At 44.0% G+C, this 72,089-nt stretch overlaps 1 protein-coding gene across 3 annotated transcripts; it reads left to right on the top strand.

Moving 5' to 3' along the window:
* Positions 1-32,374: 32,374 nt before the first annotated feature.
* Positions 32,375-64,972, top strand: LOC144763976 (uncharacterized). 3 transcript variants are annotated; one of them, XM_078650074.1, is made up of 3 exons: positions 36,804-36,933; positions 50,308-50,396; positions 60,938-64,972. In XM_078650074.1, the coding sequence occupies exon 3, from the start codon at positions 60,997-60,999 to the stop codon at positions 62,440-62,442; it is 1,446 nt and encodes a 481-aa protein (XP_078506200.1). In that variant the 5' UTR covers positions 36,804-36,933; positions 50,308-50,396; positions 60,938-60,996; the 3' UTR covers positions 62,443-64,972. The 3 variants fall into 3 exon arrangements, with proteins under 3 accessions (XP_078506199.1, XP_078506200.1, XP_078506201.1); XM_078650073.1 differs by lacking the exons at positions 36,804-36,933; positions 50,308-50,396 and adding an exon at positions 32,375-32,431; XM_078650075.1 differs by lacking the exon at positions 50,308-50,396.
* The last annotated feature ends 7,117 nt before the right edge of the window (positions 64,973-72,089 follow it).

Raw genomic sequence — 72,089 nt, 5'->3', positions numbered from 1 at the left:
ATATTAGTGATTTTTATTCTAGGTTTGAAAAATGTTTCAGTATCAACAGTGGTCTCAAGACAAGTAGTGAGTCATATCCCCACCTTTTTGTTACTAAATTAGTCGAGAATTCAAGCCCACAAATTAAAAACCGAGTTCTGAAAGTCGAAAGCACCTGGCAAGCAAATACTCCGTCCCAGATGCTCCAGATGCTCCAGTACCACCAGAATAGAATCAGGGAAGAGCAAGAACACGAAAGAAAACGTATGAAAGACACGAAAATGAAAGTGCTAGTCGCACAATCCGTTCCTCAAGACAGTCAGAAGAGGGGTCCGAATCAAGCCAGTCATCCTGCAGCTCCCGTTAAAGGGAACTGCAATTATTGTAAACAGCCAGGTCATTTTATAAATGAGTGTGCAGTTCTGAAACACAACATAGCTACTGGTAAGACTAAAGAAAGACCACGTCCGCCTAGACAAGAGCAAGTTTCACAGACTCCTCAGCCACAGAATGCACCACAGACAGTTACAGCACCGCAGCCTATCGCTGCAACACAGCACGTTACATCGCAGATGTACCAGTATGCACAGTCTGAGTATCCAGAGTACCAGCCATATTCATGAAACAGCCTAGAGAGGGAGGTAGGCTTGCCTCTCATCGAGATACCTGTAGATCAAGAAGGTCCCTATGTTCACAGTCAAGTATTAGGGAAAGACAGAAAGTTTTTGATTGATACAGGGGCAAGTAGGACCACAATTAGTCACGCCGAAGTTCCAGGGGCTCCGCTCTCAGGCTCAAGAAATGTTTCCCTTGGATTTTCAGGAAAGCCTATCGTAAATGAGATTTCAAAGCCAGTTACTCTAGAAGTAGGTCCATTGTCCCGCACTACTGACCTGTTACTTACTAAGTCATGTCCAGAAAATCTATTAGGCATTAAAACACTGAAAGAATTAGGTGCAGTTATATGTTGTTCCCCGGAGGGAATACGTCTGTTCCTACGTGACTTTAAGGGTCACTATGTATTACGAGATTTTGATCCCAGATTGTCTAAAGTTCCGCAGCATCTATGGGCGCAAGGTCCAACTGATGTAGGTTACATGCAAATCACACCCTATCGTGTGACTCTCAAACCAGGTGTAGTGTTACCACGAATCAGGCAGTATAGATTGCCACCCGAGGCTGTAGCAGCCTTATCCAAAATTATTGACGAGCTCATCGCTCAAGGAGTAGTTGTAGAAACTGACTCCAATGTATGTAACTCTCCGATCATTCCGGTCATGAAACGTACTGATCCAAATGCACCTCCAGTATATCGATTAGTGATTGATTTACGAGAACTTAACAAATGTATTATTCCGCAGTACCCAGTTGTCCCAGACATCTCTTCCCTATTGACAGCCATTGATTCCGAAGCCACGTTCTTCACTGTAATAGACCTCAAGAACGCATTTTTTAGTGTTCCTATTCATCCAGACAGCCAGTTTCTTTTCGGATTCTGTTTAAATGGAAGGAGCTATATGTTTACACGCGCTCCTCAAGGTTTCACAGAAAGTCCTAGTATCTACAGTCAAGCACTCAAGAGACAACTAGATAATATTCACATGCCAACTGACACTGCCCTGCTCCAGTATGTCGATGATCTGCTGATCACAGCCCGTTCTGAACGTGACTGCGAGCGAGCGTCACTCACGGTTTTGTATTTCCTAGCCGAGATGGGGCACAAGGTGTCCCCTTCGAAGCTTCAATTCTGTGTCCAGCAAGTGGTATACTTAGGACACTTACTGTCCAAGAGGGGTAGGCAGTTGACACCAGACCGTATCCAGTTGATAGCGAGTCTTCCCCAGCCCAGAACCCAGAAGGAGGTACGTGCCTTTATCGGCCTTACTTCTTATTGTAGACAATGGATTCCCCAGTATGCATTTCTAGCCAAGCCACTGATACAGTTAACGACACAGGAGGCAGCCGTATCGACTGTTCTCCCTTGGACATCTGAACATACACTTAGTTTCAACGAGTTAAAGAAAGCTTTATGCCAAGCTCCAGTTCTAGCTACACCGAACTATAGTAAGCCTTTTACACTTTTCGTTACTGAACGTGAAGGTACAGCATTATCTGTTCTCACACAAGATCAAGCAGGACAATACAAGCCCTGTGCTTATTTTTCGAGCACATTAGATCCAGTCGCCCAGGCGTTGCCTGCGTGCCTCAAGTCAGTCGCAGCCACAGCACTAGCTATCAGACAAAGTGATTCCATAGTTTTAGGACATACCTTGACAGTACAAGTCCCACATTCAGTAGAAGTTCTTTTAAACCGAACACAAACTCAGCACTTGACAATTGCACGTTTAACCGGTTATGAATTGACACTGTTTCAGCCACACATAGATATTAGACGCTGCAACATCCTGAATCCTGCTACACTGTTACCATCAGTTAGTTCAAATCCTGACCCACATGACTGTGTGGAAGTAGTCAACATTACGACAAAGCCAAGACAAGACCTGACAGACATTCCGTTACCAGACCCTGACCTGACACTTTATGTGGATGGTTCATGTATGAGAACTAGTACAGGAGAACTAGTCGCCGCGTATGCAGTGACTACTGACACCGAAGTTATTGAAACACACCGTATTGACACTCTGTCCGCTCAAGCAGCAGAGCTAGTTGCTCTGACACAAGCCTGTATACACGCCAAGAACCTGAAAGTTAATGTTTACACAGATTCACGTTACGCATTTGGAGTTGTACACGACTTCGGAGTGCTCTGGCAGGAGAGAGGTTTCATGACTTCTCATGGAACCAAGATTCAGCATGGTCTCCTTATTCAAGCTCTGTTAGATGCCATACATTTACCGACATCCATTGCTATCATGAAATGCAAAGCACATACGAAAGTCACTGACATTATTTCCCAGGGTAATGATCTAGCAGATCGCACAGCCAAGCTTACAGCACAGACTCCAGACATTCAAGTTAACCTGACACATACTCCAGATCTGACTACATGTATGACAGTTAAGGACCCTACTCAAGATGTCATAGATATCCAGTTACATGCTACTCCCGATGAAATCAAGAAATGGTCCGAACAAGGAGGGGTCCAGACAGATCAAGGATGGTTAACGAAGGGTAGAGCCACATGGTTTCTCCCCGACTCTATGGTTCAAGTCATCATTAATACCGCACATAGTCCAGCACATTTAGGAGAAAAAGCTATGTTAGACAGTATCCAGAACATTTGGTTCAACAAGCATTTACGAGCTGCAGCCAAGCAAAAAGTCCGTACCTGTATGATATGTTGTCAGTTTAATCCAGGTAAAAGTGTCCCGGTGGAACAAGGTGGTTTCCAGCCTCCTGACCACCCTTTTGAAGTCCTCCAGATGGATTATATTCAGATGGAGCGATGTCGAGGTTTCAAGTATGTCCTTGTAGTTGTATGCGCTTTGTCCAGATGGACAGAAGCATATCCAGTCCCAGATTATACAGCCGCGACCACTGCCAAGCAGTTGGTTCGTGAATTCTTCCCTCGATATGGACTCCCTAGAGTCGTATATTCTGATAACGGTCAGCCATTCTCATCTGAACTCATGAAGCACGTTTCCCTGTTGTTAGGGTACCAGTGGAAGTTTCATTGTGTACGCCATCCTGAAGCAGCCGGTCTAGTCGAGAGACATAATCAGACTCTGAAAATTCGAATTGCAAAAATATGTAAAGATAAGGGTGTGGACTGGCTAGTAGCTCTGCCAGTTGCTTTGTTTTACATGCGCATGGTCGCACATTCCAGATCAGGTCTGTCCCCGTATGAGGTCGTTTTCGGCCGCCCCCCTAACATGTGGGGTACTCCTAGACCCCGAAGTATTACTGATGTTTCATGTAATATGCTGACAGATTACCTAGCTTCCTTGATGTCTGCCCTCAACTCATGTCGTTCACAGGTTGCTGCCGCATTTCCAGACAATACCGAGGTGGCACCGCATGAAATCGTTCCAGGTTCCATGGTGATGGTCCGTAACTTTGACAGATCAAGTCCGCTGGAGCCTCGATGGAAAGAGCCCCGTCAGGTCCTCCTCACCACCCGTACAGCCGTGAAGTTGGAAGGCCGAAAAGGATGGATACACCTTTCTCACGTTAAACTTTTTAAAGGACTGAAACCCGTCTTTAAGAACATTTCCCCGGATTTTAAGGACTGCCAAAATATTGCTCTTAAGGACTGTCCCGCAAATGACATTGATACAACCCCTTCCTTGGTAGAGAAAACTCCGCAGCAGGAGTATAAGCAAAAACTCCGGTCTAGTAAAATAAGTCAGTCAGTTTGATTGTATAAGTCCTCCCCTAGGTGAAACGGTTAGACTGTTTCTGACATGTATAAAATAGACCCCCATAGTGAGAGAGTTAGTAAAAACTCAAACCGATGTATCGTTTTTCTAAGTTTCATATTATTCATCAGCATTATGATTTCCTGCACCAGTTATGCCTTTTTCCTGTGTTTTCCAGTTCTTCATGTAAATAAGCCTGCTAATGCTACAGCAGAGCACACGTTTAGTGATCTGCCTCCTCACGAATATTCATATCGCCTCGCTATGCGTAATAACTCATTTATCCGCATGTTACATTACTCACACCAGACCAGCAATGCCACTAATTGTTGGGTGTGTGGTCGACTCCCCCCTTTCCAGACACCGAAGGGAGTTCTGCCACTTTTTCCTTATCCTTTTTCACATAATGGTTCGTGTGGAGCATGGTCCACGTTAACGTCATCCTCAACAGATATGTCTTTTCTTAACAGTACATGTTTCCCAGACAAGCAAGGTTTCCCCCACCGAACAGGTTTAGATCTAGAAAATGAAGTATATAATTTAGGTAACTATTCGTCGAATTTTATGGTCCTGAATGTTCAGTCTGATACTACTCCAGACTCACCTGCTATTTCAGTATTACCAGTCAAAGGCGAATTATGTGTCCGAAATAATGGCTCTGTACACGTAGGACATAGTGATTGTACTACTATTGTCAAGTATAGTGACAGTGGGAAATCTATTTTCAAAGCTTCACGTCATTCTTATTTTGTTTGTGGTCAAACTGCATATGTTCGTCTGCCCCTCGATTGGGAGGGAACCTGTTACATTGCCTTCCTACTGCCACCTGTTTTCCTAGCCCCACCTGACTACCATAGGAATTCCTTCCTAGTACATACTAGACACAAGAGAAATCTCCCGATTGTCGATTATACTGAAACTGCTGCAGAACAATTCATTGATATTGATAAAGGTGTGTTCCCTTATTTAGGTACAGTTGTAAATAGTAAGCTAATTCGTAGATTAACAAGAACCCTTGAAGCAGTAGTAGATGAGACTGCCTCCGCTCTAGGTAACTTAACCGAAGAGCAATCCTTTATGAGAATTGTTGTGCTCCAGAATCGTCTCGTCCTTGACGTCATACTGGCCGATAGGGGCGGGGCCTGTAGAGTCATCGGATCTAGTTGCTGCATTTTCATTCCAAATAACGCGCCGTCTGTTTATTCAGCTATAACCAGACTCCATAAAATTGCCCATCTGTTACACCAAGATCCAGGCACCTGGACATGGTCCGGTTGGTTCTGGAATATAATTTCCGCCTGGGGATGGAAAGTCCTGTCCTTTCTAGGTATCGCAGTAGCGATCATATTCAGCTGCTGCCTCTGTATACAATGTGGCCCTGCGATTTGCGGCATGTGTGCTACCTCTTGTATTCCTAGTCCCAAGCCCCGTTCTAAATCCCGTTCCAAGACAATTCGAGACGAGCAAATGATACTATATGAAATGATAGATGGTATCATGAATATTGATGTTTCCTGATGGAAAACGTAGTGACAAGGAGGGAATGTGGAAAAGTAAATTTTGTCATGTTCTGTGTCCCTACGTGTCATCCATCATATGTTATGTGTGCATGACCAATATGCATATGTTATTCCCCATGTCTGATTAATGACGCAATTACAGTTGTGTCCACCTCTAGTATGCCAGTTTCCAGTTCTCGTGAATACTACGAATATCAGGCCTATGTAAAGTAATGTTGCCACGTTTCTCAGTGTGCACGTTATTCCATTATAAAGTCCCCGTTTCCAGGCCTCAACAGGGCCTGGACATCAGATTCAGCTCCTGTCTCCTGAAGCCTCGCTGAGGAGCGATACAGCCCCCACCTGTATCCTCGACCTTTCACTTACTTCCTGCCTCGCAGTGCCCGGTGCAGCTTGGCTCTGCCTCTGAGTCTGCCAAAAGTATGTTATAGTTCCAGTTATCAGTTCAGTCCTCCTTCTCTGCATTCCTAAGCTACTGAACTGCATCAATAGTTTCCGTCATTGTCTAGCCTTCTCGTCTCCACTTTAGAGAAATACTGCATTTAATGGTCATTTAATATTTTTCATCACGCACTACATGTAGAATAATGCATGCTCCAGTCTTAGAATCAAGTTAGCCTTTCCCCTCTTGACTTCTAGTTTATATCAACATGTTCCCTAAACATCAGATACTAGATAGGGTTTAGGTACATGTCGCTCCGACCCTCCAGACTTTAGTCTCTGCTCCTAGCACAGAGTTCATAGCCCCCAGCTTCTCCTAGTAACACGTCATTGCCAGTTTGCGCGCACCACCAGGTTAGAGGTCCCGGCTCCTTAGGTAGCCCCCTCCAATGTTTCCGCCCCATTCATGACATATTCTGTTACGTTTACACCACATGTCTATGTATACACCCAGTTACACCTACTTTTACTCTTATCTTTCGCGACTGCTACGCGTCACGCCTTCTGCTCCACCCACTGCTACGCCTACTGCAATGTAATGCTATGTGTTTTCGTTTTGTATATATGCTCGTGTATTGTTATTAAAAGTTAGCGCGCTCATCCCAGACCCAGCCCCAGCAGCTGCTGGGCCCCTGTCACCCTGCTGGGCCCCTGTTCCTATGCAGGTTGTCCTGTTCCTGTCCTTATGCTGTATTAAACCTGCAAAACTCCTACTACCTCGAATCTTGACTCTTATTTATTGAGCTATCTGTTATGATATATGTCTAGTCAAAAATAGGGTATTATTTATTTATTTACCACAGTGGTCAGGCCGCGACAGCGTCAGCAGGGCCTCGGAGGTGGTTCAGCTTGGTCAGGCCGCGACAGCGTCAGCAGGGCCTCGAAGGTGGTTCAGCTTGGTCGGGCCGCAACAGCGTCAGCAGGGCCTCGAAGGTGGTTCAGCGTGGTCAGGCCACGACAGCGTCAGCAGGGCCTCGAAGGTGGTTCAGCTTGGTCAGGCCGCGACAGCGTCAGCAGGGCCTCAAAGGTGGTTCAGCGTGGTCAGGCCGCGACAGCGTCAGCAGGGCCTCGAAGATGGTTCAGGTGCAAGAGTTCGGATCAGGATCAGCCGCGACAAGGTCAGCAGGGCTTCGACTCCCAGATACAACTGGAGTCCTAATCCAGGGCTGGCCCAGATATAGGACTGGAGTCCTTTGATGTCCGGACCCTCGCGCCTGGGGGTCCGAGGGGCCGGGATGAAGGTGTCCAGACACCCAGCAGGGGGGTGGAGCCAGGGCCCAAGGAGGCTGGAGGGCGATCGACACCAGGCGTCCGGGGATGGCTGGAGGCCCATCGAAACTCCCTTCCTCCGGGATCCGCCAAGTGGCCACTCTACCACCTGGGAGGATCTTGGTGCCTCGATGTCGGGGCTTCGCTGGGGCCGGGGTCAGGGATGGCTGCAGCCACGTGCTCGGGACGTGATGGGCCCAAGATGGAGTCGGGCCGGAAAGGATGGCCTGGCATGGTCGCCAGACCATCAGTGTGGGCGAGCAGGGTCCGCTGGGGTCCCAGGGGGGGAGAGCCGTGGGTTTGCCAGGGGGGCTGCTCTCGTCGATGGTTCGTGTCCAGGGGGGTCGACGGCGGGTCGACGGAGGCCGATGTCGTCCTGGGCCCGCCATGCGGGAGGGGTAGGACCACGCCACGAGGCCGGGTCCAACAATTCTCAACTGGTTACCCACATCAATCGTAACAACCTACTTCACCCTTCGCAATCAGGTTTTCGAGCCACCCACTCCACGGAGTCAGCGTTGCTTTTCGCAACTGAGACCTTGCGTAAGTACACGAATGATGATCAGGCTGCAGCTCTGGTCCAAAATGCAGCTGCACGTCTGGTTCTCAATTTGCCCAGAAGAGCCTCTTCTGTTAGAGCTCTCGAGACTCTCCACTGGTTGTCAATAGAAAAGAGAATACTCTTTGTAGCCATGTGCTATTGTCATCGCAGTTTGTAGGGGAAAGGTCCCAGCTATCTTCAACACATACTAACTCCTTATCACTCTGCCCGTAATTTGAGATCGACTGGAACTCATTTGGTTAAGATCCCTAAAGTTCAAAGAGCCAGAATGGGTGCGCACTCTTTTGGCTACCTGGCAGCCAGAAATTGGAACTCCTTACCTTTCTCCCTACAGCCCGAGTCCTCAGAAAATACCTTCTGTAAAAAACAAAAAACCTGGCTCTTCCATCTTGAGTCTTCCTCTCTGTACTCTGCCCTGTTTAGTATCTAGGCTTCCCTTCAGGAGAATGGTTTCCCGCGCGGGGACACACCGTTGGGTGTAACCAGGCACTCCAAAAGTGGAATTATTATTATTTTTATTATAGTAAAAATAGTGTAGTCTGAATTGACGTTCTCTTATGTCAGAAATTCCAATATCTGATAAGATGTAGGTACATATTTGCAAGGAGCTAGCGCCGCTGCAGCATCATTTTGTTTGACGCAGTGGCGGCCCAATCAGTGCTCCACACTGCTCCATATTTAGAAACTGATACATTGGGCCCAATGCGTCAATTTGTAGAGTTCTACGTCACATTATACCTGCGCCAGATATAATGTATGCAGGGTGGGCGTTCCCATGTTAAAAGCCACGTAAAACTGCCGCAGTGAAATGTATAACTTTTCATTATGTCACTCTATGACTTAACTGCGTAAAAATCCCAATGCCTTCTCAAACCAGGCATGAGGATTGACGCAGGGCTTTTAACATGGGTCTCGCCTTTGTGTTCTGACTCCAGCAATGCGTCACGTTAATGCCAAAAGATATGTCAGAATCTATCACGCACCTGTGAATCCTTTAGCCTTGAGCACTGTATTGTAAATACAGCACATCCATGGCATTATTAGGGCATTTGTGGCAGGTGCAAGAAATCTGATGCATCAATGCTGGCGCATCATTTCTTGTAAATATGCCCATTGTATATAAGAACTGCCATTTTACCACCATTTAATAGAGAGGTCCTTCATCCAGATTATCATCCAAGATTCTGCCAGAAAGTAGTCTGACCTACTGCAGGCATACTTCTAAGATGCTACATCTCATTCAGTGCTGATAAAGCCAAGTACGGGAGGAAGGCTGTTACCGCACCAGAGCATGTGTGCCCTTGGCAAGGAACACTGCCTGCACACCTCCACTGATAACAACAGCGTTTGCTGTCAACAAGGTATGCTGTGCATCGCTTTTCCCTAAAATACTCTAGACTGCAAGGTGCTTTGCTTTCTCTGCTCTCTCAGTGTAGCACATAGAAGTAGGTTTTAGGGTGTTAGGTTTTAGATTACATTTTAATTATGTGAGAAATTTTCATTTTATTCTTTTTGCTCGCAAGGTGCCTTCATTCTGATTTAATGATATCTTATGTAGTTGTTAAGATGTAGGAGAGACAGGTTATTCCTCTCATAATAGAGACTTTTTATTTAAACTTTTAATTCTTCTTAGTGAAGTGTACGTGTGTGTGTGTGACACTGTGAATAATGAAATAGATTTGTTTCTGTTACCATGGTGCCCCTTATCCCTTTATAGGTATTGTTAGTAACCCAAAAGCAATAACTGTAGTTCAACAATGTATTTGATAGGGTTCTGCGGGAATACAATAACATGTCTATCACATATAGCGCTTGTGTATTGAACCAGCCGTGGCTCGTGTAGGTAAAAGCGATGGGGCGGTGAGGCCAGGTTGGGGGGCGATTCGACAGACGAACTCGATGGAAAGTAATAAATGATTAATTTTCCCTTGCCGTCTGTCGAAACACCCCTGACCCAGCCTCACCACCCTACCGCTCTTACCTGCACAGGTCGCGGCTGCATTGAACTGAGTTCATTTGTGTGAGCCGTGGGTGGGAAAGCAAACCTTTTTTGAACTATGTCAAAGTTGTAGTTTATGCAACAGTTGGCCCCCAACGCGGTGCTTGTATCTTATGGTTATGTCTTGAAATGTTTTTCACTGTTCACACACCTGTGAACCATTATTACACCATTACGGAGCTGTCCATAGTAATCATGGTTACTCAACATTTCAAAGCTTAAGGGGCCCTGATGGGGGGAGTTATATTTGTAATAGCTGCACACGCAGTGTATGCGTTTGAAACATTTTACTCATGGATGGAGTTTGAGCCTATCGATGCTGCCACAGGACACTTTCTTATCTACATACAGGTAGACCCACCGGCAAATTATAGTGCTTACCACAATTCGGAAAACCCTCTGGCCTACCAGGATCATCAGAACTTGTATGCTGGTAAATTGCCACACATGCACATAAATGTCTGCTCCTGACCTCTGAGCAATAAAGGGCCTACATGGCAAGTTTTAGATTTCTCTCTTATTGGACCCGATATTTGTACTGTCGGATCTTACGAGCAAAATTGTATATTTTGATACTTAATGAGTGCTGTGATATCTCTTTTGTATGCATTGTAGGTGCAGCGGCCCATGATCCGATGCATGTTTGACACCTTCGGTTGTAGGGATATCTTGATATAGCATCATTGCTGTCCACTACTACCGTTTTTTAATTTATCGAATACCAACTATGTGTCTCCCTCTTGGGATGGTGCCAACCGCAGAGGAATGTAATAAATAGGAAAGCATTTTTGCAAGCATTTACACTAGCATGCATGGCTCGTCTTTATTGGCAGCTCTCCGTGATGTACTTAGACAGGTACAAATTGAGCACGGTGTGGCACCAGCTCTGAATTTAAGAATTAAGTTATTGGGGAACTTTTGCATGGTTTCCTCTATCATCCTAAGCAATATTAAGGGAGACGTTTTGTTTCTGGCCAACCAGAGACTAGAAACAGTTTCAATTCGATTTAGTGAATAGGAAGTACCAAAAATAATCACTGAAGTTTATACCTCTTTGGGGAGAGATACCTTAGGTACTTGACCCGTTAAACCACATTTAAAACCTAATGTGAATACCGGGAGTTCCATTATGGAGAAATCTCCAACGGAAGGGAAGAAGAAACAGAGGGACAGAGAAAGAAGAGGGAATGGATCGCCCACTTCTTGTATGGGTGGTTACAATTTAAGAGATTGCGAAGAAAAAAATACTGAATTTGTCAGTATTCTGATAGCTGCTCTTCACGTTCTTTTCAGGACATTGACGGTAAAAGAACAGAGAGTGGAAGTCAATCGGAGTACCGAAGAAAGGAGGATTACAGTAGAAAAAGTGAAGCAGTACGCAAGACTTGCGTCAGTGTAAATAGGAGAAAGAACTCAACTCTAAAACTCCAGTAAAGAAAAAGAAAGTAGCAGGACTTTCTAAGAAACATGCTGATACAGCTACAAGTCCTCCTGCAAATCAGGACTTGGGCAAAAGTGCTTCAAGACAGCGCAACAGAAGTCACAACAGTGCATCAGACGCTTCAGAGGTTTCTAGATGCAAATCCAACTGATGGATATATGCAAATCGAGATATACATTTAAATCCTCCTGATAGGATTCAAAATGTAAACAAATTGAAGGGGATATACCATGTACCATTAAAGCAGTCGTCTGGTCACAATTGACAGATGAATATGATATCATCCTATTGGAAGAAGATTGCCCTCTAGTCTTTCTTAGGGAAGTGCCCCAGGGGGGGAAGTCATAAGAGTAGGTTTTTCTCCCATAGTACTTGAAGATATCAGGGAAATTTACACCAGTGAATGGGCTGCAAGATGGACTCCAGCCTTACACAGAAATCAAGCAGGGGGGATAAACACTCAAATCCACATGTCATTTCCTTATGCAGTCAACCTCAACCACAGGCACAATACCCTTTAAAGCTCAAAGCAAAACATAGTATAAAAGCGGTTAGATCAATTGCAATAACAGGGCACAATACTAGCTTGTCTTTCACAAATGAACACTGCTCTTTTACCCATCTTTGAACATGACAGTTGCTATAGAATAGTTTTACCTAGAGGAATCTTTTTCGAACCTATGCGGTACAAAACGCGCATGGTAGGGGTTTAATGACCAACCTGGTGCATAAATAATACAAAATAACACTGGATATTTCCAATGGGTTTTTTAGTCATAATTTAGCTCCTAAAAGTGAGTATGTAACTGCCTTAAGTTTCAATGGGGTGCAATTCTCATTTTGAGGTGCTATGGGCTATAAGAACAGTCCTCGCTTACTTTCTGCATGCATTATGGAACTCTTACAACCAGATTCAGCAGTATTGTCATACATTGAAGATATCTATCTTACTGGTGATGATTTAGATCTACCCCTAAATAGGATGTACAAAGTGGTGGCCATATTAATATCACATGGCTATAAAATCATTTTTAAGAAATCAAAAATTGACAACCTGATGGTAACTTTACTAGGATACTGGTTAGCCAGTGAGGGTAAGGGTTTAGCTCTGGACTTCCTTCAGAAGGGTGCTACCTTGCACCTCCTGAAACACTGTAAAAGTTGCCATCTCTGCTTGGATTTCTCAACTTTGGACATACTTACTTTCCTCACTGCTGAGCGAGTTAAGCCCTCAAATGACCTGATTTTCTTCCCCATTTTTCTCTAAACAGTGTCAGCATGCACACCGATATCTTGCGTGCTCTACAATCAGACATGCTCGAGACCAAATATTTACAGACTTGGGATAATAAAACAAACATAGTTATCAGAGTAATACCCAGCCACTATTGTTATACCTATGTGACCTACAAGAAGGACAGTCCGTTCCAATTACTTGCAAGTCCCACTTGTATTCTTTAGCTGAAGCACGCTTTGCCTCCATTGAAAAAATACTTCCATCTGTACATACAGCTATTTTCAAGGAGCACCCTCTGGAGTATGGAAACATTTTATTGTGGTTTCTCCTGTACCAGCACTAGAAATTGCATCCAATTCAAGTTTATTGTATGATTACTTAAAACCATCACAAATTACGTAAAACAGATAATATAAAATGGAACAAGTGTGCAATATTAGGGGAAGAAAAAGCCTTAAAGGGACTTTTCCTCTCCAGGCGCTTATGTAACAGTGTATAAAATATTGTGCATGAATAAAACGGAGTATCTTACTGTAAAAGACACGTCTGTTTTTTCTTTTTTTTAACCCTAAAAACATCAAAGTACATATCAGTGTGTAAAAATATCTTGGCCATACAGTGCAAAGTAGTTTCTAAAGTGCGACTAATTCATGCCATTGTAGACAGGCATCCCAAACATGTACAATTTATGCCATAGAATGATTTATTGGAGGATAAACACAACCAGTGCCAGGGCAGGACAGGATCAGGTTAGGCATGGTTGTTAACTCTCAAGCAAATTATAGATTTTAGAGTGCAATTTAAAGACTGTAGTTTTGAAAAGCATAAAGAGATCACAGGCTATATGTACAATTTACAGTGCATTGGTTTGATCCCAAAGTTTGAGTGCACTGTTTAGTCCCGCTCGGTATATGGCTTTTAGAGTGCAAGTAAGTTTGTGAACGGGACCTCTAACTCCGGGCCTCACAGCTCTGGAGGCTGCTCAGTTTTGCTGCGGATAACAGCACTATCTGCACCAACTTTGGTGAAAGACTACAGCAACTTTGAAAGTAAGCGTACTGCATTTACCAGGATGCAATGGGGTGAACTGTGCTGGGCTGAGAGGCAGTGTGCTCCTTCCACCCCTAGTTTTGCTGCTGAGTCTGTTGGGAATTCACATTATTTATCGAATTAGGGACCAGCATGATATATTTCCCAAATGTTGCCATTTGAGTCACTGTTTCCAACAGTATTGAATGGTGACGGCCTCCCTGGATTAGCGGGTTCCATGCCGTAAGAAGATGGGCCTCAGTAGTATTCGACGGGAAAATAAACAGCTTGGGGGAAAAAAAGCCTTCTTTCAAGATAAGCCTCCATTGGTCCATGTGAGGAACACTTTGGGCCATCGGCATGAAAGAATTCACGCCAAAGGGAACTGTGCAGCTGACCTAGTGGCAAAGTCTGCAATTCAGGCTGTTAGAATAACAGTTCTTACCAGATCTCAAATGAGCTAACTTAACAGTCATAAATGTATCGAGTACGGTGGGAAACATCCTGCAGGCCTTCTTCCTAGATACTCTTACGCCCTTAATTCAGACAAGACTCCTGTAGCCACACTACCAGGAGTGGGAGACAAAATAAAACCTAATAATCTGTCCAGAGGGATTAGCATCTGCACATCGAAGGGTCAACACAACAGCGACAATGCTACAGCAACACTTCTGGTGGACTAGTTCATTAAAAAAGACTAGGGACTATGTTAGGCAGTGTGACATTTGTCAAAAGATTGAGCCCTCCACTGTCAAAGACCCTTACCAACTCCTCTCACAATCTCCAATATCCCCTTTTGGGTGATTAATTTGGATAACATCAGTCCTCTTCACTCAATCAACCAATTTAAATACATATTGGTGGCAATCGATTCAAGTTCATGATTCCTATGAGTGTGGCCAAAGAGAAATGCAAGCGCTTCAGCAGTAGTAAAGTATTTGCAGTGATGGTAGCGCTTGGGGCAGGTCATTCATTTCATTCAGATAACGGTCCTGCATTTGCCTCCAAGGGTTACAGGGATTCAGGGTCTGCTCTGGAAGTTTGTCTGCTATTCAGCAAGCTGTTCAAAGCTGAATTGAACTGGATTATCTGACGTGCTAACAGCATGATTAAACAAGCCTTAACTGCTCAGGTCCTAGGCTCATGTCTTACTTGGTACCATAATCTGTATGGAGTTCAGACAGCATTTAATAACTTGCCCAGACGAGTATTGGGAGAATACAGTCATATGATGTTCTCTTGGGAGTTCCTATGTATGTGCCTGGCTTAGATAATCCTGGGAACTTGGCAGATGAAGACACATTTGACTTGGAGAAACGTTTAAATATTTGGAAGAGAATCCAAGAAGTCAGAGACATGCTGGCAAACTTGAATCACTCTGACGCTGCTACCTGTAAAGAGAAGGTTATCACTGCTGCTGATGAGTGGGTTCCCAGAGTTAGGGACCTGGTTTGTGAAAAAACCCATGACAAACAAGCTTTTGAACCATCCTACAAACCACCTGTAACTGTTTTTGGGGTATAAGGTAATAGAACTGTTATTCTGCCTCCTGTGCATGGTTCAAGCAAAAACAGGCAGTCCATTGATCACACAAAGAAGCACTATGTGGCAAGTCCACTACAGCAGGCCCTCACAGACACCAAGAAGGTTTTTTAGAGTAGTGTCTCTCAATCTCTGCCTAATCTGAATATCATATCCCATGAACAAAGTATTACTTGCTCATGTTACCAACTGAGGATATTTGAGTGCATAAATTCTATGCAGAACACTGAGTTTGACAAATACAGTGTATACACCTGATGCTGCCGGTCCAACAGTGGCTACAGTCCAATGCCATTTTACGGTGAACTATGAAATTTCACCTGTTGCTGCATCATTTGTACTGGTGCCCTTTCGAGCACCTCAAGAGACCAACGATATTGAGAATGACTCTGGATATTTAACAGAGGACATTTCAACCTCTTCGACAGTAACTCACCGCCAGAGACTGCTTCATGCTTATCAATGGTTTTGTGGCAGGTTCCTAATTACTTTGTGGTCTTATGCCTCTGTTGCTTTGAGATCGTTTCTTTACATTATGTTGCTGGTAACAATACTCATCATTCTACTGCTACTGCTTGATTTCATCCTTGCAAGAACAATTTATCACCTTTGGTTCTTGAACTACAGCCACATTCATCATCCCACAGGGTCTGAAAAAATCTCTCTGCTACCAAAGTTACACCTTATCCTATGTCTGAGGGTACAACATTGAAAAAAAGTTCCATATCAGACTATTTAATTGCGGGTTTATATAGCGCTAGGAATCGACTCCCGGAGGAGTATCTCCACGCTTCGACCGCTGGGGAACCCGTCCTGGCTCACCCTGAGAGATGGTCCCTGATGGGTATCTCTAAGGTGCGACCAAGCATCCCCGGCAGTCTGGGGGGGCCGTTGTGAAGATGAGGCAAGCTGATGCCCAGAGTTGCCGAGTGTGGTTTCTGACTAGAGTAGGCACCGAGGCGAGAATTATCAAGTCCGCTGACCCTGGTCCACGACCCTGCCGCGTCGGGAATCGAACCCTGGTCCCGGGCCGTTCTCTGCTTACGGGTCTGCCGCCTCTAACCAGTGAGCCACACTATGGGACCTACTGAGACATTGCAATTGCCATATGTGGTAAACGTTTCAATGAATGATGCTGTACTAACCAGTTCTATTTCAGATGGTTGTTACATTGAGACTGTTAAAGGAATGATGTCTGTAATACTGGCATATACTACTTTGAATAATGAAGATCCTTGTTTGAATTCAGCTAATAATAAAGAAATGTATTGTTATCATCACTATGCACATTATTATACATAGGGCGAATATGACACTTTACAACGCACATGTTACAAAGCGTGTGATTACAAATATTTTTTCACAGCGTAAAATCCATTACAACGCATGTCGTTACAACGCATAATCCATTACAACGCAATTACTATTCTAACTCCGCCGGGGAGTTACTTTGGGGAATGCGTTGAAATGGATTATGCGATGTAATGACATAAGTTGTAATGGATTTCGCATTGTAAAACATTTGTTGTAATGACACACGTTGTAACGCGTGCGTTGTAAGCGACGTTTCCCACACAGGGTTAGATATCCTAGAGAAAGCCACACAGTGGGAACACTGCGAGGCGTGTCCTGATAGTCAACCTTATTTCTTAAAGAAATTCCCTTTTTTCAGAGTACTGACAGATCCGATCCTTCCGCTTTCTATTTTATACCGAAGCTGCAACAGCTTCTGAACAATCCAATCACTGCTAACAAGCTGATCTACTCTACTGAGCTTAGTCAAAATTTGGCTATTCAAGGGTATGCGCACAGTAAAGCAAATGTTCATGAGTAAAGCATTTGGGGAATCAATTTGTAGCAGATCCATATAATTCTGACACCTATATGCATCATTTTCTTTTCACCAGTCTTGGACCCAAAGCTAATCACCCGACTCAAGTCCTAACACACAAATACCAGTAATAGTTACCACATACAGTGTAGTAAGCTATGGCAATGGTAATTGGAGAATTCCAGTCTGCCATTTACAGTTAGTGACACTCCACCTATTGCCTGGTTAATACATGGTATAATTTCTTTACCCATTACTATGTTCCATTTTCACGAATGCCAAAAATACAAATTTATTTGGGGTTATGAGACTATGCACAATTCACAATTGTTCCTTTCATGGATGTTCCTTTTTTCCTACATCTGTTTGGATGAACATGGAAAATGACCCTGTGTACACTAGCACAGCAAATTGCAGAAATCTTCTTGGATACTCCCTTCTGTATGATACTATATCATTACATGGATTGTGCAGCACTTTGATGTCAGTGTCAAGTTGTGTTCTATCCGTTTTCCTACAACATCCATTCCCACACATTCTGAGCTTCTGGACAACGTTTCTCATTTATTTCTCACAAATGTTACTTGCCGTGGGTTGGAACCCAGCCAAACATACTTGATAGAAGTTTCTGAAACAATGCAGTGTTCTGGAAGGACCTTGTATCTAACACCTTGAAACATAATCAGGAACATCCCTTGGCCTAGTATAGATATGAAATCCATGTATGTTGATGAGCTAGACAAGCTATTGTCTGTTTGATTAAAAAAAGTTGGCTCTCTGACTTCAGTGATTGAGACCTATAACTTGCAGACAGCCAGAACTGCTTTAGTAATTCAGTGGCCATTACGTAGGCAGTACCTGAAGCGTTTCACTGATATTGTACAAACAACTCTAATTTCTGTTTGATGACTGCTTCTGTACATCTTTTTAAGAACATTGGGTCTGGTCTGGTAACTGGATTTCAAGTAATATTTGGAGTAATTCCATAATTTTTTTCATTCTTTATCCTCCAGCCTTTTTGAAGGATTCTCCACCATCATATTGCTAATCGGCTGTGTATCATCATCTTTTTCCTGTTCCAACAAGGAAGTCAACAACATGGAGTACATGTATCCAGCTGAACAAAGGTGCTGAGAGACTCTAGCAAGTTATATATGATACGTTTGGCTATCTGAACTCAGCGATGCTCACCTTTAACTGTCTGACTGAAATCATCCTGGACTTACAGCTGGAACTACCACCGGTAGCTTATCTCGCTATGGAAGCAATAATCCAACCTCTACATGAGCACCAAAGACAATGCCCAGCAATGCATCGATCCCTTCTACAGAATGCTACCTATAATGGATCAATGTCACCAGTGTCCCTTTTCGACACACCTCTTGATGAGTGGCTTGATTCACTGTTATCTTTTGAGCCTCTTGGAGGCTGAGTGCTTCTGACGTGCAACCAATTGCTAAACCAGTGTGGATTAATGAAAAGGATTTTTTTGTAGATTTCCCTTAAAATCATCCATATGCCATGTGGGCTCCCAATGATGTTGACCGTTTCTTCAATGAGAACTAAACTCACCACATATGTCACACAGCCGTCATGGAATATGGACTAAATGAAAGTTTTTTTTTTTTAAATCAAACTCTTTTTTACTTTTCAACATATTTTTATAGTGAGTATTTTAATCTGGCCTATTCGTATTATCACTGTTATGTTGGACCTAGACATAATTTAGACCGACTGTACTTTTATGAATTTGGTGAAATAAAGCAAGGCTTAAAAGTATTTGTGTTTTGCTTTGCTCACTGCATATGTTTATGATATATTAATAGCCTATGTTTCATGTTCTAAGCGTGTTTTTATATATATATTATTTTTTATTTTATATATATATATATATATGCCCGTCGCCATTGTAGATCATGAAGGTCACCATTTTGGTTCATGGAGGCCGCCATTTTAAATCATGGATGTTTGCATCTTTTTAAATGTATGCAGAAACATTTTCAAGTCTGCCATTTAATGCAGATGACGCCTGACTTTATATCTTTCTAAGACCTGTGAGAGTGTCAAGTCGTTTGACTGATGATATACACACCTGATGCAATATCAGTCTGGATCAGGTGTCTACTTATCACCATGTATAGGTAAAATGAGAACAAGGAGAGACATATAGTCAAAACAATGTAGTGTGAATTGACTTTCGCTTAGGTCAGAAATCCCTATTAGCCCTGCCATTTGACCACTTAATAGAGAGCGATACAGAAAAGGGGGTGGTGATGAACAGAGTGTCTGAATTAAGCAGACCACTCTTACCCAGTCCAAAGATCAGGGCTTGATCCATCACCGTTATTTATCTCACTGCCCCATCCCAGCTCAGAACCTGGCTATATGCAAATTAGTCTGTCCCTGGCCCAGTGCATCATGGGAACAGAGCAGACCAAACTACCAAGCCAATTCTTCACCAGAAAGGAGACAAGCTACCGGGGACCGGTTTCTGGCATTTCAGCCTCTTCGGCCCGGCTTGCTTGAATCCTGATGGAGCAGTGAGAAAGGGACTCATGTCTGAGTATACCCTGCCACACCTATAGTGGCCAAAAACGATACAGAAAAGGGGGTGGTGATGAACAGAGTGTCTGAATTAAGCAGACCACTCTTACCCAGTCCAAAGATCAGGGCTTGATCCATCACCGTTATTTATCTCACTGCCCCATCCCAGCTCAGAACCTGGCTATATGCAAATTAGTCTGTCCCTGGCCCAGTGCATCATGGGAACAGGGCAGACCAAACTACCAAGCCAATTCTTCACCAGAAAGGAGACAAGCTACCGGGGACCGGTTTCTGGCATTTCAGCCTCTTCGGCCCGGCTTGCTTGAATCCTGATGGAGCAGTGAGAAAGGGACTCATGTCTGAGTATACCCTGCCACACCTATAGTGGCCAAAAACGATACAGAAAAGGGGGTGGTGATGAAGGGTATACTCAGATGTGAGTCCCTTGCTCATTGCACCATCAGGATTCAAGCAAGCCGGGCCGACGAAGGCTGAAATGCCAGAAACCGGTCCCCGGAAGCTTGTTTCCTTCCCAGTATAAGAATTGGCTTGGTAGTTTGGTTTGCCCTGTTCCCATCATGCACTGGGACAGGAACAGACTAATTTGCATGTAGCCAGGTTCTCAGCTGGGATGGTGCAGTGAGCTAAAAAACGATGATGGATCAAGCCCTGATCTTTGGACTGGGTAAGAGTGGTCTGCTTAATTCAGACACTCTGTTCATCACCACCCCCTTTTCTGAATCATTTTGTCCACCATAAGCGTGGAAGGGTATACTCAGATGTGAGTCCCTTGCTCATTGCACCATCAGGATTCAAGCAAGCCGGGCCGACGAAGGCTGAAATGCCAGAAACCGGTCCCCGGAAGCTTGTTTCCTTCCCAGTATAAGAATTGGCTTGGTAGTTTGGTTTGCCCTGTTCCCATCATGCACTGGGACAGGAACAGACTAATTTGCATGTAGCCAGGTTCTCAGCTGGGATGGTGCAGTGAGCTAAAAAACGATGATGGATCAAGCCCTGATCTTTGGACTGGGTAAGAGTGGTCTGCTTAATTCAGACACTCTGTTCATCACCACCCCCTTTTCTGAATCATTTTGTCCACCATAAGCGTGGAAGGGTATACTCAGATGTGAGTCCCTTGCTCATTGCACCATCAGGATTCAAGCAAGCCGGGCCGACGAAGGCTGAAATGCCAGAAACCGGTCCCCGGAAGCTTGTTTCCTTCCCAGTATAAGAATTGGCTTGGTAGTTTGGTTTGCCCTGTTCCCATCATGCACTGGGACAGGAACAGACTAATGTGCATGTAGCCAGGTTCTCAGCTGGGATGGTGCAGTGAGCTAAAAAACGATGATGGATCAAGCCCTGATCTTTGGACTGGGTAAGAGTGGTCTGCTTAATTCAGACACTCTGTTCATCACCACCCCCTTTTCTGAATCATTTTGTCCACCATAAGCGTGGAAGGGTATACTCAGATGTGAGTCCCTTGCTCATTGCACCATCAGGATTCAAGCAAGCCGGGCCGACGAAGGCTGAAATGCCAGAAACCGGTCCCCGGAAGCTTGTTTCCTTCCCAGTATAAGAATTGGCTTGGTAGTTTCGTTTGCCCTGTTCCCATCATGCACTGGGACAGGAACAGACTAATGTGCATGTAGCCAGGTTCTCAGCTGGGATGGTGCAGTGAGCTAAAAAACGATGATGGATCAAGCCCTGATCTTTGGACTGGGTAAGAGTGGTCTGCTTAATTCAGACACTCTGTTCATCACCACCCCCTTTTCTGAATCATTTTGTCCACCATAAGCGTGGAAGGGTATACTCAGATGTGAGTCCCTTGCTCATTGCACCATCAGGATTCAAGCAAGCCGGGCCGACGAAGGCTGAAATGCCAGAAACCGGTCCCCGGAAGCTTGTTTCCTTCCCAGTATAAGAATTGGCTTGGTAGTTTGGTTTGCCCTGTTCCCATCATGCACTGGGACAGGAACAGACTAATTTGCATGTAGCCAGGTTCTCAGCTGGGATGGTGCAGTGAGCTAAAAAAACGATGATGGATCAAGCCCTGATCTTTGGACTGGGTAAGAGTGGTCTGCTTAATTCAGACACTCTGTTCATCACCACCCTCTTTTCTGAATCACTTAATAGAGAGATCATTCGCCCAGATTATCGCCCATGTCTCACCTACTGTATCTACACTTCAAAGATGCTACTCCTTGCACCAGATGAAAGGCTGTTATCGCAGTGTGTGTGTGCCCTTCACACATGACACTACCTTCAACCCTCAACTTATAATGACAGTGTTGCTGTGTCAGTGCATCGCTTCTTCCTAAGAAACTCTAGATTGTAAGCTACTCTGCTTTCCATGCTCTCTTGGTGTAGCGATTAATAAGTAGATTTTAGGGTTTTAGGTTTTAGAAGACTTTATAGCCATGCTAAAAATGGTAATTTTGTTCTTGCTGCTCACAATGTGCCTTCTTGCTATTTTTATGATATCCTTTGTAGTTGTTTTAGATGTATTAAGAAACAGGTTGTTCCTGTCATATAAATGCTTTTTATTTAAAGTGTCTATTCGTCTTAGTGCAGTGTGTATGTATGACACTGTGAATAATCAAATAGGTTTGTTTCTGTTACCATTGTGCCCATGACCCCGTTAAAGGGATTGTTAGTAAACCAAAAACAATAACTTTATTTCAACAATATATTGGACAGGCTTCAGCGGAGCTACAAAAACCTGTCTTTCACATTCAGCGCTGGTGCATTAACCAAGTTCACTTGTGTCACCTGTGGGTGGGAATGCAAACCTGGTACAACTACGCAAAAATCGTAGTTTACGCAATATGGTGGAGAGATAGCCTCAAAACCCAATTTAAAGACGGAGAATGGGAAGAAATACTAGAAACATATACCAAGTGACTTAGGGCATCTCACTTGAGCTATAGCTTTTTCAATGTTTTACATCGTTGTCATTGTCACTGGCAAAGTTATTCAATTCAAAACTCGTCGCTGACTTGGTACATCTTTTATGGGAATACCCCTCACTGACTACGTACATAGAACAAAACCTTCTGAAACAGACACCTCTGACAGCTAAAATGTCAGAGGTGTCTAAAATGGTATTTTTACATGGTACCTTATCTTTACTGGGTTTATCACAGTCTGAACGCTGATGGTTCTCAACGGCCGTGAGAGTAAAGACAATATCTATACTGTGTCTGGGGAGAATGAATAAAGAACCACTATACAAACTTGGGTAGAAGAAAAGTATGATGTGGTCACCTTTGAAAAAGTGGTCTATAAACTTAGTGAAAAACTATTACAACTTGATAAGGTATAGGGTTGCTTGTTTCACAAAACAGACCATAGTATGGAACCTCCCTCTGCAGTGGACCACAAAAATAGCAATATACATCTGATAATAACTTTATTCATGTGTATTGTACACATGCCCTCCCTTCCTCCTGTCAATCTAGCCCTACTGATGGGATACAAAACAAGTTAAAACTAATACCTGTAGTAATGAATAAACAAAGAGAGTTCTTTCATGGTTTATTGGGATTGAGAATGATGTGTGATAAATGATAATTACCTAGATTGTTAGAGAGAGGGAGAGATGCTAGCTGACTTAGTGTTTGAGTTAAGACAAAAGCATAAAAGTGTGATAAAGAATTTTATTAGTCCATAGCAGAGGACATCTACTTCTTTATTGTTCATGTTTAAACAAATAATATCACTGAATACTGATGTCCTCTGTTTTGTGATACCATGTAAAATAAATAAGCAAATGTGATAAAAAATAAAAACAACTATGTGTTTTTGATTTAAAATCACAGACATTGCCTCTAGCACTAAAGGGAACTACTTTGCATGTGGATGTACTTCTTGTAAAAGAGAAGAATGCAGTTACTCTCAGTGAAGTTAGCCAATGACTGATGCATATGTGCCAATACTATAGAACAAGAAAGTTGGAGATTTTGAAAAACAATAAAAGGAATTTATTTCCCCATTGGCTTCTACTGAAGCAGAGGCAATTTCGGGTGAGAGACAACTGAAATAAAGACATTTGTGGCTTAAAAAAAACGCAAATCTCCCCCCTGAATCGAGTCTGTTGGCTCAGAAGCTGATGTGGGCTAACATTTTGGTCCATGCTGTAGTGGGTGGAAGCAAAATGTGATTGACGCATGCACAAGAAATAACCTAATTCTCCTAGTTTGTTAGTTGTTAATTTTTATAATGCTCCCTCCACGACAGGAATACCCAGTCATGTTGTGTCTCTCACGGGTTTCATCGACTCACTGCACAAATCCTACTTGAAGAATAGTTTCATCATTTTAGCTGGGGATTTTGACTTACATCCCTGCACAAATCAGTGTTTTAATCTACTGGGTGAGGCACACCCCAGCAGAGACCACTTAAATTCCTTCTTGGCAGAGTACAATCTCTTATAGCCATTTTTCGTGTTACCTGAAGCTTTCCATAGATGTCTGTTTAGGTCTTTTTCCACTGTGATCAATGTATGCCTTACAATACTTCTGTTGCTACCACTTTTGTAAATTATTTTAACTTTCTGAGCCGTAGCTTACAGACTATGTTAATGGGTAAGAAGAATATCCACAATCCCAAACCTTATAAATGGTTTGATAAGGACTGCTCTAGGGCTCACCGAGTTCTTCTGCAGGCACTTAAGTCAGTCCCTAGAGATGGTAAATGAGTTTCTACAAGTCATGTCACATATATAGAGGGCCGATAGTGTTAATTGAGAGCGGAAGCTTGGGAAGAGCTGTTAGCTGCTAGACACCGGAGAGACATTGCTAAGTGTCGAGAAATTGTAAATCACCTAATTTTAAGGTCAGTTGTTGAACCTGCCCTACAGTCCACCATTCCGTCTAGGGCTTGGGTCGAACACTGAAATAATTTATGATGCTCCCAACTTCTTTACCCTTGCCGGCTCAAATGAACACACACATGCACCTCTTACCTTTGCATTAGAAGAGGTTAGTATGTCATTCAAGTGATACTATCTAATATGGCCCTTGGTCTAAATGGCATTGAGCTTGACCGTTTTGAGTTTTATATAGACTTTTGGGTACCTCTTCTAACTCTATCTAAAAACTGTTGTGAAATTGTCCGTTCTGGATGTTTGGTCCTCCTCTGTAATTGTCCCTATTTTAAAAAAAGGAAATCATACAGATCCTAAGTGCTCCCAACCTTTTTTGCTGATTAGTTCCACCATCAAGATTGTCGGTGGTATTTTATTGAACAGATCAGTGGACTGGGTCTCGAATCAGAATGTCTTATCTGACACTCAGTGCGGCTTCCTTCAGGGCTTGGTAACTGTTGATCAAGCACTTAATTTGAATTTGATCATAGGTAAATATACATTGGCTAAAAAAGGGTCACTACATCCTGCATTTTTGGACCTAATAGTGAGAAACGTTGGCCCATCATGTTGGAGCTGAAGGCAGATCCTCATTTGTTTTTTTCCTGTATGATCTTCATTTTAATCTGATGACCTCAGTTAGATTTGGTGACGGAAGTGAATGCACCGAGCAGTTTAAACTCAATCGGCGGGTCCACCAAGGATGTATTATGGCTCTGTTTTTGTGTTCTTTGTATATCAATAGCTTAGAGAAGGCGCTAATTGGTTTAGGCAGCAACACGCTCAAAACTGGTTCTTGCCTGATTCCAGCAGTACTTTATGCTGACCATGCCATCCTTATTTCACGAATCGCTACGGGTTTAGATCCCCTTTTACATCTACTTATGGAATTTATGGATAATCTTGATCTTAGTACCAATTTTACAAAGTTCCATGTTTTGGTGATTGAACCTCGGTCTACTAAGACCAGACCTTATTGTATTAAAGATAATCTCCCTGGGTGTGTCACTGTTTTTCCTTGCCTGGGAGTCTAGATCAACTCCTCCTTATCCTGATCTCCCCTGATAGCGGCTAGAGGTCATATGTTTTCAAGGAGCACTGCTTCCGTGTTTGAATTTGCATCTAGACTGGGGCATAAGTTAATTAAGGCCATGTTAGAGGTTTGCAGTGCAAAATGTGTTTCCATTGCAGCATACTGTAGTGATATCTTGGGGTTTGTAAATGCGTAATCGCTTCAAGTTTTACAGAATATGTTTCTGAGAAGACTCTACTCAGCCCCAAAGTACACCCTCTATTGCCATTCATGAGGAACTAGGCATAGGTTACTTAGAGGACATTTTGCTGTTACGACCCCTTCTCATTTGGATCTCGGTGTGGACAAGTCCTTCCAAGCATTTTAATCGCTTACAGCCAGAATCATCAATGTCAAATTCTGCGATTTCTAAATTGCGAGAAATAGCGAATCGCAATTTAGAAATCGCAGAATGGCATTCATGATAATTAGCGAGAGAAAAAAGAGATTCGCAATCGGCCGCAATCGCCGATTGCGAGTTCCCAAAAATCGGTAAAAATTTGCAGAATCGGCCGATACCCGTGTTGAAATTGCGATCTCGCAATTATCGAAATCGCAAATTGCGATCTTGCTAATTGCGAGATCGCAAAAACGGGAAGTCGCATTCTGAGCACAGTGATGACATCACAACCAGGAAGTAGGCAGGTTCCACCCTCATTCAGCAGTGAGATCCTGAAGTGGAATCAGCATTGCCAGAGCTCCCCTCCAGAGTGCCTACAGGTGAAAACCAGGAGACACCCAAGTGCCCAGCATGTCACAGGAAGCTGCAGGAGAAACTTCCACTGGAAGAAAACGGAAAATGAAATTTTCCGAGCAAGAGCTCGATTATTTGATCGAGGGAGTCTGCAAGGACCAAAATCGGCTCTTTGGTAAAGACTCCCGAAGGGTGCCTGAAGCCGATAAAAGTCGGATATGGGTGCGCATCCGCGCAAAAGTGAACTCTGTGGGGGTGACCCAGCGCACTGTTGATGAGATCAAGAAACGTTGGTACGACCTCAGAGGGCGGGCAAAGGAGAAGATTGCAGAGAGGCTGGGGGAGAGTGCTGCGACAGGTGGAGGGGATCCCACTGTCCCACCAAACACACCACTCGAGGACCGAGTCGAGGACACCATTAATCCGCAGGCATGCGTGGGGGTGATCCAGCTGGACTCCTCCCGACCTACCCAAGATACACAAGGTAAGTGCCATGCGACTGCGGCCCACTGTCCCCTAACAATGTCCATGACTCCAGATCATCCAATTTCAAACCCCAGTCATGCAGCCAAAGCACACCACAAAAGCGCTATTGCATTGTGGGAGATGTAGTCTGACCACAATTACCATCTAGCCCCATTAAGCCAGACCTGTTTAGTGAGAGTCTATCCAACAGTGAGTCAGGGAATGGTAGCCTGCATGCATGTAGGAAGATCAAATGTGGAAGAAACATGTCACTAATCAACGTCCACTTTACATCACAGGTGGCGCAGAAGTCCCCAGTTCAGACATCGATGCCCTGCAAATTGAGGATATCCCAGAGGACACTGAGGGAGACTTAAATCTATCACCACAGCCAGGACCATCAGGGTAAGCTGCCGCACCAGCGGTCATTCCACCACCTGCCCCTGTGGACAGTGCCACCTCTGCGCCAACAGGCGCAGCAGTACCCCAGCGCTTCACTCAACCACCAGTGGTGCTGACAACACCAGCAGCAGCACGCCGACAAACCCGCCGCCCTGCGGCTGTGAGGAGCCAGTCAAGCGGACTGGTGAGGAAGCAGCGCAATAACACATCCCGCGCTGGCAGGGGAGCAAACGTGCGACCAGGTGGGCTCTCTATTGAGCGCCGTATGCTCTATGTCCATCAAACACAAGCCCGTCATCTTGCGGCTATACACCTCCAATTAAACAAGACCGCCAGGAATGTTGGTCACATGTCTGACCGCATGGAGAGGATGACAGTTGCTATGGAGGCCAACACCCAGGCCATGTACAGCCAGCGGAACCTCTACCGGCGCAGACACCGGCAGCTGCTGACCCGCCTGTCAGCATACACGCGGTCCAATTACGTTAGTGGCAACGTGACCTCCCAGCTCTCGCGATGCTCCTTGGCCATGCAGGTCCAAATGGTCCAGTGCTGTCAGGACGTTGCGAGAGCTCTGGAGCAGGTGACAACAGCAGTACAGGCCATGCAGGCAACTGGCCATGGCCAGGCAGGGGGGGTGACGACACCAGTGAGGTTACTTCCAGCCATAGTAGCCAGTCCGTGCCACCGGTGGTAGCACCCCGCCGCAGCAGCAGGCCCTCTGCTGCCTCACAGCCAAATCAGGAGGAGGATGTTGAAAGGAGGTTGGGAGCATCTGCCCGGAGGCGGCATTGAACAATTGAACATTACCATGAGGGGCCATGCTGCTGCTACAAGCATGCCCTCCTCAAGAACATGGGACATATGACGAAATATGTCAATCATGTCACAGTTTGGGAAATCCCCACTTTATTGTGCTGTAACAATAACAAACATTCTGTCTAACTTAATCTGACTCATGTCATTATTACTATTGTCATGCATGAGTGAAGTAATGGGTATGGGGAGTGGGTGCACTAGAAATAGTTCATGCAGATTTGGTTACGGCGCCTGTGTCCTTCTGCAGGATTCTCCCCGCGTGCGTGACGCACATGTGCAGGTGGTCGGTTGTCCCCTTCCGACTCACTGCCAGAGATGTCTACAGGTATCCTGCGCTTGGTAGCAATGTTGTGGAGGATTGCACACACGGCCACGATGCGGCAGCAGACCTCTGGCTCGTATTTGATGGCCCCACCAGTCTTGTGCAGTATGCGGAATCTGCTCTTCAAAAGGCCAAATGTCCTCTCAATGCAATTTCTTGTGCGTATGTGTGCAGCATTGTAACGCCGTTGCTGTGGTGTTGCAGGGTTGAGGTATGGGGTGAGGAGGTACTCACGGAGAGCGTAGCCGCTGTCACCTGTATGATAGGAGCAGAGGGTGAGTGCCTGTTCTGCGCAGCTACATTATCACAGTGTACTATTGTGGGTCATGTGTACTTACCTAGTAGGTGTCCTTCACCAAAGTCTCCCCTGGCTAGTCGTGTATGAATGCCGCTGTGCCGGAATATGAAGGAGTCATGTGTGCTCCCCGGGTACTGTGCCACTATGTCCGTGATGATTGTCTTGGCATTGCACACTATCTGGATATTGAGAGAGTGGTAGCACTTGCGGTTGCGATACATGTATTCCGTTTGTGCTGGTGGGCAGATGTGGATGTGGGTACAGTCAATGCATCCTATGATATGTGGAAATTGTGCTACGTTGTAAAATTGTAGCTTGGTGTTATTCAAGTCCTGTTGGCTGGTGGGGAATGAGATGTAGTGGTGTAGCCGGGTCAGCATTGCATCCAGGAAACTCCTTAGGTAGCGGGATATGGTGGGCTGGGATATCCCCCCTGCAACAGCGACTATCCCCTGGAAGCTTCCGGAGGCCAGAAGGTGCAGGCTGCACAATACCTGGACATGTGTGGGCACGGCGTTGGTCCTCCTTGTTGGGTGCTGCATCAGGGGGTCTAGGTCCCGGATCAGCTTGATGATCATTGCCCCATTCAGGCGGTACTTAGCGTAAATTTGCTCCCTGGTTTGGCCCAGAAGGGTGACCCGCTGGCGGAATACCCGCTCCTGGATCCTACGTCTGTTCCGTGCTGCTCGCTGTAGCCTTCGCCGCCTGACCACCATGTAGAGTCCTGGCATTGTGAGAGTCCTCATGCTCCAGCTGCATGTCCTTAAGTGTGTTTGGTCAGGCCTGCACCTGTTGGTAGTTTGTTAACGTTTTTTTGAATAATTTTTTTTTCCTTACTGGTTACCACCTGGTTTGGGTTCTCCTTAAATTGCGCGTCGCAAATAGCGATTTTCAGGTTTTTCGCATTTAGCGAATTTCCGTGAATAACGATTGCGATTATTTTGCGAGTTCGCAAATGAATTCGCAGAATCCATGGTTTCTCGCAATTTCTGAATCGCAAATGGCCTTCTTCAAGGAATCTGCTAATTTATTTGCGAATGCGCAATTTTTCTTTAGCGAATTCGCTTTTTTGGTATTTTCACTATCATGAATTCCTTTTACTCAAATTGCGATCGCAATTGCTAAATCGCAGCTATTGCGATCGCAATTTGGCTTCATGAATCTAGCTGTTAGTCTTAGAAGATTGTTTGGCCCTTGATCATGTGTTTAGCACTCCGTGGCTTAGCTAATCTAAGGACAGTTTTACTAAATTGGGTCGACCAGATTTCTTTAATCACCCTGAGTTATTAGCTATAGACGACCGCTCTGGGCCCAAGAGAGCTCTAATGAATTGGTCAGGGATAAATCATGTTAGATCTTATGTACCATTACAAACAACTTTTTTAATTGAACCGTACCTTACTTACAACATGCCTGATCATCATCGGTTCCTGGTAATATATTCCTCATTGAATTTATCCCACCATTTCTTACCAGTCCCCCGTGGCAGCTCTTTTGGCGGTTCAATTTCCATCTCGTGTAGATGTGATAGTCATTCAACCCAGGACACATTGCACTTTATTATGTTCTGCATTTACTATAAAAGTCTGTCTAGGTCTTTTATTGCATCTTTGTTTGCTGATAAGTATTTTACACAACTTTGTCCCGGTTTGTTTTATTTAATGTTATTACCTGCTGTATTTACTTGTATTCATTTGGCCCTCTTTTTATCAGGCATTGACCGTATACGAAAGATTGTATTTGATATATGATGTGGTTTTCTTGATAAGTCGCTGTTACTGTTTTAATGACGTTTTATCTCATGATGTTTTAGCTGTAATATTTTGTGCTCTTTTATGGTTTTCTTGTTAAAACTGAATAAATATATTTGATGATGGTGAATGACACAGTAACAGACCAATGAATGGATGGAGAGGGCTAGTCGAAAGCCCGAAAGCATAATCTATATAAATAATAATGTAAATGTTTGTTTGTTCAAAATCGTAAATCTCCGAAACTTCTTCACCGATTGCTTCGAAATTTTGACACAACGTTGGATTCGATTAAGCGTGTGTTTATATATACACCACGTTGGATTTGGATACGCACGTGTCGGATATGCTCGTGTTTTTAATCGAAAGGGCGAACAGACCCTACCGATTTGGTTGCTGCGCAACAACTACAAGGGACGCGTAGAGAGAATAGTCTACATATATTAGGATGGACAGTTGGTGTCAGGATGGTGGACCGGGAAGTAGGTGGAGGGAGGAGGGAGGAGTTGGTTCACTTTGCAACATTAGCGCGTGTTTATATATACACAACGTTGGATTCCAATACGCGCATGTCCAATACGCGCATGTTTTTAATCAAAAGCCGAACAGACCCTATAGATTTGGTTGCTGCGCAACAACTACAAGTGAGGCATGGAGACAATAGTCTACATATATTAGGATGGACAGTTGGTGTCAGGATGGAAAACCGGGAAGTGGGTGTAGGAGTTGGTTCACTTTGCAACATTAAGAAGGGACGCATAGAGACAATAGTCTACATATATTAGGATGGACAGTTGGTGTCAGGATAGCAGACCGGGTAGTGGGTGGAGGGAGGGGGAGGAGCTGGTTCACTTTGCAACATTAGCGTGTGTTTAAATTTACACAAAGTTGGATTCGAATACACGCGTGTTTTTAAGCGAAAGGCCGAACAGACCCTATCGATTTGCTTGCTTCGCAACAACTACAAGGAACGCATAGAGACAATAGTCACAAAAACATATTGTATACCCACAAGCATTGTGAAATTAAACAGAAACCAGCCGCGGCCGCGTAGCGTGCACGGCATCGCATTTTGCGATGCAAGGCGCGCTACAAAATTCGTTTTATTAATTAAATTGTATACTTACCTGCATTTATCCATATGTTGGTTTTTAGCACCCCCCACCCTGCCCCTCCCCTCCCCGCCTTCCTGCAACACCATAACTCCCTCCACGGGCCGCGGCTGACAGAAACGTGCGCTTACTCTTTTCTTTCTCTTCCATTTAACCAGACTGAGCCTCAGCAACGCATGGCCGGGTACAGTAGTATACATATAATTTAAGAAAATGAAAATGCCTTGGCTAATCACAGACCTAAAAACGGGTCCTGCATATTTAGAGCAAACTATTCGGAAGTGAATGATTCTCAAATTAGATAGAAACACCAAGCTATATTAAAAAAGATTACAGAGTATATGATATAACATTATTTTTTCATCTATCAGCTCCTGACCTAAAAAAACAAACACAAAAAAAAACAATCTCTTCCACAGGGTATGCAAATTTACTTCGGGGCGTGCCAAGCAGAATGCCCACTGAATTCCAACATGTCCACTCAAATCTTATGTTGTAAGTGTAAAAAACCCAATAAAAATAAATTTTAAAAATAAATTTAAAAAAAAGTTCCTATGTTCTAGACCATAGAGCGGGTGAGATGTGACTTTGTTGCAGCACTCGACGAGGCACGCGCTCACGTTGAGCTCGACTGCCAGGAGCCGGAAGAGTCCACGTCATCCAGTAAAAGGGGGTGACGATTGTTACTTATTTTCCTACTTTTGCGCTATTTTCTGCAACTATCCCACGTAGACTGTAAAGCTTTGTGTGTAAATAAAACGACTGAATGACTGAAGTTTAAGAAGCCTTGCATGCGCATTTTTGATTCCGTAAGGCAGATGTCCTCTAAATCCGCTCCCCCCTTGCTGGTTGAGTTTGCCCTTCTCCAGCCGTTTGTCCGTTCCCAACGCTCAAACGGTCGGCTGAGGAGTTCTGTCAGGTAGGTGTGTGGTATATACGAGGAGTTCCGTCACTGTATATTTCATTTATCTGAGATAATATTCTTGGTGTGCATCATACTTCTAATGGGAATATTTGCGATCAGAATTTAGTGAGTGTTTTCCCTCTGTTTCTTTTGTAGACATGGGCCGCATATTTTAATGAAACCCCTGGCCCCCTCACTGATTTTTTTTATCTCGGATTATTTTATTTGCACGTGCATGATTTCCTCTGAGGTGAAAGTCCTATGTCGGCATTTCTACTGACTGTGACGTTGTATTTACAGTTACCATGACTAAGAACGTTTTGTTAATTCTCGAATTTTTGAAGGATGTATCAGATTGATAAGAACGTGCAGTGACATGCATGCACGAGTTGCATCCTAGTGCAAATGAAGAGCCACTGAAGTGACATGCTTGCACGAGTTGCATCATAGTGCAAATGAAGAGCCACTGAAGTGACATGCTTGCACGAGTTGCATCCTAGTGCAAATGAAGAGCCACTGAAGTGACATGCTTGCACGAGTTGCATCATAGTGCAAATGAAGAGCCACTGAAGTGATATACATGCACGAGTTGCATCATAGTGCAAATGAAGAGCCACTGAAGTGACATGCATGCACGAGTTGCATCATAGTGCAAATGAAGAGCCACTGAAGTGACATGCATGCACGAGTTGCATCCTAGTGCAAATGAAGAGCCACTGAAGTGATATACATGCACGAGTTGCATCATAGTGCAAATGAAGAGCCACTGAAGTGACATGCTTGCACGAGTTGCATCATAGTGCAAATGAAGAGCCACTGAAGTGACATGCATGCACGAGTTGCATCATAGTGCAAATGAAGAGCCACTGAAGTGACATGCATGCACGAGTTGCATCCTAGTGCAAATGAAGAGCCACTGAGACGCTTCCTCAAATACCAAGAGACGTGATAATCCTATCTGTTGTGAACAGTTATCTCCAAAACAAATCTATAAAGACGTGCAGCAGTGCACGAAATGGTAATTCTGTCTTGTAATGATCTCGCTTCAGACACCACAGATACTTATATGGCTGCAAATAGGTAATTTAGTATTGCATGTTCTCTTTGGTAGTTCAGAAAAGAAGAACCAGGCATTTGGAGACCATGGTAAGAAGCACGCTTGCAGTTACCATCTCAATCATATTGCATTCACATAAATCACTCAGAAAGCCTTCATGCACTCGCCTGCTTTCTGACCAGCCTTCTAAGGCCAGGCACACATTCTGGCGTCCAGTGGTGGGATTTCTACACCAGGAAAACAATTCAGCGGAAACTGTGACACTACACCCTCTCGTAACATAAACAAAAATATGTAATTCCAAATTAATACGAGTCTTTCAGGTGGACTGATAGGTCTATGAGGTCAAGATGAAGAGAACATGGAAGCACAGGATACAAGAGTGAATAAGGGAATGAAGTTGAGAAGAATGTAAAGAGGGGAATGACTGGGTTATGTGATTTCTTTACCTTTGATTCATTATCAATCACAAAAGTGCCTGTGTCTTCACCAGGTTCATCAGAATTCCAGGAGTCACTGGCACATTCTTCCTTCTCAGATGATTAACTGATTGATGGCATTCAGAAAACACTTTCAATTTGAAGACGTCCTGGCAAAGACAGCCATCAAGCCAGGCAGCGACCATAGCCTCTTTAATGCATGCAATCATTTAGGGTTGGGGAGGTCATAGTTCACATCGCCTTTCCTGTTACCCTTGGCTTTACCTGCACTAGTCGGCATGGAAACAGATCATATGTTTAAGCTCTTCATCACTCATTGGCATATAATGTAATTTTTTTGCATCCCGCACTCTTGTCTGATGGTTCTCTCAAAGAAGTGGTTTGGCAGGAGGTTGCAGAATTTACATCTTGCACTTTCTTCAAGACATTAACTCTGTAGGATACACCCCGATGGTGTTGTATGAAGTGTCATGGATAGTGTCTTAAAGTCTAGCAGAGAACAACATAAATTAAAAAATTGGTGGTTTTGGCTATCTTTAGTATTTTCTTGAGAGTAGTTACAGAACGTTCCACAATATTGGCTTGTAGCCATAACAGTGAATTTTTAATGCTTAAAAATCACATAGGGAACAAATTCCTTGAATTATTTTCCATGCAAAAGAGGTCTATTATCCAGTTTGACTAAAGAAGGAATGCCAAACCTGGCAAATATTTAGTTCAGTGCAGGAATTACAACATCAGTGGCTTGACTAAGGACAGCTATTACTTCTGTAAAGCAAGACCATTTATTCATTACCACTGGTAAATTTTGTTCTGTGTCAACGGGACCAAAAAGTCAATTGCAACATATTTCCGACACATTTTTGGGCAGCCGGGTCAACTGAAGGGGCTCTGCTAATGGATCTTTTACCAGAACCTGGTATACATGTATTCTCCATCAATCTTCTCTACTAGCGAGTCGAGAAGAGGGCACTAAACTTTGTCCCCCCAGAAAATGTTTAGTAGCAACAATTTCTTGATGACCCTCTTGGGCCAAATCAAACACTGGTCTTTGTAGGCAAATAGGTATCCCCAGATGAGTGCCGCGAAGCAGCAGCCCAAAGTAGTGTTTGCCAGTTCAGTGTGGGTGTTCCTGAAAGTTAAATTTAGAAAGCCTGCTTTTGAACATTTTGTGGGTGTGCTCCAGATCTCTGAGTGGTCAGGAGATCAGCTACTGCTCGAAGAGTGGGGTAATCTCTCCACATATGAAAATGACTTTCCTTTTCAGGACACCAGGCTCATCCTGTTAGATTATGTAGCGTGGATATTCAACAACCAGTGGCCTTGTCAGTTGATGCAAGTGGAAATTTGAATTCCGGTCTTTCACTGTTTGATGACTAATGCTGAATTTGTAGACCAGCAGGTACAGACCTCCTCTTTTGCTGCTGAAAGGCATTTTTGTTTTGGGGATTCCAGGTAGAGAGACCAGTGTGCTTGATGGTCAGTGACCCTGAAAAAAGGCTTGCCTACACAAATAGGAGAACATTTCCACAGGCCCATACAACAGCCGACTTTCCTTCTCTGCTTGCAAATAGCTTTTTCCAGGACTAGTGAGGCTGCCACTAGCATAGGTCACAAATGCAAAACTGTATTTAGAGTTCTATTCTGGTTCCATTTTATGATGGTAGCCTTAAATCTAAGTTTGAGAAGACTTTTGCTCCATTGAGCTGTGCATCAAATCATGGATACAAGGGGCAAGATGTCTTTCATTACAATCTTCTCAAGCTGAATGGCGAGAAGACGGAGGTCCTTGTCCTAGGACAGAAGCCTAACCTTTGGACTTCGAGACACTGGCCAGCAAACCTAGGTCCCCTTCCTGTACCAGTGGAGCAGGTACGAAATTTGGGCGTTGCCATTGACAGGGGCCTGACAATGCAATGTCAAGTCAGTAAAGTATCAGCCATATGTTTCACCATTATACGTTGGGTTAGAAAGATCCTGTGGATGTTGCCTGATGACACAAGGAGGACGGTGGTGAATGCCTTGGTCACCTCCCGGTTGGACTATGGCAACATACTCTACCTGCGGGTGGCCAAGGCTGTCACCCGATGCCTCCAGCTAGTTCAAAATGCTGCAGCGCGTCTTCTCAGCGGTTGCCGCAAAACGACCACATATCCAGCCGCCTCCGTGATCTTCACTGGTTGAAGGTGGAAAACTGGGTGAAGTTTAAGGCTCTCACCTACATGCACAAGATCAGGCACAAGGTGGCACCTAGTTACTTACAGACCCTAGTAAAATCCTATTCACCTTCCCGTTCTCTCCGCTCTTCCTCCCAATGCCTCTTCTCACTTCCTAGGATCAAGCTCTCCAGAATGGGAGGTAGCTCCTTTTCTTATTTAGGGCCCAAGTTATGGAACTCTCTTCCTTTGGCTATTCGGTCTGAGGACAGCCTTATTTGTTTTCGTAAAGCATTCAAGACCTGGCTTTTTGACCTATAACTATTTGGCCAACCATCCCTTGTTAGCTGCAGTATTTTAGCGCCGGGAGACCCTTATGGGTAGCTGTCGCGCTCTACAAGCCTAAATATTAAAATAATAAATAAATTTCACACTGAATTGCAAGGTTTGGACATTGCATGTCCACGCAGATCTGATTTTTTTCTTCTTCTCAAACTAATATTTGGGCACAAGAACAATTGGAGGTACCAGGGGGTGGGGCCATCAGGGGGGCTTTATGACTTGAAGCTTCCGCAAATTGTCAAGTTCATCTTCTACCTGTTTCTGAATGTTGAATGGTTTCCCTACCAATTCATTGATATGTAGATGTTTCAGTCGGTTTTTGAGTTTCCTCGACCTTGAAAGAGTTCATGAAGCATCTGAATAGCGTCTATGATCTCTTCTTCTTTAGAGAACGTAGCAAGAAGCTGTCACAGTACCTGCAGTAGACTCGTGCAAATTTCAGACTGAAAACTGAGAAGACACCTAGTGCCAGCTGCCGCCTCCACCAACCACATAAACATCGGCATCAAAAGCGTGTGACCGGTGAGAGAGTTTCAGATGAAATGGGCCTAAGCACCTGAGGGACTTCTTTGAGCTGTAGACTTGGATGCATACATTTGGGGTCTTTAACAGGGCTGGGTTTGCAAGAATCTCAAAAGCGGCATCAATCATTACATTATTCGTCCCATCATTGGCTTCTATGAATACCTTGAATTTTCAATGTCCATTACAAGTTCAGAAAGATCATTGTCATCAGTTAAAATGCTATCCTTACGGAGCAAATCCCGACTGTGCTTGACTTCTTCCTCAGTGGACAAATCCACTGGTGAGGGTTTACTGGGCCACTGTTTCCCTGATACCATGGAGTCCCCTTGAAAAAGTGTTTCTCCCTGGTATCGGCATAACCTAGACTCACAAGCCTTGAAAGGAATCTGATGGTGGCCTTTGCATTCAGATTAACTTCAGCAGAAACTTTGAAAATGGCTTGACTTTCCAAATTAATGGCTTGCACTTTGAGCTGCAGGACAAACACCGGTCTGAGGCAGTCGGTAGGAACAAAGGTAGCATAGTCCTCCTTTGGTCATTGTTTTAGAAGCATAGATTATTTATGTTCACTATCTCTTGAATTCTAGTCTGATACTTATTTCTGTTTATTATGTTTGCTTCACATACAGCAGTGCGGGATGTACAGGCCATGGACAAGATGTCTGAGTTTGCAAGACTTTTATAGCAGTTTTTTTAGTGAGAAACAGAGTCAAGTCCAGCATTATTTGCGAGTGGAATCTTTCCTCGCAGCTGTAGTTTTCAAAATAGCAACGCTGAATACATCAGGCGCATGGCAAACAAGCCTCTCGCTTCACCTGAGTTGTGCATGATAAAGTGAAACAATTAACTTTCAAGTCGACTTTCTGTGAGCTTTGTGGAAGAGTCTCTTTCGATTTCCTCAAGTTGAAATATAATATTTCTTATGTGAGGGGTGTTGCAGCGTATACAGAGGCAGGCAGAGCAGTCTTCTGTCAGTTTCGATGCCCTGATGTGCCTCCAAATAGATACTAAACCCACTTGCACCAGGGTGGCCCAAGAGTGTGGATGGTGGTCAGGGTAAAGATCAGAGGGTCACACAGAGGCAGCAGACAACTGCACAGGATGGACTGCAGGTCAGACGCCAACAATTAATGACCTGACTATCTCAGTCTTTGCTTCAAGTTTCTCTCTCTTTTCTTTAATACATTTTTATTGGGGTACCAAACATGAAAAAACAACATAGACATTACCATTCAAGAAGAAAAGACCGGGGGAAAAAAATACATTTCTTTTTCACACTCATGGTTAGTACCCCCAATATGTTCCACAAATTTTCACCCTCCCACCCCAGACGGATCCATCCTTAATTATATTCAAGGAAGAACAAAAAAGGAAAAAAACACAAAAGGAGCTATACTGACATAGTGCACTAAAACAAATAAATGAAGCACATAAGAAAGAAAACAGTCATATAAATAAGTATATCTGTACCTAACAGTTAAGCCAATTAGACATAGGGAACCATAGCTTCTCTCCCCTCTCTCTGGCCCGTCTACCTCTACTCCTCAGTACAGCCATCTCCCAGTTGTATACATACGTTAATTTACTGAGCCAAACATATTCTGTCGGAGGAGTGACATCTAACCATACTGTGGCTATGCATATACGATACACGGCCATAGCTAAAAACACAAATCTCTTATTATTTTCTTCCATCCCTTGCTCGGAAACCCCCAACATAACAATCCGTGGGGTTAGTGTCACTGTAAAACCCAACATTACCCTTAGTCTACACTCAATTTGGGATAATAATAAAGAACGTTTCGAGCATGTAGCAAACATATGCGTACTATCAGCAGCTAACTCTCCACAGCGCGGGTAATAAATACCAGTAAGACCTCCCCACCTATGTATTCGGGCGGGGGTGACATATAAATTACACCAGGTTTTAAAGCATTGTATTTGTAAATTCGCAGATATACATGTCGTTTGACTATAGAATAAAGAATCTTCACAGTCCCCCTGGCCTGCCTGTAACTGTGATTGCCATCGGTCAAAGTGCTTAGATAAATCATCCCCCATTCCTGCAATAATAAGTTTATAAACATTGGCTGTTTATGGGACCCTATTTTTACTGAGTATTTCTAACAGAGGGAATTGTACCCGGTTATGGCATTTTTTTATCTATAACAACCCTAATTTGTAAATATTTGAAAAAGTCCGGATTGCCCATCCCGAACCGATCTTTAAGAATATCAAAGGGAATTATGCAGTCCCCCGCTAAAAAATCCCCGATACTATAAATCCCTTTCTCCTGCCACCTACGAAAATAGCCATCATTAAAGACGTCAGAGCTAAGGAGGGTATTACTGGAGAGAGGGGAATACCGATGCACCCGGGGAATTCCCATCTTTTTCCTGATTGAGACCCACACTTTATATACACTGAGTAAAACCTTAAACTTGACCCTCTTGAAATAAGCATAGTCAATATGCCGTAACAAGAGGCCCCCGGCCTTGACCCCACACAAAAGTTGAAAAATTGAGCATCCACCCTCCTCTAGACTGTGCCCGGTAATCAATTCCGCTGAATATTTCAGCGTGGTGGCCCAGTAATACGCCTGAAGATTAAGAACGGACCATCCCCCCTGTCTCGAGGCAAGGTCATAAAACGTAGAGCCCTTCTTGGGCGCTGCCCCGCCCAAATAAACCAGGAGATAAGTTGGTCAAATTTCCGAAACCAATCTTTGCTAAATTCGAGAGGGATAGCCCTAAAATAATACAAAATTTGGGGCAAAAACATCATTTTAATGACATTTGCGCGGCCCATCAGTGTTAGATGTAAGCTGTTCATTCTCTTAGAGTCCGTTTTAATTTTCCCTGAAAGAGGCCCAAGATTTATATCAACAATCGTGGCTGGGTCAGAGCTAATCTCAACCCCAAGATACCTGGCATGGGGGGGCTATCCGTAAATCGACCATATCCACCTTCGGATTTACCACGATTAGAGTTTTTCCCTCATTCATATGATATCCAGAGACTTCCCCAAATCTAGCTGTGATAGCTCCTAGCGCAGCCAGAGTCTCCAATGGAGCGGGAGTCACTATTGCTAAATCATCAGCATACCCTAGAATTTTTACCTCCCCTCCTGGAGCTGAAACAGATTGAATTACCTGACTTGCTTGAATCAATCTTATTAACCACTTGGATGCTAAGGCCCTGGAAAGATTTACAACCACTTTCCATTGAAATCAATGGAAACTCCATGACGAGTTACCCTTGTCATTAGCACTGAAGGGGTTAAGGGGTCTATATAAACTGCAAATAGAAAGGGAGAGCAGGGGCAGCCTTGCCTGGTACCCCGCTCTATCCTAATCTCCCCAGAATAGCTGCGTTTTAAAGCTATCTTGGCAAGTGGCTCTATATACATGCCTTTTATTGCCCAGATATACCCCTCACCTATACCATAGTGCTTCATTACCGCCCATAAAAAAGGCCAGGAGACCCTATCAAAAGATTTTTCAGCATCCAATAGAAATAATGCCATAGGGTCCTAGTCGAATAAGGTTATAACTCTCCGAATATGATCTATGGTTTCTCGCCCTGGCACAAAGCTGTGTTGATTGTATGAGACAATTTTTTTAATAACTGAAGCTAGTCTATTAGCAAAGATCTTAGAGTACATTTTAACATCATTATTAATTAGGGTAATCGGGCGATATGCCCCTAAATCTGTTGGAGACTTACCTTTCTTTAAAAAAAACACAATTTTGGCATATCTCCATGAATCAGGTGGAGATTCACCAGCCTGAATCAAACTAAACAGTTCAAGGAGAATTGGAGCAAGCTGTATAGAGAATTTTTTTAAGCTCTCCGGGCAAAAAAATCAAGGCCCACCGCTTTCCCAGATGGAATCGACTCCACGGCCTTAACAACCTCAGCTAAAGTGATGGGTGCTTCAAGCATACCAATGTCTGAGGAGGCCAAAGGTTCAATTGAGACTTGATTTAAAAATCCCGCTATCTCATCTTGCAAAGTTACATTGTCCATCTTATTCTCGGTATATAATTTCTGATAAAATTTCTCAAAAGCTAAAAGTATAGCATCAGAGTCTTTTACAAATCCAATATCCGGGTTATTAATCCCCAGAATTTGAGTCTGAGCATCCTTTTCCCTTATACGTAAAGCAAGGGTATGGCCAGTTTTCTCATTGCTCTCATACATTTGAGTATGCCACGCGACATACCTAGCTGCTGCCTTATTAGCGGAAATCTCAACTATAGCAGCTTTAGAGATTGCAATTCGAGTTTGAGCGCCATCAATGTCACCCTTATCCAGGATCACCTGGCCCAGATTTGACTCAGCGCTGCTCAATGGGGCATAAAGCCTCTTAATTTTATCCTTCTCTTGTCTTTGAGCCTGCCAGCCAAACTGTGTCGTCTCGCAGCGCACCCCAGCTTTAAGTGCATCCCAAACCGTTTGGGGACTAGTGCTCCCCTGATTTTCTAGGAAAAACCTGGTGATCCATACAGCCATCCGTTCAACATATTGATTATCACTCAGTAACGTATGGTTAAAAGTCCAACTAGATCTATTATGGACATCTTTGAGTGACAATTCCAAGGCCAACGGGTTATGATCAGACATAACCTTAGGGTATTTTTGAATGTCGCACCCCGCCACCAGATTTTGTGAAATAAAAAAATAATCTAACCTGAAGTGCGTCTGTTGCGGGGCTGAATAATAAGTAAACCCATCTTGCCCACTTCTTATTGCGGCCCACACATCCACCAATCCGTGAGACTCCCTCATATGAAATAAAGAGCTAAAAACCTTGGGTTTGCGACCCTTGTAGCCAGTTATAGGTAAATTCTGAATAGCCCAACCCAGATTGATATTAATAATCCACTTGGATGCTAATGACAAGGGTAACTCGTCATGGAGTGCCCATTCATTTCAATGGAAATATACAGTAAATTGCGAGATAGCCTTAGCACCCAAGTGGTTAAGATCACCACAAACGATCAATGGAAGTGGCCACCCCACCAGTTCAATATTCAGCCAATCATACACCTCAGTTGTGTCTAATACCGGGCCATAGATAGAACAATGAGTAAACAGATTGTTATGTATAACACATTGAGCTATGGCCCATCTCCCATATCTGTCTGACATTGTTCGTGGAAAATTGGCCATCCCTCTTCGAGCCAAAATGGCAACCCCCCTTGTCTTAGTTTCCTGTTTAGTAGAAGTCACCAGGGTCTCATGAAGACATATTATATTGGCCCGGAGAATTCGAATATCCTCTTTGACACTACCCCACTTGGCCGGATCATTCAAACCAAAAATGTTAATCGTGGCTATACGGAGACCCCCCCATCGGTTATCTGTTAGGTACCAGCAATATTTCAAACAAAACCCCCCTGAGAAAAACACATAAATTCTGATAGCTCCTTTAACCATACCAATTACCTCACCTCCCTCGACCTGGTTCCGCCCACCCCCACCCCGGAACCCCCCCCCCAACACTTCGGCAAAAAAGGTCACCAGACCCTTGTGATGCCTCCCACATAATGCGCCCCGGTTGCTCCCTGTCCCAAAAAAACAAAAGGAATAGAAACAAGCATTTGCAATGCATAAGGTCTCGCATTAGGAAAGTTTGAGCTATTGGTATTGTAAATGACACATTTTTTATACATGTGTTGGTTTTGAAAATAGCAAAAATAATAGCTTTGTCATTTACAATGCCAATAGTTATAACTTGTGACACCTATAGCATTTGTAATGCAATATGTGTTGTATTCACGTGACTTAGATGTATTGATATTACAAATAACAATGGCTTTGAATTTTTTTAATAATTAATACTTAAATAAAAGTTATTGTAATTTATAATGGCAATAGCTTAAACTTTTGTAAATAACTTTTGTGAAGAATATGTTCAGTGTATTTTATTGTGACGAAAATCCAAGAACAGAAGTGAAATACTAACCTCTTTTTGTGAGATTTGTAATAAAGCTTGAAACATTGAGAGATCATATTTGACCCAGTTGTTGGTAAATGGTTGCACAGATTGATGCTGTGGTGGGGCTGAGAGATGTTGTGGTGGCGACTAGTGATGCTGTTGCATTCAATGATCCTGTGGTAGCGCATAGTGATGTTGTTGTGCCCCTTAGTGATGCTGTGGTGATGCGATAGATAGAGTGAGTGGGATAGATAGATAGAGAGAGGGCGATAGATAGATAGAGGGAGGGCGATAGATAGAGGGCGATAGAGAGATTGAGTGAGCGAGATAGAAAGATAGACAGATAGAGTGAGGGCGATTAGATAGATAGACTGAGGCCGATAGATCGATAGACAGATAGACAGAGTGAGGCCGATAGATCGATAGACAGATAGACAGAGTGAGGGCGATAGATCGATACACAGATAGAGTGAGGGCGATAGATCGATAGACAGATAGAGTGAGGGCGATAGATCGATAGACAGATAGAGTGAGGGCGATAGATCGATAGACAGATAGAGTGAGGGCGATAGATAGATAGTTGTGTGTGTGGTTGTGGTTATGTGTGCATGGTTGTGTGTGTGTGGTTGTGTGTGTGTGGTTGTGTGTGTTATGCTTTGTTTTTCTGTTTTGTTATGCTATGTTTTGTTGTGTTTGGTATGCTATGTTTTGCTAGGCTATGCTATGTTTTGTTATGTTATGCTATGTTTTGTTATGTTATGCTATGTTTTGTTATGCTATGCAATGTTTTGTTTTGCTATTCTATGCTTTGTTTTGTTATGCTATGCAATGTTTTGTTTTGCTATTCTATGCTTTGTTTTGTTATGCTATGCTATGTTTTTTTGATATCCTATGCTTTGTTTTGTTATGCTATGCAATGCTTTGTTGTGTTTGTTATGCTATGCTTTGTTATGCTATGCTATGTTGTGTTGTGTTTTGCTATGCTATGCTTTGTTTTGCTATGCTATGTTGTGTTGTGTTTTGCTATGCTATGCTTTGTTTTGCTATACTTTGTTATGCTATGTTTTGTTATGCTGTTTTGTTATGCTATGTTTTGTTATGCTATGCTATGTTTTGTTGTGTTTGTTATGCTATGTTTTGCTATGCTATTATAGGTTTTGTTATGCCATGTTTTGCTATGCCATGTTTTGTTATGCCATGTTTTGTTATGCCATGTTTTGCTATGCCATGTTTTGTTATGCCATGTTTTGTTATGCCATGTTTTGTTTTGCTATCCTATGCTTTGTTTTGTTTTGCTATGCTCTGTTTAGTTTTGCTATCCTATGCTATGTTGTGTTTTGTTATGCTATGCTATGTTGTGTTTTGTTATGCTATGCTATGTTGTGTTTTGTTATGCTATGTTGTGTTTTGTTATGCTATGCTATGTTGTGTTTTGTTTTGTTATGCTATGCTATGTTTTGTTATGCTATGCTATGTTTTGTTATGCTATGCTATGTTTTGTTGTGTTTTGTTATGCTATGTTTTGTTATGCTATGTTTTGTTATGCTATTTTTTGTTATGCTATTTTTTGTTATGCTATTTTTTGTTATGCTATGTTTTGTTATGCTATGTTTTGTTGTGCTTTGTTACGCTATGCTTGGTTATGCTGTGCTTGGTTGTGCTGGGCTTGGTTGTGCTGGGCTTGGTTGTGCTGGGCTTGGTTGTGCTGGGCTTGGTTGTGCTGGGCTTGGTTGTGCTGGGCTTGGTTGTGCTGGGCTTGGTTGTGCCGTGCTTGGTTGTGCCGTGCTTGGTTGTGCCGGGCTTGGTTGTGCCGGGCTTGGTTGTGCCGGGCTTGGTTGTGCCGGGCTTGGTTGTGCCGGGCTTGGTTGTGCCGGGCTTGGTTGTGCTGTGCTTGGTTGTGCTGTGCTTGGTTGTGCTGTGCTTGGTTGTGTTGTGCTGTGTTTTGCTGTGCTGTGTTTTGCTGTGCTGTGCTGTGCTTTGCTGTGCTGTGTTTTGCTGTGCTGTGTTGTGCTGTGTTTTGTTGTGCTGTGTTTTGTTGTGCTGTGCTGTGTTTTGCTGTGCTGTGTTGTGCTGTGCTTTGCTGTGCTGTGTTTTGCTGTGCTGTGTTGTGCTGTGCTGTGTTGTGCTGTGTTTTGTTTTGCTGTGCTGTGTTTTGCTGTGCTGTGTTTTGCTGTGCTGTGTTTTGCTGTGCTGTGCTGTGCTGTGCTTTGCTCTGCTGTGCTGTTTTGCTGTGCTGTGCTTTGCTGTGCTGTGCTGTGCTTTGCTCTGCTGTGCTGTGCTGTTTTGCTGTGCTGTGTTTTGCTGTGCTGCTGTGTTTTGCTGTGCTGCTGTGTTTTGCTGTGTTTTGCTGTGCTGTGCTGTGTTTTGCTGTGCTGTGTTTTGCTGTGCTGTGTTTTGCTGTGTTTTGCTGTGCTGTGTTTTGCTGTGCTGTGTTTTGCTGTGCTGTGTTTTGCTGTGCTGTGCTGTGTTTTGCTGTGCTGTGCTGTGTTTTGCTGTGCTGTGCTGTGTTTTGCTGTGCTGTGTTTTGCTGTGCTGTGCTGTGCTTTGCTGTGCTGTGCTTTGCTGTGCTTTGCTGTGCTTTGCTATGCTGTGCTGTGCTTTGTTTTGCTGTGTTGTGTTTTGCTGTGCTTTGCTGTGCTGTGTTGTGCTGTGTTGTGCTGTGCTGTGCTGTGCTGTGTTTTGCTGTGCTGTGCTTTGCTGTGCTGTGCTTTGCTGTGTTTTGCTGTGCTTTGCTGTCCTGTGCTGTGTTTTGCTGTGTTGTGCTGTGTTGTGTTGTGTTTTGCTGTGCTGTGTTGTGTTGTGCTGTGCTGTGTTTTGCTGTGCTGTGCTGTGTTTTGCTGTGCTGTGCTGTGTTTTGCTGTGCTGTGCTGTGTTTTGCTGTGCTGTGTTTTGCTGTGTTGTGTTGTGTTTTGCTGTGCGGTGTGTGTTGTGCTGTGCTGTGTTTTGCTGTGCTGTGCTGTGTTTTGCTGTGCTGTGTTTTGCTGTGCTGTGTTTTGCTGTGCTGTGTTTTGCTGTGCTGTGTTGTGTTTTGCTGTGCTGTGTTGTGTTTTGCTGTGCTGTGTTGTGTTTTGCTGTGCTGTGTTGTGTTTTGCTGTGCTGTGTTGTGTTGTGTTTTGCTGTGTTGTGTTTTGCTGTGCTGTGTTGTGTTTTGCTGTGCTGTGTTTTGCTGTGCTGTGCTGTGTTTTGCTGTGCTGGTAAGGGCATGTGAGGGTGTGTGTGTGAGGGGGTGTGAAGGTGAGGGTGTGAGGGTGAGGAGGTGTGTGAGGGGTGAGGGGGTGAGGGCGTGAGGGTTGTGTTGTGTTTTGCTGTGCTGTGTTTTGTTGTGCTGTGCGGTGTTTTGCTGTGCTGTGTTGTGTTGTGCTGTGTTTTGCTGTGCTGTGTTGTGTTTTGCTGTGCTGTGCTGTGTTTTGCTGTGCTGTGCTGTGTTTTGCTGTGCTGTGCTGTGTTGTGTTTTGCTGTGCTGTGCTGTGTTGTGTTGTGTTTTGCTGTGCTGTGTTGTGTTGTGTTTTGCTGTGCCGTGCTGTGCTGTGCTGTGTTGTGTTTTGCTGTGCTGGTAAGGGTATGCAAGAGTGTATGTGAGAGGGTGTGAGGTGAGGAGGTGTGTGAGGGTGAGGTGTGTGAGGGGTGAGGGGGTGAGGGCGTGAGGGTGAGTGTCTCCAATGAATGTCGCTGCTTCGCCTTCTTTGAAAATGTTCAGTGCTGCAAATAGAGCATGCCGCCCTAATTATCACAGCATGAGGCCCCAAAGTGATAATTATCACAGCATGCAGAGAGCCGCCCCACGCTGCTGGAGCACTCAACTGCACATTAATTATAGTTGAGTGCTCCAGCAGCCTGTTGACATGCTGTGATAAGTGGGTCTCATGCTGTGATAATTGTTGCGGTGCCTGAGGAAGTGGAGACTCCTGCTGGGATAATTGGTCTTGTGGCCCTCAGGAAGTAGAGTTTCATGCTGGGATAATTGGTCTGGCGGGCTTGCAGCGCCTGACGTCCAACAAACGTGCACAAGCTGCTCAACCTTGAAGCTCGTTCACAGACCTGGGTCGGCTCGTGCCCAGGTCTGTATCGGGCTCGTTCACAGCTGTTACTCCCTTGACAGGGAGGAAGGTGACTATAGTCTCGCTGGCGGGAGCTCTTCGCGCTCCAACGCCAGCTCGACCTAAAAATCACATTTATGCCCTGACTAACCCATTAGGGGCCTTAAACAAAAAAGAAAAATCTCTCACCCCCTGATCACCCACAATATACAGAAAAGTCTCATTCGAGACAAGAGTACCAATAAAGTCCAACTACCGGGAATACATAAAGAGAAAACAAATGCATTACTTCAGAAAACTCCGGTCTACCCTAAGACAGTATATCTGGACATGGAGGAAGACCCCCTAGCCTATTAACCAGACACCTCTTTCAGATAATCCCCGCTTGAATCTCAGACGTGAACACCCTCGTATGACCCTTACAAATTACTTTCAAGCGAGCGGGATTCATCAGATAAACCTCACACCCCAGTTGTTGAAAGGCTGGAATCATCTGCCGCAGCCGCCATTGTCGCTCCACAGTGGTGTGGCAAAAGTCCGGCCGTACAAAAAAAGTCTGACCTTCGGCTGATCTCTTGGCGTCTGGTCGGGCTTTTTCAAAAACTGCCTGATGCAAAAGAAAATTCCCCCCAAAAATAAGAATAGCTCGTGGGCGCTGATCTTGGCCTGCATTTTTCTTGGGCATTAGGGGGAAACGGTGCACCCGCTGAATCTCAGTTTCCCAATTCCAAGATGATAGCTCGGGAAACGCAGCTTTAAAGAGTTTAATCACAAAGTTTTGTATATCCCCCCCCCCCCCCCCCCCCCCCCCCCCCGACATTCTCTTCAATGGCCAAAAGGCGCAGGTTATTTCGGCGCTGTCTGTTCTCTGATTCCTTGAGCTTCCATAGTACATCCATCATCCTTGCATCGTTTGCAGACGTCTTCTGTTCGGACAACTTAAAACCGGTTTCCAGAGTCTCCAGTCGCTCCTCCAATACAGTTGTGCGAGCCATGGCTTCAGTGCATGCTTTGGTGTTCTTTCTGATCGCCCCCTGAATTTTTTTAGTTGCTAATTGGGCTCGTTTGTGCTCTTGGCGGGCCTCTAATTGCATGGCTTTCAGGGTTGCGTAGATACGGGTCACTGATGGTCCAGCTCCGTCCTTAGACCCAGATGGCAGAGGGCCCTCGAGAGGCCTGACCCCATCCTCCACTCCATCTTGACCCAAATTGATATTGGAATAGTCCCACTGTAGGTGTTGGTCCAAGTCCGATGGTGCACGGGCACCTTTTTGCCGCCCGCTCCCCCTCGGGCGGGTGCTAGCCTGTCTGAGCGTGTCAGCAGTATTAGGCGCACTGTCCGTGTCACTTGTTTTGACTGACCCTGCATCTTCTGCCTCCGATGATTCGCTACCAGCAGCCGAATCGGATTCCTCGGCCATAGAAAAGAAATGATCACCATCTGGAGTGCCAGGCACAATACACCCTTCGTCCTGTACTTCTGGTAGAGGCTTTGCCTCGAGATCTAGAGTGCCAGAATCAGGGCCCGGACTTTCCCCTGTCAGATTCGAAGCATAAGGGGGAAGAGTGGTCCCCACAGTCACCTCAGAGCTATGATTATCCAACCCTGGTGCACCAACGGCCTCGATTACAACAGGAGATGCAAACAGCATATCTTGATCACTGACAACTGGGGGGCTTGTATTAGGGTGGTTTACCTGTACATTAGGCACTGCCAGAGAATCAGGTCCAGGGTCCACTCTGCCCGTCACCACAGCAACTTCTGACCCCCCAGCCCCTTTTAACATAGAAACAGGTGCACTTGTCGTCTTCTTGCTCCTTAGTAGGATAGGTGTGCGATCAATAGTACCCTTTAACTGTGCAGGGGGGTTGCGATTAACAGATTTACCTGAAAACATATCAGGAACCATCGGCGTTTTTCTTCTGGTTCCAGAGTCCGGAGTATGATTCATCCTGGGTTTTCCAACCGCCGCTTTACTATTGTCCTTGCTGACAAGAGTCACATCCTTAAGTCTTTCTCTGGGCCCTTGCTTCGCGGCTTCCTTGAGCCCATCTTTACGGGGGGGGGCATTTGCTTAGAAAAGCTTGGGGGGGCCATTTGCTTAGAAAAGCTTGGGTAAAAGGCAGCACCACCACACCTCCAACCATTTCCGCTATGAAAAACCCGTAGGCGGAGTTGCGCCAGCTGAACCCCCGCAATGCGTGCAATCCAAAATGCCACCATGAACACAAGGACCCGTTGTGCCCCGCAGAGCCTTCCTAGAATTGTAAGCCAAGACTCCAGATGTCCAGAAAGTCCGCTCCGCTTTTCCGCGAACCACAGTGCAGAAGTGCAGCCTTCCGTTAAGAAATCATGGAAAAGCCAGAAGCGGAGCACCGTTTTGCAGCCAATCCTCCGTGTGGTCCCCGCAGGCCAGCCGGGACAGAACCGCACGCCGACAGTCCACCAGGCGTCAACCGCCGATCGTCAGAGCCTCAGGCGTATGAGAGCCGCCAACCTGCACAGGCCGGAGAAGCTGTACACCGGCCGCCTGCAGACCACAGGAGCCGTGCGGGCGGCCGGAGATCCGAGAACAAGCCGAAGGTAAGCCCAGCGTAAGCCCGGTAATGCCGGAAGGCAGCCGTGTTCTGGGGGTGAGTTTCTTCCAAAAGTCAAAGGTTTGTCAGGGCATCAACCTGCAGGGTCAGGGAGCAAACAACCGCGCTCCCTCACGCAGCCGCCATCTTGCCGCGTTTTGCTTCAAGTTTCTCATTGATGGTGATGGAGGACAACATGCTAACTGCTCACAGCAGAATGTTGAAAAGGTCCAGAGTGTTGAGACCAAGCAGCGCCTGTGACTCACAGCCTCCTCACTAGTGTAGTGATCTTTCTTCACATACCACAAAAATCCATATAATAAAGACAGGAATGTCTTTATTGCTTATTCTTGTTGGTAGTTGAGACAAAAAAATGGCATTTGGAGATCATTGTAGGAAGCAATCCTACAGAGTAACAATCTTTGTATTCCTCTCACAGAGTCCTCAGCAAGTCATCCTTTCTTCCTGTGCTTGAGCTCATTCTGACTGTCCTGCCTTCCCCCACGCATATGGGGGGGATCTCGTCCATACCAGGACATGACGCCCTAATCATGCAGGAAAGAGGACACTACAAGTCTGAGTGATAATATGTATTTTTCAAAATATTTTTCACTTTGCTGCAATTTAGGGGATAATAACTTTCTAGCTCTATGTTCCAGTAAAGCCAAGAAATGTAACCTGCTAAGCAAAAGAAAGTTTGTGTACGGTTTTCATGGTAAACCAAGTATTTACCCTAGTTGTGTAGATGACGGTGCAACTCACCCTTACATACACTCGTTGTATATGTAAATACAATATGTTTGTGTCATTACAGCATACTCCATGATGCAGGTATGAACATCCAAAGGAAGGGGCCACTTCTCCCTAAGTGTCAGTCTGTTTGAAGCTCATGGCTGATAGGAGGTAATGTTCCTGCAAGTCTTTAGCTGGTGTACTACTGTTAGTGTTCCCAGAAGAACGAAAGAACATTGTAAGATCCGGAGAGACCCGAACGGTGTTTATGTAATTTACATGGGCCGTAGGTGGTTGGATGTGCTCCAAAGGAGATGTAGTAGTGTATGTAAGATGATTAGTTGTGCACTGATAGGGAAGTGGCTTTCTTTTGCTGGACTAGGAAATGTTCTAGAAGAGCTGGAGGGTTTATTCTTTAATCTAAGGTCAGTCCATCTGGATTAAACGTCCAGCCTGTCAAGTCTAAGGTTCTGACATCAGATACCCGTCTGCAGAAGACTAGGCAAAGTAGCATTGAAGTTTTGAGAAATTTCTTTTCTAGTCTGGAATTTATTCGAGGGGAGGACAAGAAGAGATTTAGGACCAAATTTACAACCCATAATATGGAATATTAAGAGGTGAATTCCCCACAGTTGCTTTCAGACCAAGGGGTGTTCCCCACCAGGAAACACATCCAGAGTCAGATGGCTTGGTGAGATTGCCGAATTCGCAGCATTGACAGACCGATAAGCTTGACCCTGCTCTTCTAACACTATAAAAAAATTCAGGATGTAGACTAGGCATGGCCTCATAGGATCCAAACCCACGTCCCATAAACCAAGCAGACCAGTGTCACCAAGAAAATCTGTAATGCTGGTTGGTACTGTCTCCTCAAGCTCCTTGGATGAATATTTGACCCTGTGGCAAAAGGGTAGGGAGAGACTAACGTCCCCTGAAATTCTCCTTGCCTTAAGGCTAAGAGACTCCTGCCAGACAAGCTGATGCAGTTCTCCCCAACGATTTGTCAGAATATTCCAGTCTTGAGAAGGATTGAAGGGTCACAGAATCTCAAACAAGCTCAGAAGAACCAGAAACCAAACGTGCGCCCTCCAAAGAGGTCTCAACAAAATTACTTCCACCAATGGTCCCCTTACTTGGGCCGATGGCCATTCCCCCAGGAGTTTTATATAGCGCGAACATGACCCGAAGGTATCGGGTATCAGAGCGCTTTACATGAGCACCAGTTACGTTACACAAGAACACATTCATTTTTGTTAGGCACTGGGATATTAAGTGATTTGCCCACAGAATGCTGATCGTCATTACCGAGACTCGAACCCGGCTCCCCAGATCAGAGATCGACTTCCCTAGCCCATTTGGCCAAAGGAAGGGAAGGCGTAATTGCTCGCCCACACTCCCAATCTTGGACAAAGATGTCCACCAGCCAGGCCTCCGGGTCCGGACGCCAACTGAAGAATTTCTCTAGTTGACTGTTCAGACGGGAGACAAAGAGGTCCACTTCGCAACCTGTCCAACAGCCCAAAAAGTATGGTATATGACAACATCCAGCCGCTTGGCATCATCCAGTATCTCAAATTCCAGTCTGCCACTACATTGAAGGAACCTGGACGATGCTTTGCTGCTACCGATATCTTATTGGCTAGATTGAAATTCACAAATCCTTAGGCCAATTCTCCCAGCGCAATGGATCTTATCCCACCCAGACTGCTTATGTAGCGGACTGCAGAAATATTGTCCATTCTCAAAAGAAAACAACAGGAGAGGTGTTCTGTCATCAGTCACTTTTCTGTGAAAGAACCCATTTACAATTTGAGACAGTTGATAGGGATTTCCAGTTCCCCTGCTGATCAGTGCGAGCCTGTGGCAATGTCACTACAGTGCACCCACAGCGTGGCTGATTGGTATCCGATTCTATGACTAGGTCAGTGGAATTGCCAAGAATTGCTCCCCCATTCTAGGCTTCTATCTGCTCCAAGCAACAACAGATTTCCGTTTTGATTTCCTCCATGAAGGGTACCAAGTTTGAATACCTCAGGCCCTTGCTAAGTTGTACTTTTTTGAGTCTTTGCAGGGCCCAGTAATGGAGAGAGACTGGAAGAATTGATTGGATAAGGAGGAAAGGAGCCCCCACAATGTGTGCCAGTTTGGGATGGAACATTTCCTGAAGGACAGGAGAGTGACGTAACCTTTAGCTTCGGAAAGTGAAGTGAGGCAGCAATCGACTTGATCAAGGAACCCAGAAAGGTGATCAACTGACGAGGGGCCAGGCCAGACTTGTTTTTGCTGATCACAAGGACAAGACTTTGAGGAAGAGTAATCATGATCTGCAGGCCCCAAAGCAACCACTCCCACAATTGGCCCATGAGGAGCAGATTGTCTGAGAACACAATTAGCCTTATACCCTTCGCCCTTAAAGCTTCCCCTAGAAGCCTCATTAACTTGGTGAAACACCATGGAGCAGAGGACAAAACAAAGGAAAGCACAGTGAACTTAAAAATATGGCTCCTCCAGGAAGTGTTTGTGTGGAGCGAAAAGTGGGGTGTTCAAACAGGCGTCTGTTAAATCCTGCCGGACCATCCTGTAGTTCTGCTGAACAATGTCCTTGAGAAGGTGGATACCTTCCATTTCTAAGTGGCGATAAACAAGCCAACCATTAAACTCCCTGAGGTTAAGCATAGGGTGCTGCCCTTTTTCTTTCTTCTGCACCAGAAAAATATTCCTGACAAAGCCCTGGTTTGGTTTGCAATTATCTGACTACTGCTCTCTTGGCCCCGAGGGCTGCTTCCTTTGCATCTCTTACTATTCTCTATTTCTGTGAAAAGATGAGAGCTTCTGTGTGGTGTACTTGCTTCGGAGTCATGTAGAACTCCACATGGAAAACGTGCACTGTCTGCAGAACCCAGGCGTTGTGTGTGTCTTTAAGGCTGGGAGAAAGGCCATTGGTTTTACCCTAACTTTTACTGGGAAGAAGGACTAGAGTTCTGAAGGTCCCACAGCCTCTGCCACCTGTGGAGGAAATCCAGAATCTGCACTGGTCTTGCAGTTGAGAACATCGCTGCCTGTGTGACTTTTTGGGAGCCTTGCTTGTGCTGGTGACTAACCTAGTGCCCCCTACCTCTGACAATGGCATCAAAACCTTTCAGTACAAAAATGCATTTAATGGCAGATTACGCCTTATCCATGTATATAAACGTGGAAGAATACTTCATAAAAGTAGGCCTATAAAGTATACTCCTAGGAAGGTTTATTGAAATCTGTTTTCGCAGGAGTAAATGTAACTACCTTGATTTTATTATGTGCAAACCTGCATAGTAAGTGCAAATTCACTTGTTAAAACTTCCCCCCCCTTGACCCGTAATTAAACTCCTTTCTCTACACCCTCACTTTACTTTTTGGATGGGTGGTCCCTTCCCACCCTGTAAATGTTGTACTTCTCTTGTCAGGACTAAATTTCAACCCATTTCCAGGGTGCCAATGGGTTTGAGAGGAGTTAGTGAATGCTGGGGAAAAGGAAGATATTTAGAACTGTACAAATTCACAGGGCATTCTAGCCCTGAAACTACCACTTCCCTACTGTTTCAGTCCCCTGTGATTAGATTTATGCACACAAAAATCCTTATGCAAATAAATCTTTATCAGTGCAAATCCTACTCTTGCACTAGCTAAGCTTACATGCCGAGCTTACATGTTTACATTTGTAACTTTTTGGGAGTGCCACAGAAATATAATCCGCTGAACGAGTCAGGATTCAAGTAATGACAATTAGGTCACCATTATACTGCTCATTTAAGTCGACCTGTCCATGTCCATGGACCTACCATTAATGACAATGGCATAAATCCTATACTTTGTTATCTCAGAAGATTTATGAGAGTCTGCGGTTCTTATTCCAGTTATCCTCTACTTGTGGCATTTGCACCAGAAATCTTAGCACATGTGCCTTTAGGTCCCAGAAGAGTGGATTGGCCATACCATAATATGTGGCACAGAGGAGAGAGCAGTTAGATAGTACGTGATCTGTCTGTGGCTTAGCATTGCAAGTCATTCTGTTAGGAAGCATCCAGAGCGTAGAGGCGTTGAAGAACCTGTATAAGATAATGTAAGTTACTGATGGGAGAATTGTTCATGAGCTTTCTACTTCCTTCTCTCCATATTAAAAAAGGTTGCCCCGTTCCCAATCATACATGCTGGCCTTTCAGACATGGTCTTGGGCTCTATCCAAATTCATGTTGTTCTGTTCTGTGCTGTTAGGTACTCACAGGTGGGTAATCTTCGTAGAGTGAACTTATCTACTATTGAGTTGAGCAAAAAGATGGTGAACCAGTGTTACTGACTGTACCATTAATGAACATTTGCAATGTGACATGCCTACCTTCTGAATGGGCAGAGACTGGATTAATCGAGGATACATGTCTAAATTCCTTTTTATACGTGTTTTCTTACTGTCTGTCTTCTGGTGTATCTCATGTTTAAAAGCCGTTGGAGATCCAACTTTTCTAGTAGCACCACATGATGCAAACATATTAATTCCCCAGTTGTTTAACTTTAAAGAGGGACTCGTATCTAGATCTAAATGACATTGTGATGCTCCCTTGTGTACATTTTTTGAACTTGCCCACTTCATAACTGAGGACTTAACTTGTGCAATCTTTGGTATTTTTGAAACCGTGCTCTATAAATACACACATATGCAGTGAAGTTTTTCAGGCAACTAAGGAAATTCAACCACATGCCAATATAAAGAGAGGTGACTGAAGTTTTAACATTGAGACCCAACAAATGACTTGAGCTTGGTTTCATGTACACTAGATCTTGTGTTGTAATTGGTGTCTCACCTGATCACCAACTATTGAAGATCCAGTTTAACAGTTATTGGCCTCTAGAACAGGTCAGAGAGAAAATGCTTCTCTTTTCAAAATGTTGTTAAATTATGTTTATATGTGCACTTCCACTTGTACCCCAGGATTGCTGGCCCCGTTTCGCTGTGGATTTAAGGGTTTGGTTCTGCTCTTTTCATACACAGGGTGTCCCAAGCTTGTAGCATTCAATGACATTTATTAAACTGGCATCCTGGAAGAACGTATTCCCCGTTGCGATGAGAACATACAGGAGGCTGCAGCCTTTCACATCCCAAGCCCGTTAGTGGTCTTTGGGATCAGGATTGTTGTAAGAACCCACTACTATAGCCTTATAACCCGTTGTCCAGGGCTAAACTGGTTAAAGCCCCTGAATTTGAGTGACTCGGACCTATAACAAGGGAGAAGACCTTTAATAACCTGGATAGTTCGAGGCAGAAAGGTTATTAGAACATTTCACCCACTAAGGGTACAATGTTGTCAATTAAAAAGGGAGAAACATGAGTACAAACATTGGAATCTTGAACCTCAGAGTTTATACCAGCCGTTATAAGCCCGGAGCTACTTAATTTTCTCCAATGGAGCTCTCAACATTCCAATGTTCCAATATAACCTTATAGCCCGCCGTAGTTGGCTATACCAGCCATTGAAGGCCTGCTCCAGCGCTAAAGGGAGCGGGACTTTAATGGTCGGTTTAGCCCAGCTACGAAGGGCTATAAGACTATTAGAACATTCTGCAACTAGAGGGCAGCATGTTCTAACAAATAAAACAAAGGCTTCAGGAGCCCAGAGGCATTTGCTCAAACAACATTTGAATGTTGCTCTGCGGGCTTTTACTGACCCGTAGAAGCACGGAGCACTCCATTGTATTCAATAGAGTGCTCCACATTTCAATGTTTCAATTGTTCCTACTTCATCTTTTTCTCAGTATCCATCTTCAGATGCTAAACAGGCCCATAACAGTTCAAATGTTAGGTCGGTCAGGTTGTTTCTGTCTTATTTGTAGTTGCTTCAGTCTTCTGACAGACCTTACATTGTTTACTTTGGCACTAGCCCTGGCATTTAGACACCCATCCTTCCGCTGAGCACTCACTGCCTTCTATACTCTATTCTGAGATATCAGGCAACTTCCTCCTCTGGGTGTTATCCTAGCTCATCCTGACCTGTCAGCACTGTGACAGCCATGTGGACCAACAGTCATACTTTTTGAAAAATTCTAGGAGAGCTGAGTATGGCCACGACGTGGCTGCTCCACAAATTATGCTTAGTCTAGCCAGAGCTTTGGAAGTGTCTGGATTAGCTGCCTTGGTAGTGTCTGGATTAGCTGTCTGTCTCATTTTAAGCTTCAGAATACTTTGAAATTATACCATTTTTTCTCAAGCATTGGGGCTCAGGAGTAATTACAAGTTGTATATGTAAGTAACTTTTGCTTTTGGACTTGTAGCTTATTCTCCTTGCGATTAATTAATGGCCATTTTTGGTCTGTGTCTATTTGTGACTATTACGGATGATGAGAGAAGAATTGTAGATTCTCCTAAATAGTTGCTGAAGGAGGCTCTTGATTTTATTAAAGCAAAGGAGGCGAATCTTATGTAGTCTCTCTTGTATTTTATTTACACAGCATGTTTAATGTATACTACATTTCCAGCAGTCCTACCCTCTGGACAGGGAGTAACAAACATAAAAGAAGGACACAAACTACTACAAATAGAAACAGTCCTATTTTAACTTGTTCTTTCCTTGATGGCTTAGAGTATGTGGTACATAAAAATCCAAGCAGCAGCAAAAATCTAAGGACAGCCAAAGAGCCTCTTCTTTCTGTTGATCACCATCCTTCCAATATGTGCCTTTCATCCGCACCACCACCGCCTTGCAAAAAGGCCATGTTTAAAGGCTGACGCCTTTTGCTTGGCTAGTTGAAATAGGCACTAGAATAATCAAAATAGTATGTTACAACAGGTACTAGGCTTCAGGATATCTGAGGTGAAATAGTATTCGTCTCTGTCTTTAATGAAATCATGGTCCTCCTTCAATAATTGTAAGAGAGAATCAGCAATCTAATTTATTTTACATGACAGAAGGCTCTATTATGCCAGTTTAAAGCATTCCTACAACATTCAAAGCTGAGTTAGCAAAAGCTGCGGATCAGATGTCCTTAGGTTTTCATTTATTTGTATGTACTGCTTGAGACATCTTACCACACATAACTTAGGGTGTAAAGGAAAAGCTGGAAATTCAGTTGCAGTGTAAGAATTCTTGGTTCGCGTTGTGACAGTAAAATGAACTCCCACTGGTGAAAAATGCATGAGGTAAAGTTCTAAAGCCCTAATATCAGGCACCTGTCTAAAAGAGACCAAAACGTAGCAATATCACCATCTTTGCGGAAAACAGTTTAAGCAACAGCTTTCCGTACCTGAAAAGGCTTTAGTACCCTATTCACATCCTGCAAGGTGGAATATTTAGGCTTAGGTGAGTTGGAAAACCTAATCCCTTTAAATAACCTTCAAACTAACGGACATTGCCCAACTGGTTTGCCTTACATCTTCTGTTGTCCTATAGGTATAGCTGACCTAGAGCCATTAATTGCCCTATAGGCCTTTTGACTAGCTGTAAGCGATGCAAGAAACATTAGGACACTTGTGACATTTGACAGAACGAGATCAAAAGCGTGTTACACACACCATTTATTCTAGACCTATATACCCTTGTTGTGCACTTTGCTCAGGATGCTTTGATATAACCAGAGGCTGACTCAGAAAGCCCTGAGATATCTGTAAGCATCCTGAAAGGTTTTTTGTTACCAGAGTGAGCTTGCCTTCTAGGACAGTCATAACAGTGCAGTGCCCAAGAGGATCCCTGAATAATTGATCAAAACCTTAATTGGAATGCAGTAATCCCTTGACAATATATGAGAGGGGATACCAAGGTTGTTCTCTCCTTGGTGGAGTTACAAAAGTACCACTTGCTAATTACTTGCAGATCTGAGACATTCATCTTGGCATTATGACAGAAGGTGAAAATGTGTAGAGATTTCCAACAGACTATCCCTGAAGAAAAGCATCTGTTGCTGACCTGGGTATCTGGTCTCCAGCTGAAATATTTCCTAAGCTGATCTATCAAACAGAGAGGTGAAAAGATCTATGTGGGAAGTACCCCACATCTTATTCATGGCATTTAATATCTAAAGATTCAGACTCCCCTCGCTGTCATCAAACAGGGTCCATGAATTATAGTCCCATGCCATATTGCATGGACCATAATATATTCTGCAACAAGAGAAATCATCTGCTGAAGGCAAAACTCAGAGATGGATCTGGCCAGTACCGTCAACAGTCTTGATCTCGTTCCCTCCAGTCTGTTTACATACCTGTCTCTCCAAAGGAGAACTACTGTTTGCCCTGTGTGTGTTTTTAACCAGGATCCCATTTGCAAAGGAACCTGCAATAAGCTCTACATAGTTTAAATTGCCAACTCCCTACTGGACCATCCTCCTCAATTCGAGCAACTGCCACATCTGGCCCCCCAGCCCCAAAGTATTGCATCTGATTCTAAGACTAAATCTGTGGAAGTAGGGAAGATGGCATCTCTATGATCTAGCCACCAATGTATTTCCTCCCTTAATTCCTGATCTAAAAGAATCACTTGTGAGTATTCCAAACACCTTTGCAGATCCCTTATCTTCACACGATGAAGGGGCATATAATATGGTCCCAGAAAAACCAACTGAATTTAGGAAGAGAGAAGGTCCACTGGCCTTACCAACTGGCCAAGAGAAATCTACTACTGAGTCAAAATCAACCTCAATTGCCCCTTGAGTACTCTTAGCTTTTGATTCAGGTAAAACAGTATCTCCTTCTCTGAATCCACCAGAAACCCCAAAAATGCCACCCTTTATTAGGGAATCAATTGCCATTTTGCTACGTTATTAATGAAACCCAGTGTTTGGATCAACTCTTTGGCACTTTGAACCTGCTTTACTAGATTCTCCTTCTCATGTCCTAGGAATATCAACTCATCTAGAGACACAACCATCTAGAGTTCCTGTCAGTTCCTGTTCTCTGAGTGCCTCCACAAGAGGTTTTAACAGCTTGGTTACGTACCAAGGAGCAGAGGATAACCTGAATGAATGGACTTGAACCTGAACACCGCCCCTTGCCACAGGAATTGCAGATATCTCCTGTGCTGCTGACTTATTGGTACTGTTAAGTAAGCATCTTTTAGATCCAGCGTATCAACCAATCTTCTTGCGGAAGAATATCCCCAAGACTTATAATCATCTCCATCTTGAAATGGCAGTAATGTACAAATTGTTTTAAATCTCTCAAGTTTCTAAAAGTACATTTTTTGTTCTTTATCTAAACCAGAAATATGGTGTTGGCAAAAACCCCTTGTGTGTAGGAGACACTGTTCTATTGCTACCTTCTGTATCAATTCTTCTGATGACAAGTAAACATCTTCCAATTAAACTCTCTGTGGGAAGAACATTGATCATGATATCCTGTCCTCCATGATATTTGTTTCATTGATGTTCTATGAGACATCTTTGCCGCCTTTACGCTAGAATCTCACAATCTTCATCAATTTGTCTTCAATAATGCCATCGTAAGATCTCTTATTTGGACTTCCCATAGTACCCTCCATTGGGTCTTGCCACATTGACCGTGGGACATTATCCATATGAGGAACTGAACTGTCACCACCCTCATACCCATGAGGGGAAGTATGATTCTTTTTCATCCTTCTCTTGCCAACTTGACTAAAAGATTCCCCGTGCTGGAAATGTACTCTGCTGCCCACAGGTACAAACAATGCGTTTGATGCTGCACTTGCCACTGAGTTACCTATTTCAGTGGTCACATTTCTAAATGACGAGGAGACCAATTAGACACAGAAGTGTAAATAAGTTGCAGAGGATGTTTTTAAACATCTCATCTTCTTCTGCTTCTTTTCAATTTTAATTTAAATTATAACAAATGAGTGATCTAACAGAGAATTAATCCCTCACAACAAGTGAAATAGAAGCTTCTCATAGTTTCTTTCTAAAGGAAAAATTACATTGTGTTGCATGCAGCTTTTATAGCTGAAAAACCTCTTGAGCACCAACCCAGAGAGCCTGAAGAATCAGAAACATTACATATGGCGAATCACACACCCCTTAACATAAACAGCAAGAAAGTAATTATAAAGAAAAGCAAACAACTAGAAAGAGTCTGTGTGTTAATTTAAGCATGTGCCCCACCAAAGAACATGAAAAACACAATGTCAAAGGTGACGATATCCTCAATGCTTAAAGCATTAATGAATCATACAATAAAATAATTTATAAATGGCAAAATGCTAAGAGACGCAGCCAGAAAAGTGGAAGTTAAATGTGCACATCTCCTATTTATAGTGGGTGATGTCCTTCTTTTATGTTTGTTCATTGCTGCCCAGAACTACATAATAAAGCCTCCTGTCTTGTAACAAAATTACAAACAAAGGCTCCAAACTTTGATTTTATTTTGTACCCATCGCCCCTTCAGCCTCCCCTGTGACCTTCACTTATATTACAGTCTACTTAAAAACTGGTTGGCTAGGCATGCTAGCTACATAGTATAAAATAAGTACAAATAGGTTCTGAAGACGAGCCCATGTTTTCACTACACTGTGCTTGATGTTCCTATTTTTCAGTCATTGGCCATTGTTCCCTATATTTTACATAGAGGTGTAGTACTGTTTTCTGATAGTGTATTTGCTTTGTTTTGACATTTCTAATGTGTTACATTAAACTGATATTGCATCCGTGAAATTAACCCCGAAGTGTTGCTCCTGCATGTTGATTAAGCCTTGTTTTCTGTCTTATATGTTACTTCGCAGAACCATATTATTGTGAACCTGAGTGTGTTACATCACCATTTGTGATCGTTTTTGCAAAGATGGCCAGCTCCCTTCCTACTGGACGTATATGCTGCATCAAGGATGGTGAGAATGAAGAGGTCCCGTTTTGTTGGAATTGCCAGCGCCGAGGACAGCAGATTGATCCAGAGGCATGGTGTGACAGCTGCCAAGCAATGTACTTCCAGCCTGTCAGGGGTACTGAAGCAGAATTCCTCCAGTGGAGGTCAGCGCAGATTATCAAAAACTTGCGGGAGAATATGTGCCAGGGTAAAGAAGTATGGAATGCTGCTCTGCAGACACCCAACGGAGCTGAAGACGAGAGACTAGATGGTACTATTGAGGGTGAAAGATCGACGAATGATGGCTCGAGTCCTCTAAGACAGACTCTGTCAATTGATGGGGAAGAAGGTGAGAGCCAAGGTACTTCTTTACTTAGTACGAACACAGAACATGATAACGAAAGCTGGAAAGTCGCAGAGCTCAGTGAGAACACTGAAGACATCTGCACTACATCTACTGCCCAGGATTATATGCTGGTATCTTTAAAGGGACGGGCCAGCGAGGAGCGCAGTATAAATTGTGAACAAGATAAAATACCATTGCCAACCAACGTACATGAAAGATCCTTGCTGTACATGGCTGATCTCCGACATGAATTTGCAGCTTTAAAAGTCAATGAGTGGTTGGAGACCAGAGTGGAACTTACTGACGTTGAGAGTATATGCTGCTCAGAGGTCACCAACTTACTTTCAGAGTTCATGGATGTAGAAGAATGTTCAGTCGCAAAGTGCTGTGTTGAGAAAACCTGCTATGGGGAGCTTGACATTTCGTGGGAAACAAAATCAGTAGATTTTCATAAGCCACATGCAAGGCATCCAGATGATGATCTGACTTTTAAATCCAGTCAGAGCACTGTAACTAACAGTGAAAATTCATGGTGTGTTAGTCAACTTCCGCTCCACTGTCAAAAACAGGAGAAACAAGGTGTCAAGAATGCAGAAACCAAGAAGACAAGAATCCAGGGCACGCGTGCGGGAAGGGAGATACTGGGGACTGCTAATGAAACTGCACGAAGTAGCGATGTATGGGTGCTCCCAGCAACGCCTTATCGAAATTGGCTTCCACGGTTAAGTCGGGCGGAAATGGAGGTCCGCAAATTTGTAAATGAAGTTTGGGGCATGGAGTATCCTTATGTCCCAGAGGAAGTGATGGATTTTGTGGAAAACAACAGAGAGGAATGGCTTAAATGCTGGATTGTAGAGGAAATCAAGAAAAAGCGAATAAGTCGTCACAGAGAGGATCATCCTCATTTTATAAAAACCATTGTGCGTCTTGCACATAACTGGCAGATAGGACGGAGTATCCGAAAGCATGCTGTGGTATACACTGACCCAGATGGATATGAGCGACTGACAAGTGTGCGAATCACTCTTCCAGATGGAACAAAAGTTGAGAAACCTGACCCAGATCATTATGAGTTGTGATTGGTAGTCTGTGAAAAGGCCTATTCTTGAAGAAGGACCTGAAATTGCCCATTTCTTTTGTGCCACCAATGTCCCACCTTTACTCCACCTCTCCCGGACTTTTAACTTTTTGGGGAGTTTCTGGGTAGAGAAACATACTAGAAGTTGACAGTGATCTGATGCAACTGCCATGTTCTCCTGTAGTTTCAGAAAGGATGAGGTCAGGATATGCCGGCCCCAGGTCCACAGCTAACTTTCTCTACCTGCTTCTACATGACCCGGCCTTGTCCTCTTTATAACTTGTGTTTAAAGAGAGTTTGGTTGGTTTAAGCGTGTCTCATCTCTGCCATCTGGTAAGATAAGCTTCTTCACCCCTGGACTGAATAAATGCTGTAAAAGCTCCCGGGAGGTACTTTGAGTTGAACAGGCCAATGGTACAAAAAGTATCAAATGAGATTGTCCCTTTAATTGCAAGCGGTTCCCAAGGGACTAAAAGGTAAATGTAACCATTTTATGTTTTATCATGTTTTTTTTCTCTTGCTAGTTATTTGTGCTCATTTGCCTCTCTGCAGGTTTTTTCAGTTTCACATAGTTTGAAAATCTGTTCTGGACTACAGGTTTTCCCCAAAAGGAGCCTTCTGGTAACCTGGCCTCTACTGAATGTTTTTAACACTAGCAATCATTAAATGCCAATCACATGGCCTGTGGATTTTTCTGCTGTTGAGCCATTCCCCTTTTTTAGAAGGTTGTGAATATTGCTGTTGAAATAACGAATCACTAAAAATCCTTAGACAATATATTTCCTTACAGCTACACTTTCAAAGATGAGAATCTCTAACTTTGTGAGCAATGTTTATTGATACATTGCATCTCCATTTTCAAAATACTGCATGAACAGCATTCCATTTTCACAACCTACAGACCTGTGAGAAATCTAATACTTGTACAAGTGGAAATAATACACTGAAATTGAAATATTTCCCCTAAATATTTTCTTTTGTAATCATGTTTCCATTTTTCAGATGTATTTGTTTTCTGTTAATTGTAGAAACCCGAAGACTCTTAGGAAGCCATTGAGATTATCTTAATCATCTTAAACTCTGAACCAATCACAGTATTGTTGTAGAGACAAAGGGCCTGCTTCAGAAATTTGCGGATGTTGGACATTTGCCAAAACACTATTTAGGGTGTGTAGATATCCGTACACTCTAAATAAGATGAACTGGACATCTGCTTATGTTTGGTGGAGTTGTGCAGCTGTCTAACAATTAAGCCATCCCAAAGTTGTGAGGTGGTGTCTACTGTTGTGGCTTGTGCACATTATTTATTGCTGCTGTGACAACTGTTCGCAATCCATGTACCACTCATGTTGCTGGGTGCCAAGAAGGCCAGCAGGTACTCCGCCTCAGCTTCCATAATGAGTGTTACATTTTATTAACTGGCATCCAGCTTGATCAGTCCGTCTGCGGTACTCAACGGAGCATGGCTATTGCATATCTAGTTTTAACAAACAAATAGCATTTGATTACAGTTCAGATGACTTTAAAAAAACATATACCTTAATGTCACACAGAGTTCCACTTTGAATACTCTCAAAACTAATAGAAGGCATGTATGTAGACAATAAAGCAGCAGATAAGAGGAGTATATCAATAAAGATGCGATGTGAAAGAAGAGACACAGTCAATTGTGGGAAGCACAGAGGATGGGCACAGGTATCCCGCTTAGAGGGACTAAGTAGTAATGTGCAGGACAACTAGCAGTGGAAACGTTCTTAAAAAAGAAACAATGGGATTCATACAAGCGGGAAGAATACGGCAGTTGAAATAAAGTGAAATAGAAGCACATTCATGACCGAGCACATTGTCGCTAGATGAAGTTAAGCTGAAAGGGTAAAATAAAGAAAAAAGACGATGCACAATGAACAATATGAAACATGAGTATGAGACACAAATGTACTTAGGCCAACAACACAGGGATTTGGAAATGAGAATAATGTGAGATTAAGACAAGTAAAGAAACAAGACAATGGAGAAGGACACTGACATTGAAAAAAAGAAATATATGGTCTTGGAGATCTATCAGGAGATTGTTGAAAGAAGAATATGGAGCTAATTGAACACTAAAATTAAAGAACACATGAAGAACGGTAAATCTGAGACACGAACATAGAGAAGAAATAGCAATAGGACACTAAAGAGTAGAATACAAAAGGAGATTAAGTGTTGGTGTATAAACTTCATGCCACATTGTTTGCCATCAAATGCAGGTTGATTTTTTGTTCAAAAGCTTTGTACGTTTCCGGCACATTCGTAGAGTCAGTATTATTACTGTTTCTTCATTTAGGCAATCTGATTATGTGTTAGCAGGTTGTTTACAGGGTGTTGTGTGTTTCTTTGGGAAGTTGACAGTATAAAACTTGAACTATGTTACTAAAAATTAAGATTTATTTTTAAGTCTGTTAATTTTCAGTTATAGTCTTTTTTATAGAGCTAATGCTATTATGTTACAATTATGTTTACTGCTGTTACCAATAAAGCTGTTGTACGGATATGCATGTAGAATGTACAGTGAACGGCTACACACCATGCAAAGCGACAGACCGAGTGAGGGAGAGAAAGCCTAGGCACAGTTTCTTTGATCATTCTTATTAATTCATTGTGGTTAAACCTAAGAAATAGCACACTGTTAAAGTAAAATACACATTATTTTACACGAGTCATCACAGAACCTCATCACCTTGTTAATCAGTTTCCATCACACCCACATGTCCTATGTAATTCAGCTACAAAGGTCCTCCATATATTCAACGTTTTCTATTTTTGTAGACAACCACAGACTCTGTAGATAGTTTGTTGCGCTGGTACACAGATCCATGCCTCAGATCCATTCTTTGAGTGTACAAAGATCAGATCCTATCCAATGCCGGGCTACATCTTGCTTTGTCACCATCAAACCAAAGGGTGCCAGTTCCCGGAGGTGTCCACTCCCTCCCATTCAATACCCAGACTAGCCTGTTTGGAGTTAGGTGCCAAAGGAACGCCTATTGTGTTTTAAGTGTTTGATATGTCTTCAACTTATATAATCACTGGGCAAGCCCATAAAATGTGAAATAATGCCACTCTGTCTCAACAGCACAGACTGCGATCCTCCCTTCTTCTCCCCAAAGTTTATTAGAGTCCAAGTATTTTTGGTGTGCGTATTTGAACTAGATTGGTCTCAGTTTGGCAGAGATGACCAATTTTCTCACAGCCATCTATTGGCCAGGATATTGATCTCAATGTTGAGCTTTGAGATCGGGTTGGAAGAGGGATACTGGTTCAGGTTCTTCCATGATTTGGGGATTACCACCCATAGATCAAGCAGCAAATGCCGTACCCTCCCAGCCTACTGCAATAGCGACAGGATATGAAGCGCTAATAATTAGTATATTTTGAAGAATTTAATGGGGAACCATCTTCATGATGGCGCTAACCTTCTAAATTTCTTCCGCTGTAAGACTTTTGAGTTTGAGTCTGTTTGTTTTCTGCATGGCCATTATGTCTGCGCCATGTAGAGGCTGGTGTAGTAAGTTGCAAAGGTCTCCGCAGTTGAGGTAGTGTCCCTTACCAACTTCCCATCTCCCTGCCAAACTTGCAGGATGATGCTGGATTCCAATTTTTGCATTTGCAGCCAGTATATCAGTTTGCCCACTTTTATCTCCTCATTTATAGATCTTGTGTTGTGTGGCAAGCCGAGAGAGCCTGGCTGAGTTTAGCTGGTGCTGCCAGAGTTCCTCCATTGCTGCCGCAAGTCATCTTTGGGTCGAGTCAACACACTACTGGGAATTATTCTTTTCAAGGGCAAGAATTTCAGTCTCAAGACCCTCTGTTACACAGCCTCTGTAGTCGTAGCCCCTGAGATAAAAGTTTTAATACTGCGAACTACAGGTTCAAAGACCTCCCAGACTGTGCAAGCAGCATCTACCAAACCCACTATAACATCAAAGTATGAAACACCTCCACCTTAAGCTTATTGGAGAAGTTCTCATCGCTTATCTACCAAGTATTAAAATGCCAGCCGCTACTGATGTTTATGGGATTGCTCCTAAAGCATAATTTCACTTGAGAGTTGTCGGATAGGCCTCTGGGAAGGACCATAACGTCCTGTACTCCCATAATGTCTGCTGCTGGCATGAAAAAATTATCTCGGTGTGAGAACGAGGAATTGGGGTGTGAAAAAAGGTATACTGCCTCTCATCAGGGTGCAACTCATCCCAGTAACCCAGTAAAGTGGATCACGTGACGAGGGGAGTCTATCTTGTTGGTGTCCTGCCATTGAATGTGTCCAGCGAAGGATTCATCCCTGCATTGAAATCTCCACCCAGGACTGATGTGACGAGGGTGTCTGCTGGAGCCTGTGCCAGCAGGTAGGCTAGGGCAGTTAGTGAGACCAGGTTTGTCCCTCCAGGTCACCTGTAATGGCAGCAGCTGGAACGACCTCTAGTGGATGAAGGCGGCTCCCCTCGCCCTTGTGTACCCTGCATGATAAACCCGAGTGTATCCATACCGGCCCAGGAAATTACAGTTGTTACCCCAGAGGTGGATTTCCTCAATCAGGAGAATATCCAGGGCCTGGTTTTTTTGGCGTGGTTCACAACAACTGCCCTATTTAACTTGTTAAAGTCTATTAGCAAGAGAGAATGCAGAACAGTCTATCTAACCTGCATGTCTCATAGTGGATAGGTATATAGGGACAGTAACAGGTGAGGCACACAACTGAGAAGTTTGGACAAAAACAACACAAAAACTAGCCCTACAACTGTGTGCAAATAGCTAATTTAGTCCACCACCCCCAACGCCTACACTTCCAGAATTAAAGTGTCTGTCACCCTGAAACTTAACATCCACCAACTAATAACTAAAATTACAAATATGTGGATAGCTCTGTAAGTCAGAGGCAGCTGGGAGAATGTCAGCAGAAACATGGGCCAAACACGCTTATTACATGGTTGGGAGGGGGTTTACCTGCTGGAGGGGGTCCAACTGGACCACCTGCCGGTTGTGGGCTGCCTTAACAATACCTCTGATTGGCAGAGCAGTTGTGCCACCTTTGAATATGTATATAAAAATAGGGCAATTATTTTTTCCAGAGTTCTTAATGGGATGCCACCCCACATGGTCACCTTCGGCTGTGTGCCCGCCTGACTAATGATTAAGCAAGCATGGGTAGTGATATCAGTGACATTGCAGGCTGATTGATAATGGCAGGATGGGTTTGTCCCCAGTGTGGGTGCTAAGCCACTGTTATTGTCTTGGAAAGTGGTGGCTATAAGTTCTAAAGATGAGGAGTATGGAGCACAGAGATGGGTTTAGAAATGGATGTTAATAAGAGGATTTAAATCACTGCAGCAGATCTTCCTTCATAGAGCACACACAAGGGCAGCAAGATTAATATGACTAAACCCATAGATCTAAAATGCATGCTATGAGTTTAATGCTGCTCAGCCCTCTTTTTTTTAGTCTCACATGGGGATATTCATTGGATAGACATATTAGGGTGAGGTGATAAACTCAGTGTTGCTTATTACCAAAAAATAAATGCAGGATACGCAAGAGGCATGTTTGCTAGAAATATTCCAAAGAAGTGGGTGAAGAAACAAACACAGGACAGAATTATAATTAGGACTTCCGTTTTTATGGTATTTTTTGGGGGGCCATTTCTGTCTGTATTTATCCATATTTATTTTCTAGCCGTTTTATCTGTATTTATCCATATTTATTTTGTGTTTTTCGTATATAAGAAGTAGTAAAACTGTATATTTCCGTATCCATTTAACTGATTGTTTTTTAGCTATTTAAGCTGCTAAATATCACATAACAGTGCATCCAATGGTAATTATTAGCATACCATACATGTATGTGACATATTCTGTTATTTAAAGAAATTTCATCCTGTTTTTTAATTTCCTTGACTGTCCATCTGCTCAGCTGCTGGCCTATAATTCATGAAAGACTGCACAGAGAATTACTTAAAAGAAGCACAGTTTTCTGTATTTATCCACTTTTAAAAATAAATGCAGACAGAAAACACATTGTTTTATGTCTGTATTTATCTGTAAAAACGGACAACAGGGAGCCATAATCATTACCTTTGTTGTATTTATTTGGTTACCAAGGGGCAAATGTATGAAAAAAAATTATTTGCAAACGCTGCGAATCGCAAAAAACAGCGTTTGCAAGTAAAAATTCGCAAAACGCGATGTAGGAGACATTTTCGCATCGCAATAATAAGGAATCGCAAAAATAGCATGTGGGGATGGGAACAGACTCACTGAAACAGGAACTGAGGGTAACGCGGGTTTTATTGATTTAAACACTTTTCTTCGCTGTATTACTCTTCAGTAATACGGAAGGAGGAGGTCACTGTCCGATTCCGCTCCGGTTCCTCTTCTATCCCGGTGTCTTCTGGGACCTGCAGTCTGGACGGTAGGCTCGTCTTCTTCCAGCTCGATATCCAGACGGGGAAGTGAAGGAGGAAAACGGGACAAGTCTTAGTACGGGTGTCGACAGTTTGTACAGTGATTCAGGGAATGGGAGTGAGGGACACACGTGCGCAGCAACAACCCTCTAAGCGACAGTGAATGGCAATGCCGTGATGGGGAGGGGGTAGGGCACTGGATATCCGTATAAACGCCTCAAGGAGGTTTAGCCCACTTACGAACTGCCCAACCCGCAAAGCGTGACCGTACCTGCGAGAGCCACACTTCCCTTGAAGTGTGGCTGGGAGAAGCGCCTTCTCGTTGGCCTCCTGGCTTGTCGCTGCAGTCGTCTGCTCTCCCTCCAGTCTCTCCTTCGGTCCGCTCCTCTTTCTCCTCGATGATCCTGACGCCTCCGCCGTCCCCGCTCTCTGCCTCCGATCTTCCTCCTCCTGGCTCGCCTCCGATGTCCTCTTCTCCTCTCCTCCACTCCTCGCCTTTCCACTCCTCGCCTTTCCAATCTCCAGACCTCCACTCCACGCCGTCGCTCTCCTCGCTTCTCCACACTCCTCCACCGCCTCCGATTGATGAACACACCTGTGCGTGGGTCTTGCAGGCTTTTACCTTGTGTTTGTGGGTGGGGCTTGCCCCGGGATCCGCCCAATTAAAGTAACAGTGTTCCTCAGGGTGTTTGTACTCTAGTCCTGGTGTGACAACCTCGTCTACTTTCCAGTTTTCGGGGTGCTGTTTGGAGAAAGGCAAAAGGTCATTGTTTCTTATGTCGTTGTCCGTATCACCCCCGTCACACACCTCCCCCCTAGGAATCTCCCGATCGGGGAGAGGAAATCGAGACAGGAAATCTGCATTTGTGTTATCCCTCCCTTTTCTGTGACGCACTTGGAAGGAGAAGGGCTGCAGGGAAAGAAACCAACGCAGAACCCTCGGATTGTTGGAGATGTTGCGGCTCATCCACTGCAGGGGGGCGTGGTCAGTGAACAGGGTGAATGGGTGCCCCTCTAGGTAATAGCGCAGCTTATCAACGGCCCACTTAATGGCGAGGCATTCTTTTTCAATTGTTGGGTATTTCACCTCTCAAGGGAACAGTTTGCGGCTGATATAAAGTATAGGGTGCTCAATCCCTGCATCGGTTAACTGGGACAACACGGCTCCTATTCCAAAGTCCGAAGTGTCAGTGTGAAGTATGAACGGCTTGGAGAAGTCGGGGGAGGACAAGACCGGACTGGTTGTGATTACTTTTTTCAGCATGTTGAAAGCCTTCCACGTGTCGGGGTTGGGTTTTTGTAAGTCAGGTGTGGGCAAGCGTTTTTTTAAGGTGTCGGTGAGCGGTGCTGCAATGTTTGAGAATGAGGGGATGAAACGCCGGTAACAACCGACCAGTCCCAAGAATGCTCTCATATCCTTTGCGGTTTTGGGGAAAGGGGTGTCAGCTATGGCTCTCACCTTCTCGATTTGGGGCTCTATGACGCCATGTCCCAGCACATAGCCCAGATATTTCACTTTCTGATACCCTATGCAGGACTTTTTGGAGTTGATGTGTAGACCAGCCGATTGTAGCTGATGGAGGATGGTCTGTAGATGTTGTAAGTGGCTTTCCCATGTAGGGCTGAATATTATTATGTCATCTAGATATGCCGAGCTGAACCTTTGATGATCTTTCAGAACCTTGTTCATGAGCCTTTGGAAGGTGGCAGGCGCTCCATGCAGTCCAAAAGGTAGGACGTTGAACTCGTATAATCCGTCTGGTGTGGCGAAAGCCGTCTTTTTTCTGTCTTCCTCTCTTAATGGGACCTGCCAATATCCTTTGGTGAGATCAAGGGTGCTGATGTATCGGGCATCTCCGAGCTTTTCGATTAGCTCATCGATTCTTGGTATGGGGTAGGCATCAAAGGCCGACACCGCGTTCAGGGCCCTGAAGTCCATGCAGAATCTGCTACTCCCATCAGGCTTGGGTACCATCACGATGGGGGAGGACCACTCACTCCGCGAGGGTCGAATCACTCAGAGTCTGATCATTTCTTGTACCTCTTTGCGTATGGCTTCTCTTTTTGCTGCTGGTATCCGATAGGGACGTTGTTTAACGGTGGTCCCGACCGGGGTTTCTATCCGGTGCTCAGTCAGTCTTGTCTTCCCAGGGAGGTTGGAAAATATCTGTGAGAAGGGGCGAAGCACCTTCTGTAACCCCTCTTGTTCCGACTGGAAGAGCTCCTCGTTGATCACGAGCTCGTCCAGGGTAGTTGTTAGGTCCCAATTGTCCTCAGGATGGTACGATGCAAAAAAGGGTTCCACCTCTCGACAACCCCTGGGTCTGATCAACAACAGACACTCAGTGGTGATCAAGCGAGGGATAACAGGAACAGCAGGACTGCAAGACTGGAACGGGAGGGCGGAGAAGCTGTAAGTAGAACAAGATTCAATAAGCATAACAAGCACGGTATACCCTTGTACCTAAGACTCGTAGTATGTACGATAGGAGAGTCTTTCATGCATCAAAACTTAGGTTACCTGGAGGGTAGTAAAAAGTAGGCTTTGCCTGGCCATCAAAGTGTAGAAAGAAACAGCACAGTCCTATAATTGCAAAATATACATACATTATTCACAGCATACACTATATTAGCTCAATACAGTCCTAACTACTGTTCACATACCAATGGTGCATAATGCAGGGCTTCAACAGAGGGCAGAATGGGAAATAGCCAGCCAGGCGAAGCTCATTATACCCCTGTTGTGTAGAAGAAAAGCAAAAACAGCAAAGACTAGGTCTCTGCTTAATTAGGACAACGTAAAGAAAAAGACTTCAGTGTTACTGTCACACAAAGCCTTATAATCATGAAATGTTGCGATTAGTAGAATCATGAATCACTGTAATTCAGTACCATTATCCACACGTGAAGAAGATGCTGTGCAGGACCTGATACTTGTGACCTGGAATCACTACGACAGTTCTCGCTGTGTTGCAGGTTCACTCAAATATGAAAACAGAAAACGCTCCCACAGCCCGTGGGTTAAAACACACAGTCCAAAGTAAATGCGGCAAGGATGACTTCTCCCCGCCGACTCAGAGTTCAACAATGGAGTCTCTTACAAAGTACACAAAGTCTATAGGCACAGAATTGCGGGTCCGAACAAAACGGAGCACAGACCACGAGGCTCCGGTACCCGCCCAGAGGAGCCTTCACACTGAGCAGAACTT

The sequence above is a fragment of the Lissotriton helveticus genome, chromosome 6 (genome assembly GCF_964261635.1).
Source record: "Lissotriton helveticus chromosome 6, aLisHel1.1, whole genome shotgun sequence".
Classification (NCBI taxonomy): domain Eukaryota; kingdom Metazoa; phylum Chordata; class Amphibia; order Caudata; family Salamandridae; genus Lissotriton; species Lissotriton helveticus.
This window is presented reverse-complemented; position numbering and strand designations above follow the sequence as displayed.

Coding starts and splice junctions, on each gene's coding strand:
- LOC144763976 (XM_078650073.1), top strand. CDS start 60,997: ATGGCCAGCTCCCTTCCTACTGGACGTATATGCTGCATCAAGGATGGT.